The sequence below is a fragment of the Lithobates pipiens genome, unplaced genomic scaffold (genome assembly GCF_037356315.1).
Source record: "Lithobates pipiens isolate NorthernLeopardFrog02 unplaced genomic scaffold, aLitPip1_a1.2 Scaffold_13, whole genome shotgun sequence".
In the NCBI taxonomy this organism is placed as follows: Eukaryota; Metazoa; Chordata; class Amphibia; order Anura; family Ranidae; genus Lithobates; species Lithobates pipiens.
Genome location: NW_027507718.1, coordinates 431,575,201 through 431,647,289, shown reverse-complemented (window position 1 = coordinate 431,647,289; position 72,089 = coordinate 431,575,201). Strand labels below are relative to the sequence as shown.

The following is a 72,089-nucleotide window of genomic DNA, read 5'->3' as shown; positions in this document are numbered from 1 at the left end:
TCTAAAGAGGGATATTACTAATTCTCTGGGACCGCTAAAAATACCCAGGGAAGCACTTGGGGAGGAGCCCCCCAGTCTTGATCTACAGCGTACTGACTCTTAGCTTAAGTTCTATGCTGACTCTGTATTGCTCTACCATGTATTTTTCTCTTTGCTAGGTTGTGTTATCGATCCCATAGACTCTGAGGTACACATATAGGCTTTTTAGGCATATGGCTGTTGAGTACGAACCATGTATCGTTATTCAGTGTTTCTTGTATATTTACTGTTTCTGTTTCTTGACTGCTTGTCATTTACAGTAAAAAGCAATAAAAATTTTATTAAAAAAAAAAAAAAACATGGGGCGTGCAAAATCTGGTGAAGTTCTGCACAGAAACTAATCAGCTTCCATGTTTTATTGTCAAAGCTTAACTGAACAAACTGAAGTTAAAACCTGACTGGCTACCATGCACAGCTCATTGTTGCCAACCCCTCAAAATGAAATTTCTTCACAGTGCACCCACAATTTACAAAAAGCGCAATTTTTTTACGGGCAAAAATCATGAAATCTACTGACAGAGCCACATTTTTTTACTGACCTTTCAAAATAGTGCATAAAATGGCAGTTTTAAGTGCATAACAGTTTAAATATTAATATTTAAACTATAAACATATACTGTAGCTAGTGCTATTAGCAATGTGTTTAACCACTTAAGGACTGGAAGAATTTGCCCCCTTAAAGTGGTTGTAAACCCTTACAAACCACTTTGACCTACAGGTAAGCCTAGATTAAGGCTTACCTGTAGGTCCAAGCAATATCTCCTAAACCTATATGGTTTAGGAGATATTTGCCCGAAAACGGGCACCGCTGTCTACGGCGCATGCGCCGCAGACAGTGGTGCGCAGGCGCACTGAGCGTGGCATTTCCAAGAATGGAGCTGCTGCGCGTGTTGACTCCCGTGCGCATGCGCGGGAGTGACGTCATCGCGGCTTCGCCGAATAATAGCGGCGGGGCTGCTAGACCCCACCAACAAGATGGATGCGGTGGACTACAGGGGACAGCGGCGACTTCGCTGGCTCCTGTGTCAGGTAAGTGACACATAATGGGCTACTATGCGATGCATAGTAGTCCATTATGCTTTGCCTTTGCAGGGAATGAAAGAGGAAGTAAACTCATCAGGGTTTACTTCCTCTTTAAAGACTAGGCCATTTTTTGCGATACCGCACTGCGTCACTTTAACTGACAATTGCACGGTTGTACGACATTGTATCCAAACAAAATTAATGTCCATTTTTTTCCCACAAATATAGCTTTCTTTTGGTCATATTTGATCACCTCTTCGGTTATTTTTTTTGCGCTATAAACAAAAAAAAGAACAATTTTGAAAAAAAAAACGATTTTTTACTTTTTGCTATAATAAATATCCCCCAAAAAATGTAAAAAACTAATTTCTTCATCAGTTTAGGCCATGTATTCTACTACATATTTTTGGTAAACTACAATTGCAATAAGTATGTATATTGATTGGTTTGCGCAAAAGTTATAGCCTCTATAAAATGGGTGATATTTTTATGGAATTTTTATTATTTTTTTATATTAGTAATGGCAGTGATCAGCAATTTTTAGCAGGTCTGCGACATTGCGGCAGACAGATCGGACACTTTTTACACTTTTTTGGGACCACTGACACTTATACAGTGACCACCGACCAGTGCTACAAAAAATGCACTGATTACTGTGTAAATGTCACTGGCAGGGAAGGAATTAACACTAGGGGGCAATTAGGGGGTTAAATGTGTTCCCTGGGAGGTGTTTCTAACTGTGGTGGGCTGGGACTGTCTAGAGGAGGAGAAAGATCTTTGTTCCTAATCACTAGGAACAGCAGATCTGTCTCTCCTCCCCTGTCAGTACAGGGATCTGTTTACATTGACAGATCCCCATTTTGGCTCTCTGTGGAGTGATCGTGGGTGGCCGGCAGATATTGCGGCCGCCTGCCACGTGCATCAGCTCTAGCTTTGTGCCAGAGGCTCCAATAGCTCTTAAAGCGGCCGACGTACAATGAAGATGGTTCGTGCAGCCATGCCAACCTGCCACAGTACAGTTGTGGCATCTGGTCAGCAAGTTGTTAAGTTATAATAAAATTCAAAAACCACAATTCTCCATTTTCATGAAGGTCAGGGTAATATAACCCAGCAGTTGTGTCATGTGCATCCAGCTGCAATTTCAGTCCCATAGACAATTAGCCACCAACACAGAAATTGAGGTTAAATTTCAGGTAGCCACCAGGATCAATAAATCAGAGGTCCCCTCAATTTCTGTTCTGGATTTAGTGGAATTGTAAACAGGACAGTGAATTGGAGGGTGAATCTCCCCAGCTGGAGCACAGAGACTTCATCAAAAACTGACATAGCACTTACCAAAGAGACTGTAAGAGCCGGTTCACACAGCGGGCGATGCGAGGCGACACGACTCGCCTCGCCTCGCTCTCGCAAGTCGCCCCCGTTCTGTACAATGGAACCGTTCTGAGAGTCGCTCCGACTCAGAAAAAAGGTTCCTGTACTACTTTTGGGCGACCTCGGGGCGACTTGCATTGACTTCTATACAGAAGTCATTTGCAAGTCGCCGCTGAGGCCGCGGCAGGTCGCGGCGAGGCAAGTCGGAGTCGCCTCGCCTCGCCTGCAGTGTGAACCGGCCCTTACGCTAATGCATTCTTCAAATAACAATTTGTTTATTGATCTAGCAACAGTTTCCACCCCATGTGAAGGTCTCCCCTCACCACCTGTTCCAGTGAAAACTGCTGCAACAGACCACCTTCTGCAGAGAGAATACACTAAGATAAGGAGGGGAGTAGGAGTTACTGATCCAAGGGGGGACCTTTATATCAATGCACCTCCTTACCTTACTGTATTTACTCCCCCCCTTACATCAGCGACCCCCCTCTCCCCGCACACACACACAGACTGGCCTGGCAGCACTGTCACTGACCTGCTCTCAGGTGCCCCATGCAGGGCTCAGACAGATGATCTTCTCCAGGCTCCAGTTTCATCTTATATTCTACTGTCCACAGTCCACACACATCTGACCCCTCCTGTGACCCCTGTCCTGGTGGTGCTACTGCTCTTGATGCCTCTCCAGGCTCCTCCTTAGAGACTGCAGACATGATATAATAGATGGTTATAGACTGTGGACATGATACAAGAGATGGTTAGAGGCTGTAGACATGATACCATAGATATTTAGATAATGTGAACAGGATACAGGAGATGGTTAGAGGCTGCAGACATGGTACAGGTACAGACATGGTATAGGAGATGATTAGAGGCTGTGGGCATGGTACAGGAGATGGTTAGAGGTTGCGGGCATGATACAGTTAAAATCTCACCACTGCCTGTGTCTGGCTGCCATGCCGTGCCGTCTCTCATCAGCAGCATGTACAGTAGTTCCTCTTGTCTGGACTGTCACTGTCTCTGACAGACAGTCCCCTCCCTTTAAGAGTAGATTCATACCAAATATTCCTGGGACTGAGTTGGGTGGCTATTCAAGTACAGTCTCACTGCATGTCAATGCAAAATGCCTGGTCTTCCATGTGCCCGGTTCACACTGTGGCGTTGCAGTGTTGTACTGGTGATGACAATGAAAAAAGTATTGCGTGTGGTACTTTTTTTTAGCACAGCGCCATGTGGGGTAATCTGCCACCTTGCAACATGTGATAGCCAACTGAACTTAATGAAATGTCTGTGTGACATTTCAATAGAGTTCATTTAAAAAAACAATGTGATGAGCTGAGATTGGCGTGTCAGCACTGTGGTGATCCTACTGGACCACACCACACACACCAGCTGGTGCGTTGACAGTGGATGGTGTGAATAAGCCATAAAGGAGTATTTCAGTTTCAACTAAAAAAAATAATACAACAGTGTGAAAACTACCAAGTGTGTTTTGTTTGTGTGGTTAAGCACACAATGATGTCATAAGAGTTCCAGTCTGTTTATTGGTTTTATCTTTTTTTTTTTTTTTAATTACTAACTGAAACAAGCTGACTAACTTTTTGTTGGAGGTTGACAGCTCAACTGATCATCGGTCAGGTGTCTTACCTGGAAAAATAAAAGCAGGAGAAACCTTAAAGTGTCACTAAACCCACATAATTGAAAATGACCTATAAATGGTGTATTACATGCTGTCCAGACTCACTCAGTCACTATGAGATTTGTTTTCTGTATTCTGCAAAAAATCTGGTTGACCCTGCTACTCTCTAGCTCCACCTTCTGTTTATGTCCCCAATTAAGCTAGGGATTTTGCAGCTGATGAAGCAAATTTGCACATGCTCAGTTTTCAGTAACTTTCTATGCTGAGCATTTCCTCCCTATCTCATCTGAGCAGCCCATGTGACTATAGAGTCACACATGTAGGCGTATTGTATACAGACTGATAAATGACAGCCCACACCCTCCCACCTCCTCCATGCCAACTAACCAGCTAAACACAATGAGAGTGGGATAGTATATGTAGATTAATGGAGGCTTCATCTCCCTGTTATTCTAAGACACAGACTGGAACTGACAAAAATCCACCAACACCATGTTATTTTCAAAAAATAATGAAGATTTGATTTCAAATATATATTTGTATCACACTTTAAAATAGTTTATTGATATTATTATTATATTATACTCCTTATCCCAAAGGCTGTTTTTTTTTTTTGTTCTTAACCTTTTGTCAGTAGCAGAGGACTAGATGCTCCTTCTGCTCATTTTTCCCTGCAGACAGGCTGAGAAAGATCTGGATCATGTGACAGCTGTATCTTGATTAGGAAAAAGGTACTTAGATTTATGTATTTTTTTATTAAAATAATTACAGCGCCATCATCCATATACAGAAACAGAAAGGACAATTGGGGTTATTTACGAAAGGCAACTCCACTTTGCACTGAAAGTGCACTTGGAAGTGCAGTTGCTCTAAATCTAAGGGGTAGATCTGAAATAAGGGGAAGCTCTGCTGATCTTATCATCCAATCATGTGCAAGCTAAAATGCTTTTTTTTTTATTTTGCTTGCATGTCCCCTTCGGATCTACAGCGACTTTACTTCCAAGCGCACTTGCAGTGCAAAGTGGATTTTCCTTTAGTAAATAACCCCCTATGTAAATTAAACAATTGTGTGTTTAATATCACTTTAAGTTTAAACTGCTCTCACATGATAGACATATGGATGGGAGGATAATACAGGCAGGCTGCATTCTGAAAAATCCCATGATGTCAGTCATATGATTACGCAACACCTGTTTTAATTGTAGCATGAGATTAGGGGAAAGAAAGCAGAACCATCATAGTTCCATAGCTGTACGTTCCTACAGGACAGTAAAGGAAAGGGCTATTTCTTAATGTAGTGAGTTCTGTGAAATTATGGTTTACGTGGGATATGCACATCAGTGATATATATTGAGTTCTGTTCTATTGTATAGGCAAAGTATTTGGAATAGTAATTCATCCAAGCTTCTTCAGGGCAGCCATTTCTGAAAACAAGGGTGACCCTGGGTGTTCATTTTGGATCATTAGGTAGATTTCTCATTAGCTGTCATGTGAGCAATTTGGTTCAATTTATGTGCTGTAATACATTTTGCCTGCTACACAGTCAGACTGATTTACTAAAGGCAAATAAGCAGTTCACTTTGCAAGGTACGTTGCACCTTGAAGTGAATTTTTCCCAGATCTAGTTAACCCCCCTGATGGTATTCCCGAGTCTGGCTCGGGGTGGAATTTTTATACCAAAAGCGGTAACCCCGAGCCTGACTTGGGACTGCAGCGCTGGATCCAGGAGGAGGTTTACTTACCTTCTCCTTCGGATCCAGCGTTGTCTCCCCGCTGTATGAGCGAGCCGTGTCTTGCTCGATCTATCACGGAGCCGATCTCCGTGCCCTGCGAGCGTTGCGACGCACGGGGACGGAGATCGGCGCCAAATTCAAAAAGTGAAACAGACAGTATACATACAGTATAATGTAATCTTACAGATTACATTGCTGTATGTAATAATTTCACATCCCCTTTGTCCCTAGTGGTTTGTCCAGTGCTCTGCATGCAGTTTTATATAATAAAAACTGTTCTTTATGCCTGGAAACTGGAGATTGTCCATAGCAACCAAAACTGTCATTTTACATCAAAAATGGTTTTAGACCAGCTAGAAAACAGCGATAATAAATTGGAATCACTCGCAGAATTGAGCGATAGCGATTTGTGGGGAGATCCGTCATAAAATACTGAAAAGTAATGACAGCGACAATTCTGCAACTGAGCAAATTTCAGTGTTTTTGATTTGATTACATTATTGAATAATTTTTATTATTGTTATATTATTTTTTGGTACAATTATTTATAGTTATTTATTATATTATAATTTATGATTTCATTTTTCAAACTTTATCATACCCGGGATGTCTGTTAGACTCTGGTTTGGACAGATTTAAGAGAGTTATTCCTAAGAATTACAGGACTACAATATAAAACGCCAAATTTTCATGCAAAATAATGGTACCGCTTTTAGCACCTAAAATCCGAAATAATCATACCGCCAGGGAGGTTAATGAGGTAAAGGTGACTTCCATCATCCAATCATGTACAAGCTAACATGTTGTTTTTATTATCTTCCTAACACACAATTGGGTATTCTTTACAAAGTGAATTATGTGTATTTACAAAGTTCTGGGGAAAGTTCACACGCAGGCTGAACTGCCTGCACATTAAGCACCTTTCATTCAAAAAAAATGATTAGACACTTTGTGCTCCCATAAAATTGGTGCTTCTGTGAGCTATAGCTAAAGTGTATGAATATTTTGCATGGAAGGCATCACCATCAAAGGTCCACCTTTTTGCCAAGAGAGGAAAACCCCTTTAAATAAAAAGAAAACCACAAGTAATTAATATAAAGCTGATGTTTTCATTCATTCTGTTAGCTTCCTAAGCCATGATCAAGGAAAATCCCCATTGACATAAAAAAAGTGTTTGAAGTTTGCAACTCTGAATAAATAATCACTTGCACCATGTTTGTTGTACCTGGCAGTGTTAGATGTCTTTAGAATCATAATGTGAGAAACTATTTGTGACAGATAATCTTCCACACACTAATTTAAAATTCAAAATGTGTCACCTCTGAGACTAAATAAGATGTTAACAAAGCTATTCTTATGCAAGTGCTAATAACATCAGTTTAAAATTAATACATATTAAATTCAAATTACAGATCAGAAAGACAATACTATGTTTGCTATTATTATTATTAGTAGTATTATTATTATTATTAATAATAATATCATTATTATCATTATTATATTATTATTATAATAGTCAAAAACAGTATCATCTGTTGGTGAACATTATTAAACCAATGCCATGCTGGCAAAATGTGAAAAATAATTATTTTTTTTAAATGATTTATTTCGTTTAAAGTGGATGTAAACCCGATTCATGAAATCTGAGCCAGGCACATATGTCTGCAGTGTTTTTTAGCTCTCTTAAAATTAATAAGTCCCATGGCTTTCTCCTGCTCCGTTCTTCTGTTATCAGCATGATAACTTCTGACAAGTTATCTGTCAGCTGTGATAAAATCAGGCTGAATTTTGTGTGAAATTAGCAGAGAGCTGGTTAATTCACAGCACAGCTTTACAAGTCTCTGCCTAAGTGGAGAGAGGGTGTGCCTTTCCTCCAATTAGCTGTCTCACAGTGTATGACAAGAATCCACTCCTACCGGTGAATCAGGAAGAGGAAATTCTTACAAGAGCTGCACTTTCTAAACGGTATATAAAGCTGAAGACAGCAGATATATATGTAACCCTTATGTAGGAGGATCTGTTTAATCTCGGTTCACTTCACTGGGTACATATATGATAGAGTTTACATTCATTTTAAGTCAGACAGGTTACCATTGTTAACAGGACATTACATAAGCAAACATTTATTTTTTATACATAAATTATATAATTTTTTTCAGTTTTATCTGTGTCTTATTTCAGAAATTTTAACATCATAATACATAAATACACTCTTGGATAGTTGTCACTAGAACAGGTAGTTACCTCCCTCTATTCTACTGTTCTTTTGACAGCTGTATTGTTATGGATTTTTGATAAATGTTCATCCTAGTGACTATGGTCACCAGAATAAATAGAGACAGTGAGTTTCCCCACCCACACAAACAGCAACAAATACCTAACAGAGGTTTTAACCTGTCCCCATTCCATTAAAATTGAATGCCGCATACACACTGTAAGATTTTCCGACGGGAAATGTTGGATGTGAGCTTGCTGGCTGAAAGTCCGACCGTGTGTATGCTCTATCAAACATTTGCTGTCAGACTTTCCACCAACAAATGTTGGCTAGCAGGCTTTCAAATTTTCTGCCAACAAAACTTTGTTGTTGTAAAGTCCGATTGTATGTACACAAGTCTGCACACAAAAGTACATGCATGCTCAGAATCAAGTACGAGCCGGAAGCGCTTAGTCTTGTAAACTAGCGTTTGTAATGGAGATATCATGTTTGTCACAGGGCAAATTATGAAATCTCTCAATGCAGCACATTCTCTTCTTTATAATGCTATAATAATGAAGTTGCTTTGCTGCTGATATTCACAGAGTTCTGACAAACTAAATTTTTATTCTTTATAGTGATCTCCTGAATAATATTTGTTTTGTTGTTTTTTTTCTCGTGATCTCCAAAATACTCTTTTTTTTTTCTAGTGATCTCCCTAATTTTTTTTCCGTGATCTCCAGAATAATCTTATTTTTTTTTTTTCTAGTGATCTCCATAATTTTTATTTTTTTGTTTTGTGTGGCAAGTTACCACAACACCATTATTATCTTATATTTTTTTAACCTCAAAGATACAATATTGGTGTCCCTTGTTAATTTCACATTGTATTTCTGAAATGTACCTGCCTACTCACAAACAAACTGTCCTTTTTGAAGTAAAACACATAGCCATGTATTTGTCCAAACAAAAATTTGAAATTTAATAATTCATAACAAAATAAAGAGGAAGGCAACTTTGGAGAAACAGTCGGAATTGGTGAAGCCTTTGTATCAAAGGGCAGACATCAATTATTTGACTGTCAAAATTGGTACCCTGAGGAGTCCATTTAATAGGGAGCACAATATGGTCCAGAACTCAGAGAGATCAGGAGCAGCAGCATATGACATATATATCCCGAGGCTGTGGTCTTACAACAGTCTGCGTTTTTTTCCAGGCAATACCAAACCCAGGCCATCACTCTCAACGCTTCCTTCCACGCTTCCTTTCTGTCAAGGCTGGCTCAGTCCTTCTTTCTCTGAGCTGGCCGCTCAGCTGTCAGCTAATTGCCAGCTCATATCTTTAGCCACAGTTAACCAGCTGTTGTGGATCTGCTCCGCAGTCCCGCCTACTTAAAGATCTCCAGCTCAATTCATTCCTGCCTTCACCTTGGTCACATCACAAGAAACCTTCTCCTGCATTCCTATTTAAAGACTGGCTTTGCTGACATCCTGTCAGGGCTGGCTTAGCCCTTCCTTATCTGGGCTGGCCACTTAGCTGTCGGCTAATTGCCAGCTCTCTTCTCTCTCCACAGTTACCAGCTGTTCCTGATGATGCTCGTCTGATCTGCCTACTTAAAGCCTTCCAGCTCACTTCACCTCTGCCTTCGCCTTAGTCACATCACTAGAAACCATCTCCTGCGGTTTGTTTAAAAAGACTGGCTTTCTGACATCCCTTCTGGCTCCTTATCCTGCTTGCTGTTGCTCTACTTGGATCCCTGACTGCTGGCCTGGCTGATTACCCAATCTGGTTACTGAACTCTGGCTTGGCTGATTACCCGATCCGGTTACTGGTTACTGGCTATGCTTTGACTACACTTACTCTATTTACCTTTTTATTTTTATTAATAAACAAGTGTGATTTTACTGTACTTCTGTCTTGGTCGGTTTCATGGTTTCTGACACTTCCATGCTGCTATGGTGGGTTGGATGGCTGTGGTGTTGGTGATGTTGCTGAAGGTGGTGGAGGAGTATGGTCCAATTCACACAGGTGGGTTTGAGTTGTGAGTTCACCCCTTGTCCCCTTGTTTAGGGCCTTCAAAATTATTTCTTCACAGATCGTGCGTTGGCCCTCCTCCATATGTTCTAGTTTGCTTGCAGTGACACATCCAAATGCTTTGAGCCACCAGGGGTCGTGTTAAGTGCCGCATTAGCCTGTTTTAAGAAAGCAGCCATGAACTCCTCAAGATTCCTTGCCTTCCTGGTCCTTTTGGTTGGAGGGCGGAGGGGAGGAACCTGGGATTCCACTAGGCTGCTTTCCACGGTTTCCTTCTGGCTGAGACTTTCCTGTGTATGAAAATGGTACATAGTTTTAGGTTTTTGGTCATCAATCACACACAATTTTGAGCTCATGACTGGTGAAAATTGAATGTTAACAAATAGAAAAGACTATAATTATAACCCCAGCATTTTTCATTCCTGTCCCAATCATTTTTGGCTACATTTTTGGCTACTGGTGGCACAGTGGTATAGCGGGTAGCACTCTCACCTAGAAGCAAGAAACGTCACTGGTTCAAATCCCAACCACAACACTACTAGTTTACATGTTATCCCTGTGCCTGTGTGGGTTTCCTCTGGGTACTCCGGTTTCCTCCTACACTCCAAAGATATGCTAGTAGGTTAATTGGCTTCTGTTAAAAATTGTCCCTAGTATATGAATGGGGACCTTGGATTGTAGGCTACTTGAGGGTAGGGACTGATGTGAGTGTGCAATGCACAGGGATGGGGATAATTGTAGACACTCACTCAGGTTGAACTGGATGGACTGGTGTCTTTATTCAACTTTACTAACTATGTAACTACTGTCTATTTATATGTAAACCACTTTCTTAAATTTTTAATTAGCGGTCAATAAAATCTAGTTAACATCATTCAATTTTTGACAAAAAATATCTTCCACAATGCTTTACCTGGGTCAAGCTGCTCCTCCACATCTTCTTCCTGTGTGGAAGGCCCAGGTTGGACTTCAGGAGCCTGAGCTGATGTGGAAGGAAGTGTTGATAGTGATGGCCTGGGTTCCATCTGGTTGGACAAAAAATGCAGTCTGTCGTAGTACCACAGCTTTGGGACATATACATCATCTGCTGCTGCTCCAGATCTCATGGAATCCTAGACCTTCTTGCACTCCCTATTATAAGTGCTCCTCAGGCTACCAATGTTGGCCTTCAATTCCAACAGTTTATCCAGCACTGCCTTCCTCTTTTTCTTGTTCGAATAGTCCCTGCATTGGACTTGCCAGAGACATGGCAGCTCCCTGTACTTGTCTATGAAGTTGGACAGGAAGTCAGGGTCTGTGAATTTATTCACCATTTTATCTGTAAGACACAACACAAGACAAACCCTAATCCGTCAGGATAAACTTTCTTAATCTTGCCCCAACATAGTCCTCAATCTCTAAGCAGTATAGTCCACTAACCACTGATGCCCCAAGTCACAATTGTACCTTCGTTTGAATGATCAGCGCTAATGATCCTCTGTCCTCCACTCACAGATTGTACATACGTTGCCCACAGGTTATGCTTTATATACACTGCGCATGCATCAAACTCGCTCCTGTCCTTCTTTCTAGTGTATTCTCCACCTCTTATCTTTTGGGCATAGTGAAGACACGGCAGGTGTGTGCTGTTCTCAGCAACAACGAGTACTGTTCTCAGAAAGTCAGTTCCACATTCAGGAGGAGATATAAGGCCTCAAATATGTCCTTTGAAGAGACAGTGGAGATGGTGGACATCTTGAAGAGGACAGACTATAATGGGAATCATAGACCGTACAGAAACCCAAATGTGAGAAACGTCAAGATCATGACTAAAGTTGTGAGAAGTCTGTACAGGACTTTTGGGGTACGACAATCCAAGGAGCAATTGAGAAAACACTGGTCAGACCTGAAGTTGAGGGAGCAGGATCAGTATAGAAAGATCCGCAAAAAAGTATGTTTTTGTTGTGTGTTCCTATTATTATTACTTTTGTGCTGGTCCATGTGCTTTTCTTTACTGTTGTACAGTTTAAAATGCCAAGTTTGAGGTTCGTGGGCACAGTAATATTTCATATTAAACAGTGTTTGTTTGACCACTAATACAATGTTTTTGGCAGATGCAGGTTAACTACATTTGTTCATGCCTATTTGTATTAAAATAAGTTTATTACATTGTTGTCTAGATATGTTTGAAACTATAATGAAATGCCAACTTGATTCAGTGTAAGGAGAGGACACTCAGCAGCTGTTTACACATCTGGATGCAGGAGCACTTGTGTGGGACACCATAACAACCTTTTTATGGTGTCCCATGCAGGTGCTCCAGTGGATGCTAGGGGTTCTCTCCATGTGTGAAAATTGCACAAAACTGGTAATTATTCCAGCTTTTGAAAGGGAAAAAATCATGTCTTCAGCTTGGAACTTCCAAGCAAAGTTTCATATTACTATTTCTAGCCTCAAATATCTTTCTGCTAAGTATACTTTTTTTGTATTCAAATAGAGAAAATAATTGGGATATCTGAGGACACCAGTAAGCCCAAAAAAAACTCAGCACACAACCTAAGGATGTGGATTCAGAACCTGAGGATGTGGATGCAGAACCTGAGGATGTGGATGCAGAGGTTCAAGGAGTGGTCAAAATGGTCAGGTAATAGATGGATGCCTGCATATTTATAATACATGGTGTGTTTTTTTTTTCTTTTTAGGTGATGTGTATATTGTGGAAGAAGAAACTCACTTCAACAGTGCAAGTGCACAAGTACTCAGTAACAATCAGTGAGATCATGGTATGCAATTGGGATTTAGAAAAGGTCAAGCAAAATAGCAATGATGTTCAAAAAAGCTTGACCAACATCATTGATGTTTTAGGCAAAATCTAACCCCCCCCCCCCCCCCCCCCAAATGTAAATTTTGACATTATTGTTGTACGTTTAAAATTTTTAAAGTAATTGCAAACCCAAATTTCGAAGATGTACATGGTAGGGGTTATTTACTAAAGGCACTGTCACTGTAGATCCTTTGCACTACAAGTGCAAACTACAAGTGCAAAGTGCACTTGAAATTGCACTGAATGTGCACTTGGAAGTACAGTCACTGTAGATCCAAGGGGGAAATGCAAGGAAAAAAAAAAGCATTTTAGCTTGCACATGATTGGATAATAAAATTAGCAGAGCTTTCCCTCATTTCAGATCTACCCCTCAGATTTACAGCGACTGCACTTCCAAGTGCACTTTCAATGCAATTTCAAGTGCACTTTGCACTTGTAGTGCAAAGTGGATTTGCCTTTAGTAAATAACCCCCAGTGTGTACGTGTTTTGTGGGTGCAATCCCTTTCTCGCAACGAAAGTAGGTGAGAGGAAGGGGTTTCACCCCCGAAACATGTTCATTGATCCCCCATGATGGGAGCTAGTACATGTTGACACACTGGGCCTTATTTCAGAAAGGACAATCCACTTTGCCCTACAAGTGCATTTTCAAGCAGCACAGTGGTGTAGTGGTTAGCACTCTCACCTAGCAGTAAGAAGGGTCGCTGGTTCAAATCCCAACCACGACACTACCTGCCTAGAGTTTGCAGGTTCTCCCTGTGCCTGCGTGGGTTTACTCTGGTTTCCTCCCACAATCCAAGGACATGCAGGTAGGTTAATTGGCTTCTGTCCAAAAATTGGCTCTAGCATATAAATGGGGACCTTGGATTGTGGGCTCCTTGAGGGTAGGGACCAATGTGAGTGTGCAACATACAGAGATAGGGACAATTGTAGACACTCACACAGGCTGAACTGGATGGACTGGTGTCTTCAACCTTACTAACTATGAAACACAGTTTTGACATACTAATGTCTCATAAGGCCTTCACTTTAGCAAAGTTGAACTTTGTAAGTTCCTGAGTTGAGGATGTGTATGTTCTGGTTTTAAACATGCCTGTTTAGCCATTAAAAAGGCTATATACTGTCAAACATACATGTTATACACCAAAGATGTCGGTATGTTAAAAACCCTTTTATAACCCACTTGTGAATGTGTTTGGAGTAAAATGTTTTATACTCAACAATGTGTGGCTTCTTCTTTCAATGCTCAGTACCAGTTTTTTTTTTGTAAGTTTGTGCAGTTACAGTGACAATGGGGGGTATTTACTAAAGGCAAAATTCACTTTGCCCTACAAGTGCACTTGCAATGTACTTGTAGTGCAAAGTGGATTTGCCTTCAATAAATAACCCCCACTGTGCTGTAAAATTTCCCAAAATCAGGGCATTTTAGGGACTACAAGCAATTAATTCATGGAGTTGAAAGGGATGATTATTTTGATCATTAATGCATTACATACATTAACAACAAAAACATTGTGCGTGTGTAGCAGACCCACAGCACAACATAATAGTTAGATGAAGAAGAGATTGTCACTTCATGTATCAAATAAGTTACGTTTGCACTACTGAAGAAAATGGACAAAAAATAAAAGGCCATTGGAGAACCTAGGAGACAGATAAGAAACATAAGCAGTAAGTCAAATGAAATATGAGTTTAGTTTAAAAAAAATATATATTTTATAGAGCTTCCAGATTCTCTGGTAAATCAATTGCTCCCCTACTTACAAAGTACTCCACATAGCTTTGCCGTACTTTGCGGGCGCTTTGGGGGGGGCAAGCCAGGACGGCCACTTTCAAGCGACGTCATTTGACCTGGTGAAAAGTTGGCCTCAGTAGCAACTGAGGCCCGATAATTGACTGCATTCTTCCGTAGTAAGTTATGAAGAATGTAGAAGCTCATAAAGATGTGGTTGAGTTTGTATTCAGCCATGTTTATGGCCGTTTGGAAAAGCCAGAACTGGCTGGCCATTATTCCAAAGGCATTCTCGACTACTCTTCTGGCAGAGGCCAGCCAGTATTTAAAAACCCTCCGCTCTGGGGTCAGGGTCCTCATGGGGAACCTGCATCATCAAATGATCCCCCAGCGCAAAGGCCTCATCTGCCATAAAAACGAACTGGAGGCCTGCCATGTTATCCACTGGGGGTGGCAATCCCAAGGTGCCATTCTGGAGATGCTTGTAAAATTCTGTCTGTGTGATCACTCCTCCAGCTGACATAGCTATTCTTCCTGACGTCCAGATATAAGAACTCATAATTCGCAGTCACAATACCACTGTAACACTTGTAATTAAAGTAGTATGACCCCGAGTTGGGGGGTAGGACGTGCTTCCACTGGTAAACTGCCAACCATAAAAAAATGAATACTTTTGCACATAACATTGCAAGCAGATTAGACACAAACATTATTGGCCAACAACAGTATAACATTTATTGAAATGAGTATTTAAAGACAAAAGTATAAGGTCGACTTTCAGATTCCTCACCCCCTCTGATGGCCCATTGTAAAAATTTTAGGGCGGGGGGATGTTTTGGACAAGTAACCCTCTCCACTTCATTTAGAGCTGAATGCATAAATAATGTGTGTTATTTTGGCCAGCCCCTCCTTACTTACACTATTGGCAGCCCACTGCACAGGTAAGAAAAAAAAGTGTCATAATCCAAAAATATGAATACATACTGTCCAAATTGAAGCACATTTTGACATTCTGCAATTACCTATCAAGAAAAATAGGAGAATAAAACTTTAAACAGTACCATTTGAAAGTATTCAGGCAGGCACTTGCACTACTGATTTGGGGGAATTCATCCATCAACCTGACCACAAAAGAGGTAGGTATAGTGTTATGAGTTTGGCAAAGTCAGCAGATAGAGTATTGGTATCGGTTGACTTAGCGGTTGGGGGGGAGCGAGAGAGGTTTCCAAATGAGTTTTGGCCCCCCAAAAAAGCCTCTTGCACTCTGCCTGAATTTAAGGACAACAATAGCATTTGGAGACATTTTAGGGGGTGTTTAGGATAAGCACTACAATGGAGCTGACAAAATACATTGTTAAGTGACTAGGCTAGGTGTGTATGGGCCCAGGATAGCATGCTGGGGAGATTAGTGAAAGGGTCACAATTAAGCAACCAATTCATGGTCAAAGAACTCCTTCTCCCCCTGTTCATGGACTGGACTTGTGCCAAAGCAATAACTTCAACACCAAGCCCAACAACAGCACAAACTCTATGATGAGTGTGTAACCGCAACATGGCTAGAAAATGAACGGCCGCTCAGAACGAACTGACAGAACACACTGAAAATCAGAAAGGACCTGAGAAGAACAAGCTGAAAATCAGAAATGATCGGACAAGAACGCACTGAAAAGCAGAAGCAAACTATAAATAGAACACATTGAAAGACAGGAACGCAATGACAACATGCACTGAAGAACAGATATGAACCGACAAGCACAAACTTAAAAGCAGAAACAAACTGAAAAGCACGAGGCTGAAAAGCACGAGGCTGAAAAGCACGAATCGTCTCTCACCAACCTCTACCAGCACAAGATAAACACGAGATTGGCAGAAGGAGCCCAAAGGGTGGCGCACTGGCTACTGAACTTCCTTTTTATCAGTTTGTCGTACATGTTGTACGTCACCACGTTCAAGCGTTCATAACTGTTGGTCAACATTTGCATGACCATGTGTATGCAAGACAAGTTGGAGCCAACATCCTTCCGTTGTTGGAAAGTCCGATCATGTGCATGGGGCATAAGAAAAAGTTTTGACCTTAGACAGTACTTTGTAATAACAGTATAAAGACATATTCTATTAAAATATATCACATATTTGTTTACTTGAACTGTATAATGGACAGTTTTTAAAAGACTGTTTAATGTTGTTCATTGTTAAAGATTTGTTAAAAAAAACTTTTCTTAACAGGGTTTCCAAGTCATAGTTGTATAACATGTATAACATGAATAAAGGTTTGGTTGCTCTGACTTTTGCTGAAGCTCCAGAAATGTGAAGAGCATTTTAAGAAGAATAATGGAGAAATCCCCATTCTTCATATTAGAGCTAATAGACATTTAGAGGGGTTGTATAAAACAGAAGAGCCCAACTAATAAACTGTACATTACTCTATTTTACATTATGCACATATTTCATAATGGCACAATGACATAAGCCACATTGCGTCATTATTGTTAGTAGCAATGCAATAGCAATATTAATATTATTACATGACCATTTATGAAGACTCTTATGCATATAACTGTAACAAATATTAGCAATGGTAACTGTAATATGTTCTTAGCCTTGAACACTGGGTTCTTTTTTCCTTTTCCTTTTTTTTTTTTTTTTTTTTTTTTAGAGACTGCTGTTTACAGAAAGATTCACTGATCAGATAAGTATAATTGTCTGGCTGCTCTCAGAATGCCTGCAACATTTCATGATACCCATTTCTTTTCTTCCTTAACATATACTTACAAGAGAAAACTTTGAATGATGCACACAAGAGATGTCAATTGCTACTAAACTCACTCCAGTGATTTCAACTGTTCATCAGTTGGCTGAGCATGTCTGTAACTGAAGGATCATCAAATAAGGTTGCTGACAGTCATCCCAGTCAAACAGCCCATAGGAAATTCTTCTGGAAAGCATTTTTGTAACCTTTAGAGTCATTTTAAGAATGTTTCTAGGTTATGTGCAAGATCTGTACTTCTATGCCATTTTGAAAACGACAGCAAAAAGTACAAGAACAGTATTTAAAATGTAAATATGTACTAAATCACATTTCTATCTGCATGTTTTTTTTCCTGTGATGAAAATTATACCTTTGCTCCTATTTATTGAATGCACATTAGCATAATCTAAATTTTTGAATAATGCATGCAATATATAAATAATGAAATCCTGAGAGAACATACAGAAAACACAACAAAACCGTCTTTGTTTAGGCTTATTCAATGGCGCAAGGGCTTGGTACAAAAAAAAAAAAAAATATATATATATATATATATATATATATATATATATATATATATATATATATATATATATATAAATTAAACATTAAAGGTCAATCAAAAATACAATCTTATTCATTTATTTATTTATTCTTTTTAAGATGTCATTAGTGTCAGCCCCATATCAAATCTGCACAGATCCTTCTGCAACTGCAAAATTAGTTGGTGTGTGTTTGGAAATGGTATTCTCATCGACTATATCCTGGATCACTGAAAATCAATACATCGGCTTCCAGGTTTTATCGACAAAGCTTAAGGCTCCTTTCACACTGGGGCACTTTGCAGGCAATACAGCACTAAAAATAGCGCCTGCAAAGCACCCTGAAACAGCCGCTGCTGTCTCTCCAATGTGAAAGCCCAAGGGCTTTCACACTAGAGTGGTGCGCTTGCAGGACGGTCAAAAAAGTCCTGCAAGCCGAATCTTTGGAGTGATTTAGTTCTCCTAAAGTGCCCCTTCCCATAGAAAACAATGGGGCAGCGCTGCAAACCCGCCTGCAAAGTGCCGCTGCAGCGACGCTTTGCGGGCGATTTTATCCCTTTTTCAGCTGCTAGCGGGGGTATAAACTACCCCGCTAGAGTCTGATTAGCACCGCTAAAACGACAGTAAAGTGCCACTAAATATAGCGCCACTTTACCACCAGTGCCCACAATGCCCCAGTGTGAAAGTAGCCTAAATGAGCAAGCAGAAGTTAGAAGCTGATTGGCTACCATGCACAGCTGCACCAGATTCTGCTCTCTCCAGTTTTAGCAATTCTCCCTAGCAGTATACATTTCTCTTTTGTTCATTGACAGACACTGCCTTCTTTATTCAGAACCATAGGATTATATTGCACCCTACAGGAGTAGGACACTAGGAAGACAAAAAGACTTGGCATGGGTAATCCTAGGTGATATACACCCCCCTCTCTGCTACAGGCCTTCAATTTTTTTCTGGCTAGTCAGAAGTAAGGACCTAGTTCCCTGGGATCTGTTGTCCTGGCAATTTTATTTATTTATTTATTTTCCCTGAATTTTTCTGGTGGGATCTACAATAAACTGCCAGCTAGGTGATGGGCTAGACATTCCCAGACTGGCCAGCGAACGCGTACAGACCGCAGCTATGTGCTAGGTCAGGCCACAACATAGCCCCACTGGACGCGGGCTGGCCATGCAAGTTAAATGTCTCACGAGGTCTCATACGACCAGGTCTTGGCTCGATTTGCCGACAGCCCCCCACTTCAGAGACGAGGAGGTTCTGTCTGGAGTGATGCCCGCTTGATTCTGGTATGGTGAATAAAGGTCCCCATCTCCCCTTAGTGTTTTTTTGTGGCGGACACGGGCCCCTCCCCAGGTTAGTCGGTCCTGCGGGTCCCCTTAAACCCTGCACCTTTTTTCCTAGCCCTGGGGGTCCCTTGGAATCCCCATCTTCCCCTTCCCCCTCCATATGAGGTAGTGTGCCTGTGGTGGGTACTGGGAGATGGGGTTGAATACTGGTGGGCTGGGGGTGTGCACCGCCTACATGCTGTGCTTACTGGGGTAAAGGCACTGGGTCCGATGCCTGGATCCTCTCTCTCTCTCTCGCACTCTCATCCTAGGAGGCTACATTGCTCTCTTGCATCTGTGGTCGACTCATGTAGCATGGCCAGCGGCCATTTTGCCTAAGACGGTGTCCTTTTCCCTATTGCCTGATGACTTCCTATGGCTGGTGGCCATGTTTGTGTAGCTCAGCGGCCATAATATGGTGGATGTTTGGCTCAGGAATGGCGGCCATTACTGTGTAGCCCACGACACTTTTTTTTGCAGATGGAGGCCCCTCTTTTTAACCCGACACTGACTCCTGTGCGTTCTTCTCTCTTGGACTCCATGTGTGTGCAGGTCGACATCTGAGGCAGCAAGCGCTACAGTAGTGGGGTGGTGAGTCTGGGGGATTCCTCCTCTCTCTGTTGCAGGCTGTGGGGTGTCTTGGTGGTCCAATATCACTACCGGTTTGGGGGGTGTCCCATTGTGTGGGGCTTTCCTTTTTCTCGCTAATGAAGTCTCAGGAGCATATTTACCCACCTGACCCCCTGTCAGAGGCTGCAGGTCCCTCTGGGTACCAGTCATTCGTTGATACACTGACAGCGGCCCTGGATTTCGTTGTGTCCTGGGTGGAGGTGGCTCTTGGGCGGCGGACTAGCAGGAAGTGTCTTCTGCCTTCCCCTGTTTCATCTGTCTCGTCAGATACTGAAACTGATTTGACTGCTGTGGACGAGGCCCACCCTGCGGGGTCTGTTCCTAGATCTCTCGGACAGTGAGGATGATTCCTCTGCCCCAATGGCTGCACACGAGAAGGCGCTGGTGGATGCACTGATTGCTTCTGTGTGGGAAACTTTAAAGATGGAGGATGCAGCCACAGCAGCAAAAGTGTTCCCCTATCCTTCTTTTTTGAAGTTTGTCTAGAAAGATTGGGAGCATCCAAAACGCCCCTTTGTGATGCCAAAGTGTTTTGCTGTGCGTTATCCCTTTGAGGAAAGTCTGCTCAAAAAATGGACAACTCTGCCTGTGGTGGATCCCCCGATTTCCTGGTTGAACAAAACCACTATGATTCCTGTTGAGGACTCTCCAGCCTTTAAAGACTTGGTTGACAGGAAGGCAGAGTCTTTGAGCTATGTTCTCTATTGCGGGTTCGGCGCTTCAGTCTATTTTGGCTATTGCTCTGGTGTCGAAGACACTGACAGTGTGGGCGAAGCTGTTGTGCCGTGGCTTGGAAGCGGACCGATTTCCACCTGCCTTCATGAAATTAGTGGACCAACTGGTCCAGGGGCTGCAGTTTGTCTACAATTGCCTCTTTTGATGCAGCTCCCTTGCTTTCTAAGCTGTCCATTTCAGCTGTAGTGCTTCGACAGGTATTGTGGCTGAAGTGTTGGACTGTGGACCAGGCCTCAAAGAAGGCCCTAGCTGATCTGCTTTTTCAGGATGATCATTTATTCAGAGACACTCTGGATGATATCATTAAGAATGTCACAGGGGGAAGAGTATTTTTCTTCCACAGTCAATGAAAGGGAAGGAGCCAAGTCACAAGCGTGGCCCTTCCTTCTCGGCACACAGAAAGTTTTTTTTCGTCCCTCAGGGTCCACTGACAAAGGCTAAAAAGTCTTTCAAGTCCTCCTTGGGAAGTTCTAAGTAGCCCTGGTCAGGCAAATCTAGAGTGGGTTTCTCCAGACCCCCAGATAAGGCTCCTTCGGCATGAAGAGGTGATCTCACCCGTAATCCAGGTGGGGGGATGTTTTTGCTGGTTTCTGGGCCTGTGGACCTCTCTTATAAATATCAAATGTGTCCACAAAGTGATTCTGTCTGGTTACAAGATCGAGTTCCAGACCACATTTTTTCCGTCCAGTCTGCATCTTTCTCCAGACCGCTTGTTAGCCCTCTGGGGTGCGGTACAAGACCTGTCGCTCCAGGGGGTGATTGTCCCGGTTCCAGTGTTGGAAAATTTCCAGGGCTTTGAATCAAACCTATTTACAATCCCCAAAAATTAGGGTATGGTACTTTTGATTCTAGACCTCAAGACCCTGAACCGCTGTGCAGGTTTGGAAGTTCCGAATGGAGTCAATTCACTCCCTGGTGGCATCTCTTCATCAGGGACTTCCTTGCCTTCATCAACATCAAGGATGCTTGCACATTCTAATTTGTGCACAGCACCAATGGTTCCTCCGCTTTGCTGTGGGATAGGAGCATTATCAGTTTGCTGCGTTACCATTTGGCCTTGCCTCCACTCCTCAGGCCTTCACCAAAGTGTTGGTCCAGGTTCTGGCACTGCTGCCTAGCGGGGAATTTCTATACTGGGCTATCTGGACGACCTTCTGCTGTGAGCAGAATCCTCAGCGGTGACGTGGAGATCATGGTTCAGACTCTGGCAGATATTGGGTGGCTTATAAATTACCAAAAGTCTGCGTTAACCCCAGTTCGTAAATTGGTTTATCTGGGTCTGACTCTGGAGTGGTCCTTCCGCAGGACAAACTCCAGAAATTACAGGCGGCAGCCCACTTGCTGGGTCGCCCTCCGGACTTGCATGTGGGCACTGGGCCTGATGGTATCTACGTTTGAGTGGTCTCGTTTGCTCAGTTTCATATGAGACCCCTGCAAAGGGAAATCTTATTAAAATGGGACAAATTTGCCGAGTCTCTAGACAGTCAGATTCGGCAAAATCAAGGAGCCAAAGGATCCCTGATCTAGTAGCTTCCTTCCCCCGCTCTTCATCAGAGTAAATCTTTTCTCCCGCTGTACGGGACGGTGGTCACCACCGATGCCAGTCTGTCTGGGTGGGGAGGAGTCCTGGGCCTGAGCTTGGCTCAGGGTCACTGGACGCTGGAGGAATCCAGGCTCCTTATCGATATGTTGGAACTCTGGGCGATCAGCCAGACAATGCCATGGCGGTGGCCTATGTCAACCACCAGGGAGCAACAAGGAGTGTGTTAGCCAGCCTGGAAGTAGCTGGCCTTCTACGGTGGGCAGAATGTTTCATCCCAGACATCTCCGCCATTCACATTCCGGGGTGGACAACTGGCAGGCGGATTACCTCAGTCATCAATCATTGGACCAAGGGGAGTGAGTAAGTAAATGGTGCCCTAGTCCATGAAGGTGCTTAGGTGTTAAAGATTTTGCAGCATGAGAACACTTTAGTGGGCTTTAGTGAGCTGCAAACTGTGAGTAGCAAGAAGCAATTGTAATGTTGGTAGAGTTAGGGCATGGGTGAACTTGGTACTGATTCAACAGATTTAACAATTTTTTGTGAAGGTGCATGCAGCATGTCTCCTGCACTTCCTTCCATGTTCCAATCATGGCTTCCAGCAGGGAGGAGCTGCACTCAAACTCCAGGCTTTGTGATCAGAGACACCAGTGCTTTCTCCTTTTATATACAGTATCTCACAAAAGTGAGTACACTCCTTACATTTTTGTAAATATTTCATTATAACTTTTCATGTGACAGCACTCAAGAAAGGACACTTTGCTACAATTTAAAGTAGTGAGTGTACAGCTTGTATAACAGTGTAAATTTGCTGTCCCCTCAAAATAACTCAACACACAGCCATTAATGTCTAAACCGCTGGTAACAAAAGCGACTACACCCCTAAGTGAAAATTTCTAAACTGGGCCCAAAGTGTCAATATTTTGTGTGGCCACCATTATTTTCCAGCACTGCCTTAACCCTCTTGGGCATGGAGTTCACCAGAGCTTCACAGGTTTCCACTGGAGTCCTCCTCCACTCTTCTAGGTTTCACTGAGGATGCCCCACAGATGCTCAATAGGGTTAAGGTCTGGAGACATGCTTGACCAGTCCATCGCCTTTACCCTCAACATCATTAGCAAGGCAGTGGTTGTCTTGAAAGTGTGTTTGGAGTCGTCATCATGTTGGAATACTGCCCTGCGGCCCAGTCTCCAAAGGGATGGGATCAAGCTCTGCTTTAGTATGTCACTGTACATGTTGGCATTCATGGTTCCCTCAATGAACTGTAACTCTCCAGTGCCAGCAGCACTCAGGCAGGCCCAGGCCATGACACTACCACCACCATGCTTGACTGTAGGCAAGACACACTTGTCTTTGTACTTCTCACCTGATTTCGGCCACACACTCTTGACATCATCTGAACCAAATAAGTTTATCTTGGTCTCTTCAAAACACAGAACATGGCTCAGAAACACAGGACATGGCTCAGTAATCCATGTCCTTAGTCTGCTTGTCTTCAACAAACTGCAGGCTTTTTTGAGCATCATCTTTAGAAGAGGCTTCCTTCTGGGGCTACAGTCATGCAGACCAATTTTTTGCAGTGTGGTCTGAACACTGACAGGCTGACCCCCCCCACCTCTTCAACCTCTGCAGCAATTCTGGTAGCCATCATACGTCTATTTCCCAAAGACAACCTCTAAATATGATGCTGAGCACGTGCACTCAACTTCTTTGGATGACCATAGCGAGGCTTGTTTTGAGTGGAACCTGTCCTGTTTAACCGCTGTATGGTCTTGGCCACCATTCTGCAGCTCAGTTTCAGGGTCTTGGCAATATTCTTATAGCTTAGGCAATCAATTCTTTTTTTCAGATCCTCAGAGAGTTCTTTGCCACGAGGTACCATACGGAACTTCCATTGAACAGTATAAGAGAAAGTGAGAGCAATACCACCAAATGTAACACTCCTGCTCCTCATTCACACCTGAGACTTTGTAACACTACCGAATCACCTGATACTGGCGAGGAAAAATGGCTAATTGGGCCCAATTTGGACGTTTTCACTTAGGGGTGTACTCACTTTTGTTGCCAGTGGTTTACACATTCATGGTTGTCTGTTGAGTTATTTTGAGGGGACAGCAAATTGACACTGTTATACAATTTGTGCACTCATTACTTTACATTGTAGCAAAGTGTAATTTCTTCAGTCTTGTCACTTGAAAGAATATAATAAAATATTTACAAAAATGTGAGGGGTGTACTCACTTTTGTGAGATACTGTAGAAGAGAGTACATAGAGAGTAGGGATGGGCCGAACACCCCTCCAGTTTGGTTCGCAGCAGAACATGTGAACAGGCAACAATTTCATTTGAACACGCGAACACCATTAACCTCCCTGGCGGTATGATTCAGTCTGGAATAAGGTGCTGAAAGCGGTACAATTATTTTGCATGGAAATCTGGCTTTTATTTTATAGTCCTGTAATTCTTAGGAATAACGCTCTGAAATCTCTTCAAACCAGAGTCTAGCGGACATCCCGGGTATGATAACGTTTATAATATAATAAAGAATAATAAAAATTATTCAATAATGTAATCAAATCCAAAAAAAACTGAAAAAGGGACATGTTTTGGTTGCTATGGACAATCTCCAAATTCCAAGCAGTAAAAAACTGTATTTATAATATAAAAGTGCATGCAGGGCATTGCACAAACCACTAGGGACAAAGGGGGTGTGTATTTTTTACTACAGCACTGTAATCTGTAAGATTACAGTGCTGTGTGTGTTTTGTGTGTTTTTACTTTTTTGAATTTGCCGCCGTTCTCCGCTCCCGTGCGTCGTAACGCCGCAGGGAACGGAGCTCGGCGGCATTCGGCACTGTGAATCGAGCGGAGGACAGCTCGATCACACAGCGCGGCGGACATCGCTGGATCCAGGGGACAAGGTAAGTAACGATCCCTGTGTCCTCCCCTGCATCGAGCGGTGCAAACCCGAGTCTGGCTCGGGGTTACCGCTATTGTAATGAAATTCCCAACCCGAGCCAGACTCGGGATTACCGCTACGGAGGTTAAAGTCTATGGGACACGAACGTGAAAAATCTAAAGTGCTAATTTTAAAGGCTAATATGGAAGTTATTAATATAAAAAGTGTTTGGGGACCCAGGTCCTGCCCCAGGGGATATGTATCAATGCAAAACAAAAGTTTTAAAAATCCAAGTTTTTTCGGGAGCAGTGATTTTAATAATGCTTAAAGTGAAACAATAAAAGTGAAATATTCCTTTAAATGTCGTGCCTAGGGGGTGACTATAGTGTGCCTATAAAGTGGCACATTTTTCCCCATGTTTAGAACAGTCCCTGCAGCAAAATTACATTTCTAAAGGAATAAAAGTCATTTAAAACTGCTTGTGGCTGTAATGTATTGTCGGGTTCTGGCAATACAGATAAAAGTCATTGAAAAAAAAACGGTATGGGATCCCCCCCCCAGTCCATTACCAGGCCCTTAAAGAGAACCCTGAACCATTATTTTAAAAAAAATTGGAGTGCCCCCAAAATCCTATACCAGGCTCTTTAGGTCTGGTATGGATTTTAACCACTTAAGGACTACCTCACGCCGATATACGCCAGCAGAATGGCTGGGCACAAGCACATACAGGTATGTTGCTCTTTAAGTGCCCAGCCGTGGGTCGCACGCACGCCACCAGTGGCACACTCGCGACCTCGTCCTGAAAAATGGGTAGAGGTAAGTGTAAACAAACCTCTCCTCGTGCTTCCTAGTTAGCCTGTCACTGATCGTCTGTTCCCTGTCATAGGGAAAGACAATCAGTGATGTCACACGCCAAGCCACGCCCCCCTACAGTAAAAAAAAAACACACACACACACACACACTTAACCCCTACACTGGCCCCTGGTGCATGTATAAATAATAAATGCTTATTGTGATATTTTTAACAAAAAAATGTAGAAGAATACGTATCGGCCTAAACTGAGGAAAAAAAATGTTTTTTTATATATTTTGGGGGGAAATTTATTATAGCAAAAAAGTAAAAAATATTGAATTTTTTTCAAAATTGGCACTCTATTTTTATTTATAGCGCAAAAAATAAAAAACGCAGAGGTGATCAAATACCACCAAAAGAAAGCTCTATTTGTGGGAAAAAAAGGACTTCAATTTTGTTTGGGAGCCATGTCACACGTCCGCGCAATTGTTAGTTAAAATGACGCAGTGCTGAATCGCAAAAGGGGCTTGGTCCTTTAGCTGCAAAATGGTCCGGTCTGAAAGTGGTTAAGGGGAACCCTGTGCCAAATGTTAAAAAAAAATGACGTGGGGGTCCTCCCAAAAATCCATACCGGACCCTTATCTGAGCAAGCAATCTGGAAGGCGTCAGGAAAAGATGGGGGACAAGAGAGTGCCCCCTCCTGAACTATACCAGGCCACATGCTCTCAACATGGGGAGGGTGCTTTGGGGTAGCCCCCCAATGCACTTTGTCCCCATGTTGATGGGGACAAGGGCCTCATCCCCACAACCTTTGCCTGGTGGTTGTGGAGGTCTGCGGGTGTCGGGCTTATCGGAATCTAGAAGCCCCCTTTAACAAGGGGACCCCCAAATCCCCCCCATTTGAAATGGTAACGGGTTCATTGTACTTGTACCATTTCACAAAAAAAAGTATTAAAATGTTAAAAAACCACAAGACACACCTTGGGATAATCCTTTATTAAAAAAATAAAAGAATAAAAATATCCCACGAAGTCCGCTGCTCCCCAAAATACTTCAGTTTTTTAAAACTCTTTTTTGCATTGATAAATCTCCCCTGGGGCAGGACCCAGGTCCCCAAACACTTTTTCTGACAATACCATGCATATAAGCCTTTAAAATTAGCACTTTTGATTTCTCCCGTAGACTTTTAAAAGGTGTTACATGGCTTTCGAATTTGCCGGGAACAGTCCAAATTGTTCGGTATTTGGTGAACAGGTGAACACCTGACGTTCGACTTGAACATTGGGCTCATCCCTAGTGAGCAGTGGTGCCCCCCCCCCCCCCCCCAAGTTCCCAAAGTTTGTTTGCAAATAAGAAAGGTAATGATAGAATGATTTATGTTTAATAAACTAACATGACTAACATCTTAAAGTTAAAAAATGTTAGTCATATTATCATTTATTTAAAAATCAATTTTTCTGTGTGTGTGCACTGTGTGGGACGCTGGACTAATGGGTTTCTATTAGGTCCGTATTTTTTTATAAGGATGTGATTAGAGCCTGAGGCTCTAATTGGCTTGTTGGCAGAGCACTGCGCCCCAAACCTTCTCACTTTTGATTTTAGCAAATTAATATTTGCCATTGCATCACTTCCGATTTCCAGCTTCTTGCCCTGGCAAATCAGGTAGCTGAAGATTTGGAACCTGGAAAGAAGACCGGGTTAACACAGAAGCCGCCGGGTATAAGGAGAGCCATGACCACTGGAGGACTCCATTTGTAGGTAAGTCTCACGGAGTCCTCTGTGTTCCCTCCCCCCCAAATTTTTTTAGCACCAGCCGCCACTTTATGACAGACAGACTTTCCTGCAAACAGGATCAGGACAGACTTGAGGTCAAGGTTGGCAACAGGCAAGCACAGTCAAAGAATAAGCAGAAGCCCAGGACAGCCAGATATCCAAAGCCAAAAAAGGTTTGAGTAGTAACCAAATTAGCAAATATCAACAGAAATAAGTAAGCTAATGACAGAAAGAGATGCCTAATTCAAACTGAATCAAAAATGGGAGGGGGGGGCGGGGCACTAGACCAGCTGAGCTGCGTACTCGGATAAGGGTCTGATATGGAATTTGGGGGCTTAGGGCGTAGGGCTTCCCCTTTAAGTCCATACCAGGTGACGGGGCCAGTGACGTGTCAATCTCGCCGCCGAAGTCCCGTCTACCTGGAGCCGTGTTCAAAATGAATGGACTTTCCTCCGTGTGTGGGCAAGTCCGTTCATTTCAAAAGTCCGGACTCTCGCCATAGTCCAGCGGTCTTGTCATGTGTGGGCAGGTCTGCTCGTTCAGCAGGTCCGCTCGAAAGTCCGGCGGACCTCCGCTTCAAAGTCGATCGTGTTTACGCAGCATAACATGTCAGGATATAAATACATTCAATCAGGCACTCCCAAAGATTTTGGACCAGCCAGATGTGGAACTTTACTGTGACTGTTCTACAGTCCTGAATATCTTCCATCTGATGGGACAATTAGATGCCTTGAAACAGCAGTTTTAAACATTTCAGGAAGACTGCAAGAGTTACACAGCTTGACACTGATTATTACATAATGCCAAAAATTAGCCTTTACTCTTCCTAAGTCTAATTCTAAAACTGTCATCTACAGCAACCAACCTTACTGTATAAGCAAAGCCTAGCACAAACGACTTTACTATGAATAATATATTACTAATCTGTCAGGAGACAGTCTTGGCATGTTAAAGAGATAGGTAAATTCCCACAGAGGTGATAGGGCAATGAACCCACCAGATGCCCATTAGCATTTATAAAGCTGTTAAAAAGCATTGTATACCTGCTGTTATCTTTTAATATTTTTGTTGAAAATTTCATGACATGCAAATAAAAAACAATACAATATAATTAGCAATTATGATATTAAAATATATACATATTGCAATTGAAATATGGGTGTTTTAAAAATATAACCTATATTTAAGAAACATGAACAGTTGTTTTGTTTTTTACTTTTTTCTCACTGACCTCTAATTTTGTACATTCCACCTAAAGGAGAAGCCATTAAATCCTTGTCCACTTAGTTACATTCCCATTTAACCAGACCGAGGTAGACTGCCTGCATTCTTTCCAGTGCATTGCAGTCTTTATAGACTTTCTTTTGCTTGAGTACCTAGATTACTTTTTTCTGTGTTCAAGCAAAGCAAAAGATACATCTCCTCTCTTATCAGAACATGTTACTGATGGCATTTACACAAGTTATACTACAAGTTATACTACAAAATACTTGTGTTGAGTGCCATACAGCTATGACACGACAACAATACTTTTTGTTACTATTAATACTACAACAGGAATAAAAAAAACCCAGGAGAAAAATAAATCTAGAATTACTATATAATAATGGCAACCACTCCAATTTCTAACAAGTTTTTAAAGTAAGATGCACATGGAAGAGAATTTCATAATACAGACAAAAATAAGAATTCCCAGCACACTTACAAGCTAATCTGCAAAAAAAAGGCACCATCTAACAATTTGCATTAAAAAAAACGAGGTTTTAGTTGCACATATTTGTGAAAGCTGCACTGCCTCATGACAGCTCCACTGTACAGTGTGGTCCTAACTCCTATATTTGAGAGTCTACAAGTTGGAGCACATAAAGATATGGGTAAATTGCCGCCCCCAAAAACACCCCATCCCACTTGCTATACAGAAACAATCACCCTGTGTCCCTGTAGCATCTGGGGAAAATGAGAGAAGGGAATGGCGTGTGACAGCAGTTGGAATGGGGCACAGATCCTAAAACGAATCTTCCTGCAGTGCAGCTGGAGGGAGAAAGAGGAGAAGAAGCCAGAAGATCTGCAGAGGGATCCAAAAGAGTGTCAGCAAAAGTATAGCTGGGCCACCTGCCAGGCAGGTGCCCGCACCCCCTTCTGAACTGACCAGGCCTGGGCCCAGGCCTAGTACAGGAGGGCCAGATGTACACATTAGGAACAAAAAGAAGATATCCAGTACAATTGCTAGCTAGCCTGCAAAGAAAAATAACAAATTATAACTCTCTAACAATTTTCAATAAAAACAGAGGTTTTATTTGCACTTACTGGTATATGTGGAAGCCACACTACCTTGTTATAGCTTCTATGTAAAGTGTGATCTTAACTGTATTTGAGAGTCTCCAAGTTGGAGCATATATAGCAGTGAACAAATTAAGGGCAGGTGTGCATGAAGGGAGCCCAGGGGCATGCTATAGCAGACATTAAACTTCAATTTCTAGTTAACAGTGAGTTTGAACAAGAATACTAAATGGTCAGATCAGCTACTTTGCTGCTGCTGAAACCATAATTGATTTATTTAGTAAGGGGTATTACTACCGCCACTAAATTAACCTTCTTGGTCCGCTTACTCGATTGCTTGTTTCACATATCCTAGATGAAGTCATTAATAAAAATTTGGTCATGACAATAATTGACCAATAATGTCAGTCAAGATCCTCAGTGCTGCTGTCTACATTCCAGCAGTGCTGGGCACTGTCAGTTGCAAAAGCAGTCTGACAGGAGAAAATGGTAGTACACAGGTTGTCATGTTTCTGTTGGGCGGTCATCAGTGTATCGTTCATTGTGATTGGCGATGGATCTACATCACTGGACAACATGATTGAGGATGCCTTTACACAATGGGATATGCTTTTTTTTATATACTATTTTGTTAAGCTGTCATGTCCATCTTGAACCATACCAGGCCACGTGTGATAGAAATTGTGAGAAGACTAATCACATACTAGAAGTCAGCTTTAGAATGGGAGCCCTAAGATATCTGGACCCCCACTGCATGAGTGGGTTAAAAAGAAAGTACTAAAAAGTCCAGTCAGAAAATATTGTTGACACACTTTAATTTAAAGGAGACAGTAAAGTTTTAACAAAATCATTGCCTCACAGGGGTTTCCTCAATAATTCCAAGCACAAAACATGTTGTCAAGCCTCCTGGCTTCCTCTTGCAGCCCAGCTGCTTGAGTTTCTACTTTAGGCCTTTGGATGGTACCTCAGACCATTTACAGCACCACTGTGCTCACATGCAATTCCGCATATCTCTCAGCTCTAACGGCTCTCTTCCTTGAAGCTCACTACTGCTCTGGCCAATGCCCTGGCCTCTGGGGTGGGGGACCTCCTGGCTCCTGGGTGGAGCCATGAACTATTGTCATGACATTGATTATAAGAGCTGTTCCCCTCTGCACCCACAGCCTACTGGTCTCTTGTAAGACCTGGACACAGGGTTAGAGGCTTTGTTCCTCCCAAAATGTTTTGAAGCCTTTTGTTGTGATTAAAATGGTATTTCTAAATACCTGACAAAGACCAGCTAGAGGTATAACTAACGCAATTACAATACTCACGAAACCATTTACTTAACACTGCAGTATTAAGGAGACAACATGAAGAGAGATGAGCCAAGATTATAGTTCAGCAGTTGTCTGGTGTATTGTGGGAGGGGCTGCATTTTATATGCACCCTTATCAGCCAATCATTGTATAGAACATGGGTGTGGTTAATACAGAGGCATACATTACACACCATCATTACATATCATTACATATCATTACTCATGTCATCTGCTTCTGAATCACAGTCATGGGATATGTGGCTCAGACATATTGTGACACAATTTCTTTATTTAGACAGTACAAAATAAAACTGCCTATGCAAGCTATATTTTCTTATGTGCATGTCCACAGAAAAACTGCCAAAGTCTGCAGATACAGAGTTTAAGCTAACTAGCAAAGTTACTCAAGTTAATCTTATATGAACTTACACAGATGGAGTCACTCTGGTTCAGCCATATCACAACCTGCACCATATGCCTGCACCATACATTTTTAGTGTAGGGGGAAATGGGTCTGCTTTAATGCATGCACCAAAAATAAATTGTGTATTTTTGGGGCTTGTTCACACGAAAAGGTATATCAAAGCCTGTGTTTTTTTGCAAATTCATGTGCAAAAAGTAGTACAGGTGCATAGTACTGCTGTAACATTTTTTTGGGGTAAATTTGGTAACCAAAAGCACACACACTCACCTGCAGTAGGCAACACATTTTCATGTGGCACAGGAAATTGCACAATGTTGTGTTAATTCCCACACCACACCAAGCCAGTAATGTTACCCTTTAATCCTTTTTTAAAGATTGACTTCCCACTGAACAGTAATAGATACCTCGGAAACACTAGAGCAAAATAACATATTGCATAACAATACCATTTAAAATTAATAAACTGGAGCTTATCTTTCAGTAATTGTTGTAAGTTAAGTCTGCAGTCTTGCTTTTTCTCTATCTACCTGGGGTCTATTGATATATAGTGGGGGAAATAATGATTTGATTCCCAGCAGTTTGCCCACTTACAAAGAAATTAAGGGTGTATAATTGTTATCATAGGTGTATTTTAAATGATAGAGACAGAATATCAACCAAAAATATTTTTTTTATAATACATGGTCCCTGTATACAATACCATTTTACAATACCATCGGTCCCTGTAGAAAAGTCAGCTTGTACCTTTAGCAGAGAAAACAAAACAAGCAAAAAATGTGAACAGTCTATATGCAGTAACGTTTTTTGTCCATAAACTTAAGTTTTAAGTTTTTAACTTAAGTTTATGGATAAAAAAACTTTACTGCATATAGACTGTTCACATTTTTTTGCTTGTTTTTTTTAGCACATTGTAGATGCTAAGGATTATATTGTTATTCATTTTTTATAATTAAAAAAAATATATATATTTATTTATTTTTGGATAATTCTCTACAAAGGTTTTCTATGTGCATCTGTGCAATAGTCACTTTATTGTTTGGTTATACTGTACTGTATAGTACTTACATAGCACTGTTTGATTAGAGATTGAGCACTTTTGCACTTAATGACTAACTGACTCCTGGATTAATTGATCATTTCAAATTGGTATTTATTACCATATAATATTGGAGACACTTAGTCAGGATATATATTAACATAAACACTAACATATAGCACAGCACATATGCTTTTTGTGGATCTAGTGTGTTTTCTTTTTCTGTATGTTTGATACCCTCTAAAAACATTTTTTTGCAATAGGCACATGCACGCTGTGTATATATTACGTGTTTCTTTTTACATCATTGCACGTTTAATACCTCCTAATTCTCTCTGCAATAGGCATACTAGCTCTATGCAGTTTAAATGAAAATACTCAGGGTACAATAGTAGTATATATGCCCATATAATAGGTAGCGCCACTGACCCCATTTTTAGAATAATACACCAACTGTAATTACTTAAGCTGCCTGTGGTATAGGATCAGCAGAACACCAGCAATTGGGGTAGCTTTAGGTGCACACTGTGCAGATGACACAGTACACCAACTGTAATTACTGAAGCTGCCTGTGGTATAGGATCAGCAGAATACCAGCAATTGGGGTAGCTTTAGGTGCACACTGTGCAGATGACACAGTACACCAACTGTAACTACTGAAGCTGCCTGCGGTATAGGATCAGCAGAACACCAACAATTGGGGTAGCTTCAGGTGTACACTGTGCAGGTGGCACAATACACCGACTGTAACTGCTGCAGCTGCCTGTGGTATAGGACCAGAACAACACCAGCAATTGGGGTAGCTTCAGGTGTACACTGTGCAAGGGGTACAATACACCGACTGTTATTGCAATAGCTTCAGAGGAAATGAACACACTGTCTCTCCGTCTATCTCTCTCTATGAGCTGCAACACACTATGCAAGGCTGCCTCGCAGGTGGCCTTGTATAGTGTGGGGCATGTATTAAACCCCCTGAGCCCTAATTGGCCAAAGGCATCCTGCCTGTGGCCAATTGTGGCTCTCTTCGCTGACGACGCTGTGATTGGCCAAGCATGCGGGTCATAGTGCATGCTTGGCCAGTGCATTATGGGCTGTGAGCACCACTCAAATTTGGTGCGAACGGCCCATAATGTTCTGGTTTCGCAGAACGGGCGAACAGCCGGTGTTCGAGTTGAACATGAGTTCGACTCGAACACTCAACTCATCCCTAGTGCTAACACACCACTGCACACGATCACCATTTGATTTACTAAATAATTTGGAGAACCTCCTCTGATATTATAGGACTCACTAAAGCCCCTCTCTCCATGTCTGACAATCAGGCAAGCACCACTAGATCCAACCAAGCTGCTATATCATTAGGAAAAAAATCTGGGGTCAACTAGGATGTATACAATGTCTGGTAGTACTGTTGAAAGGCCTCTAAAATATTAGATTGTGAAGAATTGTATCCCCCAATGAGGTACGTATTTCAGAGGTCAAGGTAGTAGTATGCTCATGTTAAGCCATCATTGCCAAAAATTGACCATTCCTGTCCCCCTGCTCAAAGGACCTCTGTTTAATTTTGTAAAGATCCAGCCACATGGCCTCTGTCATATGAAGATGTAAAGCTTGTTTTGTATGTAATAAACCATTAAAATTGATCTCTGATGGATCAAATGCATATTGAGCTATTTGCTCTTCCACCAAAGCCTGCAAGGTATCGGTCTTCACCCACTGGGCCTTGTTTACAGCCTTAATAATAGATATATATTGTCCTTGAGTATATGCCTTAAAGGCATCCCATACGTTTGCAGGAGAAAAAGATCTTCATTAAAATCTCAGTATTCTGTAAGAAGGGGCGGAATTTTTTCTATAATATCAGGATGTCAGAGTCAGTGGGTTTCCAATCTCCATTGTGCTGCATTCATAAAATGGGGAAGACATAATGTAAGTAGTAATGGAGCATGATCAGAACCCACTTGGCAAGTACTTAGCATCTATTATATTGGCTAGATTAGCAGAGTTAGCAAAAGCCAGATCAATACGAGAAGCAGTCTTATATGATGTTGAAAACCATGAATAGAATCTGATTAAAGGATTCTTCCACTGCCAAACCTCTAACAGACCTGCCTCCTGAGCCCAAGCAGAAAGATCCACTGAGAAATGTTTAGGAGGAGTCTAAAGTAGGATCAAGTATGGCATTAAAATCTCCCATAAAGAACAATTTAGCTGGGCAATAGGGGTAATCATCTTCAGCAAGCTATATAATAGGGCTCCAGAGAAAGGAGGAGGAATAAACACATTAATAAATATATATCTCTGACCCACAGCAAAAACACATCCAAAACGTATCTTCCCTGAGGGTCACAGTAAACACGTTCTATTGTACAAGACAAGGACTTGCTAATTAATATTGAGACCCTTCTAGAGAACATAGAATAAGAGGCATGAAAGGTCTTCTGAACCCAAGGTTTTTTAAGTGTCAACAACTTACTGCCCAGAAGATGTGTTTCTTGCAGTAACACCATATGTGGAGAGTGGATTTTTAAATAAACAACACTTTCTTAAATTTAGAATTAAGGCTATGGACGTTCCATGATAGGATGGAAAAATGTCCTTTATCACGTGACCCAATTGAAACAGTGGAAGATATGATACCAAGACATAGAACCGCAATGAGATATAATAATGTGTGATAAAATGCATTTAAAATAAAAAAAACATTTAGGAAAACATATCCAAGAAACACTAAGCCCTTGTACACACGGTTGGACATTCCGACGGAAAATGTCCGATCGGACCGTGTTGTCGGATAATCCGACCGTGTGTGGCCTCCATCGGACTGTTTCCGTCGGAATATCCGACGGACCAAGTTTTCCAGCTTGGCTATAAAATTTTCCGACAACATGATCCGATCGGACCTTGTCCGATCATGTGTAGAGAATTCCGATCGGACAAAGTGCCACACATGCTCAGATCAAATTCCTACAACAAAGCTATTGGCTACTAGCCTGATGGAATGACTTTTTTTGTATGTAAAAAGTCACACACACACGAGTGCGCCAAACGAGAAAACTCGATATCCCCCGACAGTCTGCAGAGGCACAAGATATATAATAGAGTGAACAGAAAAATATGGTATAATGTTTAAAACAGAAAACAAACATATATTTATCCCAAAAGGGACATACCTGAAAGGTATCAGAAGTATGGGCATTCATTGAGTCAAATTTTGACTGTAGAGGGCAATATGCCTCCAAAGTGATCAGAATGATGTCAGATATTGAGTATGAGTAGATCCTCAAGATAGATAGTTAGCCTATGGAAGTTAAAGGCAAAAACATTTGGTTACAGTAGTTTGCTATCTGTTTGATAGGGAATAAAACAATGTTCCACTGCCTCATTAAATACATTTTTAGGTAATAATTCGAAAAGCTCCTATATGGGAATCTCTCATAGTGATGTAGTAAGCAGATTATATCTTTCCGCAAGAAAATTGTAATGATTCATAAAAGGTTGGGGCTAACTCTCATATGTTTTTAGCTGTAAATATATTACATAACATATAACCACACAAATAAAATGAAATCATACAGTGAACAATCCTTATATAATAGAACAAACACAACCAAAACACCATGTAGTGACAAGTACTCTTAATTAGTCAAGCTGTGCTCCACCTTCACTCGTGTGAGAAGATTGCAGACTCAACAGATGAAACAATGGAATACTTCATATGCTCACGCCCTTATGGAGGGTAATCTTTATATTCACAAGGCTATATGACTCGGTGTAAAGAAAAATAATCACAGCGCAATATGTTTTTAATGTAGATCAAACACCAGTAAGGAAATATAAGTGCTCACTCACATATTAAGGTGCTTGTTTGCTAGCACCAGCATGTACAGCGATCTTTAGCCAGAACAGGGAAAAAGTCTATCCGTGTCTCAGCGTGCTTTCCACCCCAGCGAGACCCGGAACCAGCCATACCGGAAATGGCATCAGCAAAGGAGTGCGCAAAGCCTTAATGCATTTTGTGATCAACACGTCATCAGGAAGCTTGCTTGTCTCCATTTTCTAGCCTTATCTACCCTGCTGAACCAAGCCAGCTGAACTAATTAGTGGGCAATCATCATTTGTATTTTAATAAAAATCCCCAAAGGATTATTTATTTAATAAAAACATAAAACCGCTGTACATTGTGGTTGCTCAAGTATATACCCAAAGTATAATAGACATAAATATACAATACATAAAAAAATTACTAAACAGACATCTCAATTACATCATATACCTCTAGTCAGCTACATAGCTGATAATGAGGTAATGATTTTAATAAAGGAATATTCTAAAAATACTCCAAAAATTTTCATACAATTTAACAAGTTATTCCTAACTAACAACTTTTTATGATATCTGCCTCGTTAATTCTAAACACAGTTATGACCCCACCTAGTGGTCAAAAATAGAATGTTATTTTAACATTCCCAGACTAATACTAATAAATATCCATTATATAATCATGGGAATATTACACCCATTAATTACCTAAAAGATCTATAAGATTGGAATATGAAATAAAACTGAATAAATAAATAAAAATAAAAACAAAAAAACTATTACAGATTTGAGCAAAATGCTCCAAACTCCAATTAATGACATAGAGATCAATTTTTTTTTATTATTATGAAAGAGGCTCAAAATTGGTCATTATGACCAGAAATAGCTGGCAACATCTAACATAATTAATGATAAATAGAGATCCTATATAAACCCTGGGAGGCACACTCCTATGTACCCCACTTAGACCATAATCTACACAAGAAGAAATTCAATAAAGTATCCAATAAGGCATCCAGCCCTAGTGGTACCTGAGGCTAGCTAATACATGCATATTTCATATTTACGATACGGTGCACTGAGAACAGAGTGTGAATCCCACGGTTACTATAGCAATCTCGGCGCACGGGAGAATGCAATCTGTGCACCACTATGGACACGGCGCACGGCATCTTCAATTCAATATTAACAGAAGATGGAGGTGCTAATATTATGGGGTGATGTGAGGAAGTTTAGTATCAACTGCCCAAGTAACAAATATGCCCAAAATAGAATGAGAAAGTAACTTTTTCAGAGAAAGCCTGCTGTGCCTGCAAGTACGTTTAGAACTGCGTGAGATCAATGTAAGCACTGCGCATTCGCCAGCGGCCCTTGCGCTCGTTCAAATGCGCTTGTTCACTGCACGGTCAAAATCTTAGTAAGTGTCAAGCAACGCAAATGCAATTGCGTGGATTGAAGGGGCACACCTCTAACTTGACTTTTTTTTTTTTTATCTGGTTCACCTTTATGTATTTTTTAAGGAGATTTACACACAGGTTATGTTAGCATGTTACGTTGCCAACATGTGACATGCACCTTGTTAAAATTATGTAAAAAGGCTCTTGCTCCTCCTAAGGGCATTTAACCTTACCCCCCTCTAATGCATATGATTTCCTTGGGATAGCTTTTGCTTTTAAAGTGCAACTCCACACTCCATTCTCCAATGCTCTTGTCTGCCCTTTCTAATGCATATGATTTCTTTGGGCTAGCTTTTGCTTTTAAAGGGGAATGCCACACTCCATTCTGCAATGCTCTTGTCTCCCCCCTCTAAACCCTTGGATTTCTATTGGCTAACTTTTGCTTTTAAAGGTGAACTCCACACTCCACTCCATTCTCAAAAAGCTGTGAGCTGCATTCACCAATCCAAACCACATCCTTTTTCAGAGCATACAACTAGGCCAGCTAGGAAAGGGGTGAAAAGAGCAATCACCCAACTCCCTCTTGAACCATACAAGGCCACAGTACTCAACATAGCTGGGTGCCTTTGGGGCATGTTGCGCTCAGCCCAATACCAATCACAATGCATCTTGTACCCACTAGTTTAAAGGGGCTTTCCACATTCTGTAAAGCCCCCTATCTGCAGTCCTACACAACCTCAATATGGGAACAGGGTTGGTGACTTTTGGGGTGTTCAAGCCCCTCCTGCCCCCAAGCATCCACTCCCTTTCTTGGCCAGTTTGCTGTGTGTTTGGGTAGGGGGTTGATAGAGTGTGTGAGGAGCACAATCTTTTTTTAGTTTGGGGTGGAATTTTTCACCTGGTGGTTCTCATTTTATGCCTTAACATACCCAAATGGCCTTGCATGTATTGAGGAGGCAGGCTATTTTTTGTTTTGGGTTAAAATCTTGCAACTGTAATGTATATTTGTACCTTTTCTCGAAAGCTGTACATCTTCGAAGCAGCATTTTGGATACATGCTATAGATGCGCCACTTTACAGGCAGAGTAAGCTCCCCCCCGTTACTATTTTTTAAGCAATTTTTAAAGGCATGTTTTCCTTGTTTGTTTTTGGGGTTGTCCAAATTGGTGACATTGATATATGTCCCTTAGGGTGGGACCTGGGCCCCCTTACCCATTTTAAGGTTAATAACTAGAAGATAAGCCAGCCAAGTGGGGACTAGCAAAATTAACAAGTCAGTTCCCATAGACTGCAATGGTATTTGTTGTATAACTTTTGCCAATGTTAGGCTCTTTGTTTGCCCCCCTGGACAGTGGTCTGCTTATCCCATCTGTAATTTTGTAGCTGTCAGGGAAATGGCCGTAGGACTGGCAATCCTGCCAGTACCTGTCATGGTCACACCGTGCAAATTCCTGTGCGCATGCACGCGCATAGGTGCATGCCGACGGGTGCATGCAGGTACACAATAGCGGGTGTGCACACCTTGACAATTGTTGGCACCCTCTGGCCTATTTAAGCCGGCTGCAGGTTGCTGGATTATCATCAGCTTCCTGTGTCTCCTGTACCTATTATCTGCATCTGATTCCTGTTTGCTACCCAGCTTGCCTGATTCCTCCTGCTCTCCGCCTGCATCGATCCCGGCTTGAACTTGACTATTCTCCAATCTCCGCACCTGTACCTTTGTTTGTCTGCACAGGGTTTGACCACTGGCCTGGCTACTGACTCCGTTCCTGGTTTATCCTGCTGTACCTTATCTCAGACAGATCCTGTTGTGTATCACCCCTGGCCTGGCTATTGACTTTGTTCCTGGTTGCTCCACTGGGATCTCTCCTTGCACGGCTGTCCAATCAGCTTATCCAGTGCATCCCAGCTGCCCTCTGCCACCCAGCTACCCAGCAGCAGCACTCTGCAATCCGTGCACCTTTGGGCACCATACTCCCTGTCTCACTTCCAGGGGTACATTGCACTTAACCGCAAGTGGAGCCCTCTCAGCAATCCGGCCTCACACCTAGGACTTGACAGTAGCATCCTGGATGATGTGCTTAATTTTGAACAGGGGGGTGGCTTATTTTGTACTAGCTGCAATTGGGTTGGTCTGGGCATGCTCAGAGTCTTTGATTTTTTTTTTCAGTTTTTTGTGTGTGAACAGCACTTGGATGTATCTGGGCATGCTCAGAGAGTATGCTTTTGGGGTTAGTAATTTAAGGACATCCTTAACAGGTGTACCCACTTTGAAATTCTGTCTCTACACTGGGTGAACTTGCATTGTGTGTGTTTCATGGACTATGCATGTGTTTTCAGTTGCCTCATTAGCACGCAAACCTATGTTATATAAAGCTTGCAGATAGCATTCTTTACATTGCCCTGAAAAGAGGCAAGATTGTGTGTGTGTGGGGCTGGCAAGAGAGTACATTTGGGTGTCCTTATAGAGTTTGTAACACATGAAGAATTTTCTCTTTGTATTTGTAAAACAGATGTGTTTTAGAGCAAGTTTTTTTTTACTTTGGTTTATTGTATTTTTTTGGGTGGGGGTGATATTTTACCCTGAAATATTTTTGATGTTGTCAATGTGTGTTGTTTGTAGGTTGTTTCACTGTGATTGAATTGTCTATGCTGCATTATTTTGCAAAATCTTCCTCAAGATGTTGCAACTAATTAATGTTTAAATCCTTAATAGATGTCCATTTGTGGGCGCAATCCTTTTAACTCCTGTTAATTTCCTCTGTAAAATGATCAGAGCTCGTGGAAAACATTAAAGAAAATTTGAAGGACCCAGACAAAGGTTTATGGGGCGTAATTAACAATGCTGGAATATCAACATTTGGAGAAGTGGAGTTCACCAGTATGGACACTTATAAAGAAGTAGCTGAAGTGAACCTTTGGGGCACAGTTAGGGTTACCAAGACCTGTCTCCCTCTTATCCGCAGAGCTAAAGGACGTGTGGTGAATATTAGCAGCATGTTGGGGCGCATGGCAAATCCAGCTCGTTCCCCCTATTGTATCACCAAGTTTGGGGTAGAAGCATTTTCTGATTGCCTGCGCTATGAGATGCACCCAATGGGAGTGAAAGTCAGTGTGGTTGAACCTGGAAATTTCATTGCAGCCACAAGTCTGTACAGTCCAGAAAAGATCAAAGCTATCGCTGATAAAATGTGGGATGAATTACCTGAAACTGTGAAGAATGATTATGGAAGAAAATACTTTGATGAGAAAATCGCCAGAATGAACACATATTGTAATAGCGGCTCAACTGATACCTCACCTGTCATTAACGCTATCACTCATGCTCTAACTGCTAAGACCCCTTACACTCGTTACCACCCTATGGATTATTACTGGTGGCTTAGAATGCAAGTCATGACCCACCTGCCTGGTGCTATATCTGATAAGATTTATATTCATTAAGGGAGATCATAACATTTAGGTAGTTTATAATCAAATACTTTTTGATTTTGCCTGCAGCGTTTACTACCTCGCTTCACATTGTTGCCAACATTTAGAATGTGCTACTTCTATGTCCTGTGCCTTTGGTCATAGGAAGAACATTTCTTCTAATTGTGTCTGTGTAAAGCTTATAACATGTAGACAAGGATTTTTCCTGTTCTTTAGACATCTGTAACTGTTTTCCCTCTTTCATTATAAGGGCTATATTAATAACTGAATTTAGAGAAGGCTGTCAAAAACCAGGTTACTAAACAACCTTTTATGATGCTAAAAGAAATAGAAAACACTATATATATATTATTTTTTTTCTAAATGCAGACGTACAATGCTAAATTAGTCACCCGCTATGTGAACACCTACCTCATTCCTGGATGTGTGACAGCAGAATATTAATGGAATGCTTGCTTAGTTGTGCAGTCTTTTCTACTATGCTCCTAAGGGAAACGGCCATTTGCCTTTTTATTTCAAATTTTTACATTAAAAATATCAAGTTGTTCTAAACGTAATACTTGGCTGCATATTGCTTCTACAAACCTTAACGCATTTTATATAATTTTATAACTATATATTAATGTTGAAACATGTACATCAGCAGTAATCTTTTCTGTAGCATAGCTGAATGTTGTAATAAAATTATTTGTAAGCAGAAAAAAAAAAAAAATGATCAGAGCTCAAAACCGTATTCTGTTAATGTCTCAAATTAACATACATGTGTTTTTTGCTCTTTTCCAAGTCCTGTTTTGTTGACTAATAAAATGTGTAGCAAATTTTTATGTTTTACTGTATATGTTTTGTTAATTTGCATGCAACAGATTTCCCAGCTGCAGCTTAACTAGGCTGATTGGCACGGCAAAACATAAAAAAGGTGTGATTTGACTAAAAGCTACTTCCCTGGTGCCTTCATGGTACATGGTAGCAAATGCATGGATTGTGCGTATGCTACCATGGATAGGCACCAGGAAAGGAAAATTACAGAGAGGTAAGTATTCAATTTTCAATTTTAGCGCAGTGGTTCTCAGCCTCAGTCCTCAAGTAACCTCGACATGACATGTTTTGGGAATTTACCTTAGCTAAAGTAGCTGTCGAAAATACCAAGGCATTGACTGTGATTTAAAGCACCTGTGCAAGATGAAGGAAAACTTGAAAACATTGTTGGGGTACTTGAGGACAGGGTTGAGAAGCACTGTTTTAGAGCACCAAGCTAACATCTAGCTCAAGAAAGACAATCCTATTCTAATTGTGGGCATTTGAAGTAAACCAAGTAGTGAGTGTTAGAACCCTTGATTGTCTTTTTTAGAATGGGCTTTGTCTCCCTTTTCTGAAAATTGGCTTCACTTCCTGTCACAGCCAAACAGAAAGTGAGGGTAAACCCCTACCAATGTCTTTCCTTGGGGACACACAGGTCAATCTAACTAGTGTCCCCATTAGGAAAATTGCACTCTAGCACTTTGATGTGTACACCACAAATTATAAGGTATTTTGCGCTTTATTAAAGGCAAATCCACTCTGCAATACAAGTGTACTTGCTGTAAATCTGTAAATCTGAAGGAAAGCACTTGTGATTTTATCATCCAATCATGTAGAAGTGTCAGGGCTGGTCTCAGCCCTTCCTTCTCTGAGCTGGCCAATCAGCTTTCGGCTAATTGCCAGCTCCTATCTCTCCACAGTTTCTCAGCTGTTGAGGATATCCTGCTCATCAGCCTTGCCTACTTAAGCCGTCCAGCCCAGAGAATCTCTGCCTTTGCCTTAGTCAACATCACAGAGATGCTCTCCTGCATTCCTGTTAAAAGACTTGCTTGACTGACATACCTTCTGACTCCAGATCCTGCTTGCTGTTTTACTACGCTCATCTCCGGCTCCCTGAGATTTGGCTTGTCTGACTATCCGTTCTGGTCCCTGAACTCTGGATATGTTTTGACTAAGTTTGTTCTATTTACTTGTATTATTAAACAAGTGTTATTTACCTGTACTTCTGTCTCGGTCTGATTTCATGGTTTCTGACAGTAGGCGAAGGCCATGAATTAAGAAGATACAGTCAATCCACTTGTTTGTAATATTTTTTCCAGATTGGATCAGTTTGCCATGGCATTACAAACGCCCCTTAATCTCCCATTGTGGCTGCTCTGGTACAAGCTGTGTTGCAGGCCATCCCTGCTGTTGCGTCAGTCTCTGTGTAGGCACCTGTCTTGTATAGTACCTCTATAATAGGTATGTCTGGTTTCGCTCCGCTTTCTCAGCAATGTGGGGGTGATCCAGTTCAATGCAGAGGGTTTCTCAACCAGGTTGAGATATACTTTGAGATGCTGCCCCAGACGTTTCCCACGGACAGACGCAAAGTAGGTTTTGTGATTTCTTTGCTTTCTGAGAGAGCCTTGGCCTGGGAAAACCCTCTATGGGAGATGAAAAAACCTGCTGTCTTAAGTTACCCTGAGTTTGTGGCCTCCTTTAAAATGGTATTTGACATGCCTGCGTACTCTGCTTCTGTTGCCAAGTGCCTCATGTCCATCAGCGTACGGGAATTGTTGCTGACTATGCCATTGAATTCCATACTCTAGCAGCAGAGGTTGCTTGGAACAATGAGGCCCTCATGGCTGCTCATGGTCTTTCAGATTCCATCAAGGATGAGATAGCAGCCCAAGATGTACCCACTGAGCTGGAGAACTTGATCATGTTTGCCATCCTCATTGACTCCAGACTCAGGGAAACACTCTCTTTTAAGGATCGCTTGCGGAAGCCTCCTGTACGTTTGCCTCCGAGGTTTGCAGTCCCATCTGTGCCTCCCTCACCTCCCATGACTCCTGGTACCAAGTCGGTCAGTGAAGATGAACCCATGTACTTGGGCTTCACTCGTCTCTCTGCGGATGAGAGAACCTTTAGGAGGAGGGAGAGATTGTGCCTTTATTGTGACCAGAGAGGTCACTTTTTGAAGTCTTGTCCTACCCATCCAGGGAATGCCCGAACCTTGAGGTCCTGTCATGGACAGACCTTGGGTGACATTGTTTTGTCCCCAGTTATCCAGAAGGATAAGCCCCTGGTTTCAGTCACACTTTCTTGGGCTGAGTCATCCATCGAAATACAGACACTAATTGACTCTGGGGCTGCAGGCCTGTCCTTGATGCTGCCTTTGTATCTAAGCACTCGATTCCGCTACAGTTGTGTGACACTCCACTTGCCATTGAGGCACTTGACGGGAGACCTCTACTGCCTGCCCATGTGACTCATGAGACTGTTCTGTTGTCCATGGCCATAGGGGCTCTTCACCATGAGATGATCCAATTCCAAGTTATTTCCTCTATTAAGTTTCTGCTGGTTATTGGTTATCCATGGTTACAGAGGCACAACCCCTCTTTTGATTGGCTCCATGCTGAGGTTTTCTCCTGGTCACCACAATGCAGTAAGACATGCTTCCAGAAGGTAGCCAAGGTTCTGTGCACCTCTTCACTCTCCTCCCTGCCTGAGGAATACCGCGATTTTAGAGATGTCTTTGACAGAGGTCAAGCTGGTAGTTTGACTCCACACCGGCCGTATGATTGTGCAATCGACCTTCAACCTGGTGCCATACCCCCTTGTGGCCCAGGTTTACCCTTTGTCGGTCTTGGAGGATAAGGCCATGGAAGAGTATGTTGCAAACGCACTTTCTCAAGGTTTCATCCGCAAATCCTCATCCCCTGCTGGTGCAGGTTTCTTCTTCATGAAGAAGAAGATTGTTGAACTGAGACCTTGTATTGATTGTAGGGGTCGCAATTATTTCACGATTAAGAATGTCTATCCGATTCCATTGATTAAGGAGTTATTTGACCGCCTCAAGGGAGCAACTATTTTAACAAGCTTGATTTGAGGGGGGCATACAATCTCATGAGAATTAAGGAGGGCAACGAGTGGAAAACTGCATTTAATACCAGAATAGGCAATTATGAGTACCTCGTAATGCCTTTTGGCCTTTGTAACGCCCCAACAGTTTTCCAGGAATACTTTAACAATGTCCTCTGAGATTTGTTGCAGTTATGTGTAGTGGTTTATCTCAATGATATCCTCATATTTTCCAAGTCCCTGGAGAGCCACCACACAGATGTCGTTTGTGTGTTTTAGAAATTAAGAGAGAACAATCTCTATTGCAAATTGGAGAAGTGTGAATTCCATAGTAAACAGGTAAAAATTCTTGGGTTATGTAATTTCCACTGCAGGTTTTTCGTTGGACCCGGAGAAACTTTCAGCAGTCCTACAGTGGCCCTGACCCATGGGTTTATGTCCTCTGCAGCGTTTTCTGGGCTTTGCCAACTATTATCAGAAGTTTATTTGTAACTTCTCATCTCTGGTCAAGACCCTTATTGATATGACCAGAGAGGACCAGAGAGGACGGTAACCCCCAGAGTTGGTCTCTGGAGTCTGTTAGGCCTTTGAGAGTCTCAAGGCTGTCTTTGTTTCTGCTCCTGTGTTGGCACAACCTGATTCTACGTTACCTTTTATCCTTGAGGTTGATGCTGGGCTACTTGCATCCTTGTGGCTTTTCCAAGAAATTGTCACCTGCAGAGTGAAATTACAAGATTGGTGAAAGATAGCTGTTGGTGATAATTTTAGCCATGAAAGAATGGAGACAGCTCCTCGAAGGTATCACTGTGCTGGATCTCATTTTTACTAAACATAAGAATCTCAAATTCTTGTCTGAGGCTAACGCCTCTTTCCCCAGAAGGGTGCGATGGGCTCTTTTCTTGTCAAGTTTCAATTATAATGTCTCATTCTTACCCGGTATTAAGAATGTAAGGGCTGACGCCTTGTGTCAGTTTTCCTCCGCTTCCAAGTTGGAGTCAGTTCTGGTTCTTTTGATTCCTTCTGATCATATTCTGGCTACAGTTCGCACCGGTCTCATGTCTCCTTTGGGTGACAAATTTCTTGCTGCTCAGGTCCATGCTTCTCCAGAAAAACCCTGTGACCACTGATTTGTCCCAGAGAGTCTTCGTACTGCCGTGCACCAGACTTACCATTCTCCCAAGGTTACTGGCCACCCTGGGAAGAATCAACTCTTTTGGGCAATTTCCCAACAATTCTGGTGACCTAGTCTATGTGCTGATGTAGCCACCTTCTTAGCTGCCTGTTCCATGTGTGCTCAGAGTAAGACTCCACAACACCTTCCAGTGAGCATCCTACAACCTATACCCAATGGAGAGAGGCTCTGGACCCACCTTTCTATGAATTTCATTGTGGAGTTACCCAACTCCTAGGGCAACACAGTTATCCTTATGGTGGTTGACCGGTTCTCAAATATATGTCATTGTATTCCACTAAAGAAGTTGCCAACTTCTAAGGAACTGGCTTCCATTTTTGCTTGGGAGAGCTTTCGCTTACATGGACTACCCAAGATGATTGTCTCACACATTACTCTGTGTCCCGGTTCTGGCGAGCCTTTTGTGCACAGTTGGGAGTCCAGTTTGCTTTCTCTTCTTCGTATCACCCTCAGTCTAATGGAGTCGCAGAACTAGCTAATCAGTCCTTGGAGCAATTCCTACATTGCTATATTTCTGACCATCATAACAACTGGTCAGACCCCTTACTGTGGGCAGAGTTTGCTCATAACAGTGCCTTGAATTCTACTTCCCAATTGTCCTCGTTATGGTGAATTATGGTTTGCAATCTTCCATGTTGGCTGACTCTGGTTCCGCAGAGTATTCCTGCATTAGAGGAGCATCTCCGTGGTCATTGTTCCACTTGGGCACAAGTCCAGAAGGCTTTGCGACATGCTAATGATAGGTACAGACTCCATGCTGACCGCAGATGCCTGCCTGCTCCTTCCTACCAGGTTGGGGACAGGGTCTGGCTGTCATCTTGCAACCTCTGACTTTGTGTTCCCTCACTGAATTTTGCACCTCGGTTTATTGGGCCTTTCTGTATTCTTCGCACAATTAACTCAGTGGCTTACGCATTAGACCTTCCTTCTACTATGCATATATTGAATGTATTTCATGTCTCCTTATTAAAACCTTTGGTCTTCAACTGCTTTACCACCTTGGTGCCACGTCCTCACCCTGTACATGTTAAGAACCATGAGGAGTATGAAGTTCAGTCCATTGTTAACTCCCGTAGGTTCTGTAGGTGCATACAGTATCTGGTGCATTGGAAAGGGTAAAGTCCGGAGGAATGCTCTTGGGTTTCATCTTCGGACGTACATTCCCCTGTCCTCCTCCGTGATTTCCATAGACATTTTCCCCTCAAGCCTGGAGGTCATTGAGGAGGGGGTACTGTCAGGGCTGGCCTCAGCCCTTCCTTCTCTGAGCTGGCTGCTTAGCTGTCGGCTAATTGCCAGCTCCTATCTCTCCACAGTTACTCAGCTGTTGATGATATCCTGCTTGACAGCCATGCCTACTTAAGCCGTCCAGCCCAAAGGATCTCTGCCTTCGCCTTAGTCAACATCACCAGGGCCATCTTTAAGGCAGAGCAAAAGGGGCAGCTGCCCGGGGCCCTGTCATTATTGTGGGCCCCAAAGCAGCTGACCCATACTTGCCAACTATCCCAGTTTAAATTCCCTTCTCCGTTGAGGTTTTGGCTCGGTGCTGTGTCCTGATATCTCAGTGTGAAGTTCTGTTACTAATGCTGCCCAGATCTGCCCTATTGTTGTGTACAGATGACTCACCTGCAGACCCTATGTGTACATGTAAATACCAGTATTGATATGTAAATAGTGGCGGATCCGCAGCATTCTTATGTAAATAAAGGCAGTATTCATATCATTCCCCCCGAGGTCATATCTACCATCACCTATACGGAATACTGCCCACTGTGGAGATAAAGGGGCATGCTGGAAATTGTTCACACCCACCCCTCGCCCCAGTACTGCCACTGATCCCAGGAGTCCTAGGATCTCTAGGAGTTTTCTGTCTATTAATGGGTACCTTTGCCTCCCCAGTCCATGGTGAGCAGTCAGTGAGGAGATGATGTGCTGCAACCAATCAGTAAGCAGTAATGATGTGCAGTAACCTCTAGCAACCAATCAGTGAGCAGTATTGATGTACAGTAATCTCTAGCAATCAATCAAGAAGCATTAATCATGTGCTGTAACCTCTAGCAACTAATCAGTTAGCGGGAACGATACACTGTAACCTCTGGCAACCAAGCGCAATCACTGCCTGATCTGATTCAGTAAATGGATTTTGAGTCTAGCTGCTATTTATTTTATTCCTCAAAAAAGGTGGAGAGCGAAACTGACACTCTCCTGAATTCCTGTTAAAAGACTTGCTTGGCTGACATTCCTTCTGGCTCCAGATCCTGCTTGCTCATCTCTGGCTCCCTAACCTTTTGTCTGACTATTCATTCTGGTTCCTGAACTCTGGCTAGGTTTTGACTATGTTTGTTTCTATTTACTTTTATTATTAAACAAGTGTGATTTAACTGTACTTCTGTCTCTGTCTGATTTCATGGTTTCTGACAAGAAGCAAAGATGCTGTTTTTTTTTCCATGCATGTCCTCCTCGGATCTCCAGCAACTGCGCTTCCAAGTGCACTTGTAGTGCAAAGTGAATTTTCCTTTAGTAAATAAACCCCAAAGTTCAAGATACCTAATAATTTGGGGTGTACAGAGCAAAATGCTAGAGTGCAATTTACCTAATGGGGAAGTTGTTTAGATTGACCTGTGTATCCCCAAGGAAAGACGTCAGTAGGGTTTTGCCCTCACTTCCTGTTTGGTTATAGTTAGTAAGGTTGAATAAAGACATCAGTCCATCCAGTTCAACCTGAGTGAGTGTCTACAATTGTCCCTATCCCTTTACATTGCACACTCACATTGGTCCCTACCCTCAAGGAGCCACAATCCAAGATCCCCAGTTGTATACTAGGGCCAATTTTAGACAGAAGCCAATTAACCTACCTGCATGTCTTTGGAGTGTGGGAGGAAACCGGAGTACCCGGAGGAAACCCACGCAGGCACAGGGAGAACATGCAAACTCCAGGCAGGTAGTGTCATGGTTGGGATTTGAACCAGTGATCTTTTTTACTGCTAGGCGAGAGTGCTAACCACTACACCACTGTGCCGCCAATGTTATGTGACAGGAAGTAAAAGAATTTGAAGGAGAAAGTGGCAAAATGTGGGAGGTGTCTTCATCCTATCAGGGGTGCAGACATCCCCAAAAACTGACAAGACTTCTAATCCCTCTGCCCAAATATATATCTATAGATGTAGATTCTTGTGTTCGCCCAGCAGAGAGAAGTTGGGTAGATGACACACTCCCAATTCTGGAGGCATAATAATGGTCTAGCACAGAGGTCTTCAAACTATGGCAATCCAGTTGTTCAGGAACTACAATTCCCATCATGCCTAGTCATATCTGTGAATGTCAGAGTTTTACAATGCCTCATGGGATGTGTAGTTCTGCAACAGCTGGAGAGCCGTAGTTTAAAGATTTCTGATCACTCTAGCATGTCTTGAAAAAAGGTGGTTTCTCATGTGCCATGTATAATGCCCAAGAAATATTGTAAGGAAAATACAAGTGGGTCATGGCACATCTACATTCCAAATTTGGCACTTAAAATGGTCATACACTATGCAATCTGATTGTTCAATCTCTGTACAACTCGATTTTTTGACAAAATAAGTAATGGGAAGACACACTTGAACAATTAATTCAAATTATAGGAAATCAACAGGCTCTTTCACTAAATCAATTTTTTTTTAAGATCTAACGGATTGCAGTGTATGGTCACCTTTAAAGATCACGATCTGAAAATATTAATTTATTGGGTTTAGAAACACTTCTCTGTTCTTTGAAATGTATTGAAAGATTAAAGGACCATGAAAACTACTACGCAAGCAACCTTTGTTAATTATAAAATTAAAAAGGACCTGAGCTGTGGAAGTTGTGCCCCAAAAATGCAAGAAAATGGCAAAGAACCACGCTTTGTTCTGCACCGTGTCTTTGTGTAGAAATGGCCATCTCGTTATAGGAACAGAGCTTTGCTTTTTCATATCAGCACTGCTACCTGCTGATTGGTGGTTTGAGGACTAATGAAGGAATAATAAAGTAACAGCAGTAGAATTTCAGAAACCACAGATCCACAAACTGAATACAATAGAAGCAGGAAGATGCTTGTCTTCTATGCCCTGGTTACAGCTTTTTCACCAGCAAGGAGAACAATGAGCAACAAAGCAGTGGTGTCAGATATATAGTATAAGCTGATCTGATGAAAAGGCTTCCTTTACATAATACCTCCTGAAGTTGGTAACAGGATGTGGCAGGACAAGGAACAGCAGTGGGTCCAGACACAGTGGATGATCTGAAGGTACTGCTGGAAAACTCAGATTGGATCTTGTACAGAACATTTGAAACTCAGGAGTAGCACAGGAACCCAGAGGTGTGGAAAGCAAACCAAAGTGAAGACATGGGGAGCCAGCAAAAAACAGGTAGCAGAGGTACAAAATCGGAAGACAAGAGTTAGAAGCTAGGCCAGAGTAGATATCAGACAGGCAGTAAAGGTACCAAATTAGCAGGTGAAAGGTAAGGTCAGGACACAAAACAAAGTCAGCAATGAGAAATCTGGAGACAAGCCTGGTCAAACAAAAGAATATGTAAACTCAAAAAGAATAGTCAGCGCTAGGGAAAAAGAGAATATTTAGACAGCTAGCAAGTAAGGTAAAGTGATCTCCCACCTACAGTGGGTATAAAAAAGAATCACCCTCTTTAAAATAATCATATGTTGATGCTTTGCAGCCTGAAATGAAGATATACACAGTTTTTGTTTTATCCAGCTGTATTTACTAGTGCAACGTATTACATTCAAGTGAAAGATATAACACCAACATGTCAGAATAATAAAAAAAAAAAAACGGAAAAAAGATCACCCCCTATGTCAGTATTTGGTTGAACCACCTTTATCTTTAATTACAGCCTTTAGTCTGTTTGGGATATGACTCTACTAACTTTGCACATCTAGACTTTGCTATATTTGCTAACTTTTCTTTGCAGAACTGTTCAAGTTCAGTTAAATTTGATGGTGACCATTTGTGGACTGCAGTCTTTAAGTAATTACACAGATTTTCAATGGAGTTTAAGTCTGGGCTCTGACTAAGCCATGCAAGGACAATCACCTTTTTTCCTTTGACCGCTGTGTGGTGATTTTTATTGTGTGCTTTGGGTCATTGTCATGTGAAAGGTAAACCTTCTTCCCATTGAAAACTTTCTAGCAGAGGGTAGCAGGTTTTCCTCAAGAATTTGATGGTATTTTTCCCCATCCATTTTTCTTCTATCCTGACAAGTGCTCCAGTCCTTTTTGCAGAGAAACACCCCCATGACTGGAGATAATCACCTCCTTGCTTTACTGCATGGTGTTATTTTGTTGGTGAGCTGTATTGGATTTTTGCCAGACATCATTCTTGTTGAGGCCAAATAATTAAATTGTAGTCTCATCTGACCCCTTTAAAAGCACCTTAAAGGGGTTGTAAAGGTAATTTTTTTTATTTTCTGCATAGGTTCCTTTGAGCTAGTGCATTGTTGGTTCACTTACCTTTTCCTTTGATTTCCCTTCTAAATGTTTTTTTGCTTTGTCTGAATATCTCACTTCCTGTTTCTCCTCAGTAAACTTCTCACCATCATTCGAGCTGGTGGTTAGTCAGCCAGAACAGCTTACTGAACAGCTTACTGAGGAGGAACAGGAAGTGAGAAATTCAGACAAAGAAAACAAAGAAAAAAAAACATTTAGAAGGGAAATCGAAGGAAAAGATAAGTGAACCAACAATGCACTAGCTTAAAGGAAGCTATGTAGAAAATAAAAAATTTACCTTTACAACCCCTTTAAAGATTCACATGGAAAAGGGTGTTATAGTTTGATGTCATATACCTGTACTTGACATGAAAGAAAAGTGCACAGAAAGTCCCACAGACATGTGACTGCTCTTAATGGTAAATAATAACTCCAACAGTTGTCCATGTGTAGTATTCATTCAACAGTCCAAATATATCACGTGTTAATCCAATCCACCACCTTTGCACACTCACCAGATAGTAAGCTGCATCAGAAAGGCAGCAGACAGCATTTTTAGCACTGATAGGGCATCACAGCATGGGAATCCATCCCCATTGTAATCTTCCCCTCGTACAGCATCACCGATATAACAAGCCTTGGAGGAAAGCTTGCCACGCCAGAGAGAAACAAAAAGGTATATCGTTAGTAATTTATTCATAAAACCAGCTTCTATCAAATAAATCCATACACCAAAGATTATAGATATAGCAGAGTATAAATCTAGTACGTGGGGACATTCACTTACGAAGATGGCCACCAGTACCAGAAATGGAAGAGGTGATGTCACATCAGCACGTGGCTCCTCCAATGCATTTCATGCGTATGCACATCAAAGTAATTTTCTAGCAAAAAAAAAAAAGTTTTTTATGTAAACAAAAAGTGTCAGAAAGGGCTTTGACTTCAAGCGGTTAGAAGAGTGGGTGATGTGTGACATAAGCCTCTAATGTTGTTCATAAAATGCCAGGACAGTTCAAACCCCCCCCCCCCCCCAAAATGACCCCTTTTTTCAAAGTAGACACCCCAAGCTATTTACTGATGTATGAGGCATGTTGAGTCCATTAAATATTTTATATTTTTCCACAAGTTTAACGTCATATCGTACGTTACTGCCAGTTTAACGCCATATCTTTTTTGCATATGTTACTGCCAGTTTAACGTCATATAGTTTTGTGTGCATTACTGCCAGTTTAACACCATATCATTTTGCATACATTACTGCCAGTTTAATGCCATATAGTTTTGCTTGTGTAACTGTCAGTTTAACACCATACAGTTTTGTGCGTTACAGCTAGTTTAACACCATATCATTTTGTACCTTACTGCCAGTTTAATGCCATATAGTTCTGTGTGCGTTACTGCCAGTTTAATACCATATAGTTTTGTGTGTTACTGCCAGTTTAACGCCATATAGTTCTGTGTGCGTTACTGCCAGTTTAACTCCATATTGGTTTGCGTACGTTACTGCCAGTTTAACGCCATATAGTTTTACGTGCACTACTGCCAGTTTAATGCCATATAGTTTTGTGTATTCATTTCAATTTAACCCCATATAGTTCTGTGTGCGTTACTGCCAGTTTAATACCATATAGTTTTTTGTGTTACTGCCAGTTTAACGCCATATAGTTATGTGTGCGTTACTGACAGTTTAACTCCATATTGGTTTGCGTACGTTACTGCCAGTTTAACGCCATATAGTTTTACGTGCACTACTGCCAGTTTAATGCCATATAGCTTTGTGTATTAATTTCAATTTAACACCATATAGTTCTGTGTGCGTTACTGCCAGTTTAACACCATATCATTTTGCATGCGTTACTGCCAGTTTAATGCCATAAAGTTTTGCGTGTGTTACTGTCAGTTTACATGTAAACAAAAAGTGTCAGAAAGTGCTTTGACTTCAAGTGGTTAGAAGAGTGGGTGATGTGCGACATAAGCCTCTCCTCTAATGTTGTGCATAAAATGCCAGGACAGTCCAACCCCCCCCCAAAAAAAATGACCCCTTTTTTCAAAGTAGACACCCCAAGCTATTTACTGATAGGCATGTTGAGTCCATGAAATATTTTATCTTTTGCCACAAGTTTAACATCATATCGTTTTGCGTATGTTACTGCCAGTTTAAAGCATCTGGAAGAATGTTTTTGATATAGGTTTCATGGGCACAATTAACGCCTAAAGACCAATTTTTCAGCACCTTCTTGACAGGTGCATATCATTGCAATTTTTTACAGCAAGACCAAATCTTGCTTTCATCAAGAGTACCTCTATAGGGTACGGTGGGAAGGCACCCCCAACACCCAACGAGTAATTTTTCTGCACCTGTTTGACAGGTGCATATAATTGCAATTTTTTTACAGCAATGCCAATTCTTGCTTTCGTCAAGATTACCTCTATAGGGATGTGCTGGGAAGGTGCCACCGACACACAAAGACCAATTTTTCAGCACCAGTTACTTATATACAAAGTCAAAGTGACACCAGAATGTATACAAAAAATCTCCAATCTTGTTCCCAGTGCTTTACATTGTTGCCTCATCATATTTACTGGCTCCCCAGCTGTTGCTGAGCAAAATAAAGGCAGATTGCAAGGGAAAAAAGGGCTTTTTGGGCTTTATAAATGCAATTATTGCTGGAGCAGATTCTAGACATGGTACAGATCTGCCACTTTACAGGTAGACTAAGGGAACCCCCTCAGGCACTACATTGGAAGGAATTTTTCATTTTTATGCTTTCACTTTAAAAATTAACATTTTCACAAACTTTCTTTTTATTGATACATGTCCCCCAGGGCAGCACCTGGACCCCTATAACCATTGTATGCCCAATTACTTGCATATAAGCCTTCAAAATGTGCGCTTTTTATTTTTGACGTTCGGGTCCCATTAATGGGGTTCATTATGCAGGTCCGAACTTTTGCAGGGCTTGAAAGTTCTGGTGCAAATCAAACAGGTGTCCATTCAGCCCATCCCTATTTGGGAGCTTAGCCATGTACAGGACCCCAAAAACCAATCACCGCCCTTCAGGCTTTCTAAGGGCGTAAAATTGTGATTTTACTTCCTCACTACCTATCACATTTACGAAGGCCCTGAAATGTCAAGATAGCACAGAACCCCCACAAATTACCCCATTTTGGAAAGTAGACATAACAAGGTATTTGCTAAAAGCATGGTGAGTATTTTTCAGCTCTCATTTGTTTTTGAAGATTAAAAAAGAAAAGAAAAAACATTTTTTTTTCTTTTTTCAGTTTTCAAAACTTTGTAACAAAAAGTGAGATCTGCAAAATACTCACCATGCCTCTCAGAAAATAGCTTATGGTGTCTACTATCCACAATGGGGTAATTTGAGGGAGTTGTGTGCTATCTGGGCATTTCTCGTTCAAAAATTTTTATTTTATGTTAAAATAAATTACATGTACAGAATATAAGACAAATTATGTGATACCAGAAATAAAAAGTAGACATATTGAAGTACGAATGATACAAAGCAAAGAATTTCAAGATATTCTCGTGGGAATGACAATAAATGGCCTTATATATTTTAGAATTTGAAAACATTCTTATAGCTGAGTTTTAAACATTTTAATCCCAAGAAAATATAAATATATCTAAAAGAAAATATATGATTTTAAAGTTTTGACCATAACTTCTAAAGTATGTTTATAGTAAGTATTATATAGTAAGGGAAGAACATAAAAGGTATATAGGAGGGGAAGGGGAGGGAATAATTCTCCGGAGGAGGTTTTATATATTATCTAATGTTGTAATTCTATAAAAAATCTTGATCACCATAACAATAAAACTCGGTTGTCAATATTATCTGACGTATAATATTTAATCCATGGTTTCCATATGATATCAAACTTTGTCATCTGGTTTTTATCTATAGCGTCCATTTTAGCATGGATGAAAGATTGATTCATTCTACGTTTGGTTTCTGCAATATTCACCACATCTGTTTTCCACGCATTGGCTATAGTCTGCATTGTGGCTATCAGGAGTGTAAGAACTAATTTGAATTGTTTCTGATTCAGAAAGGCTGGTTTTAAATTAAGGAGAGCTATAATTGGGTCTGGAAAAATTGGACGATCAAAACATTTTGTAATTATCAGAAAGATCTTTTTCCAAAATGATTGTACAATTGAGCAATGCCACCAGGTATGTATATAGGTACCTTTTTCTGGACAGCCACGAAAAAAAGCAGTGTTGTCTGTTGAGAATTTGGCGATTCTCGCAGGAATCAAATACCAACGTGTGAGAACTTTATATGATGATTCAGACGCCAATATATTTATAGAGGAAGATTTTGTGAAAGACCATATGTTGGACCAAGACCTAGAGTCGATCGCACAATCCAAATCTTTTTCCCACTTGGCCACATATTTAGGTATAACAGTATTAGAATTAGATATCAGTTGTGTATACAATGATGTAATACGACCTTTAGCATGTGGTTCCTTGAGACAAAATCTTTCAAATTGAGAAATATTATGTAAGTTTACATTTAAATTGAGAAGAGGAGTATAAAAATCTTTGATTTGGAGATATCTGAATATTTCTGATTGTGGAAGCTTATATAATTCACATAGATCTGTAAAAGATTTTATTGATGTAGTTGAAGTTAAATTATATAGACAAGTGATACCAGCCTTAGACCAAGCTTTAAAGGTTTTGGGATATTTCCGGGCTGGGTAAAAAGTCGGATTCTTGTGGAAAGATAATAGCGGATTTTGTGGAGATTGCAGACCATGTGAATTTCTATACCTATCCCATATAGATAGAGAGTGCTTAGAAATGGGGTTATTTATAGACTTACGATCCGCAGGTTGTAACCATAATATATTGTTTATAGGAAGAGGATCACAGTCTACAGCTTCAATGAGGACCCATAAAGGAATCTCTGTAGAAGAGTGATATTTTGTTAATTGAGATAATTGAGCTGACTTATAATATATGTTAAAGTCTGGGAATCCCAAACCACCCAAAGCTTTGGGGAGAACAAGTGTTTTTTTTGTGAAGTCTGGGTTTTATTTTCCCCCAAGTAAATTTTGTTACTTTTTGTTGAATCAGCCTAAGAAAATATGCAGGAATATGAATCGGGAGAGTTCTGAATAAATATAAAAATTTCGGAAGAACAGACATTTTTATGATATTGATTTTCCCAAACCATGATATCGGCATTGATGACCAATTAGATAACGACCTTGTAATATTTTTTAATAGAGCTGGGTAATTAGCTGCAAATAAATCGGAGGGGTTAGGAGTAAACTGCACACCCAGATATGGGAGGCTATGATCTACCCACTTAAAGGGTAGTGAATTTTGTAAAGATTGTTTATCTTTTTCGACTAGTGAAATGTTTAATGCTGAAGATTTTTGAATATTGACCTTAAGGCCTGAAATAAATGAGAATTCTTGTAGTACAACCATAAGATTTGGGGCCGAAACATGTGGAGAAGATAGAAAAAGGAGAATATCGTCTGTGAATAAACAGAGCTTATGATGAAAGCCACCCATTTCAATACCTGTTATAGTGGGTTCCATCCTAATTCTTTCTGCTAAAGGTTCAATGAGTAAAGCAAATAATAATGGCAAAAGTGGACATCCTTGATGAGTCCCCCTCAGTATATTAAACTCGTCCGATTTGTACCCTGCATATCTGATATAAGCTTTGGGATCTTGATACAAACTAGAGATCCATCGTAAAAAATGAGGGCCGAATCCCCATTTGGAAAGGGTATAGTTCATATATGACCAAGATACTGTGTCAAAAGCTTTCATAATATCTAGAAAAAGAAAACAAGTGGGAATACGTCTTTTTTTAGCGGCATGTGACAGGAGTGTTGCACGTCTAATATTATCTCCTGCTTGACGTAATGGAATGAAGCCCACTTGATCACGATGTATTAGATTGCCTATAATAGTATTTAATCTGTTAGCTAGAATTTTGGCTAAAATTTTTATGTCCAAATTTAATAACGAAATAGGGCGATAATTAGACCATATTGAATTGTCTGTGTGAGGTTTAGGGAGCATACAGATAATTGCAGTTAGGGTTTCTCTTCTAAAAGAATGACCTTCCAAAAGGGAATTAAAAGTGTTTGTCAAGACTGGAGATAGGGTGTCTACAAACGTTTTGTAATACAGCGCAGAAAAACCATCAGGACCTGGCCTTTTATTTAGTTTCAGATTTTTGATAACTTCAGATACCTCTATAATTGACACTGGTTCCTCCATCATTTCCATTTGTGTTTTAGATAGTGTCGGTAGAGATATATGAGAGAAAAAATCATTTGCTCTAGAAGGGTCCAACTCATTATTAGAAGAGTATACATTTTTTAATTGTGTTTTGAATTTTTGTAATATTTTTAAAGGATTATTTGTGTATTACTGTATTAGAGATTTTCAGACGTATCGGTTTCGTTGGGTTCTGGCAGGATTTTAATGCCCTGGTTAATAGTGTGTGAGGTTTATTCGCATTGATATAGAAATTGTGTTGTGATCTCTTGATGGTTTTATCCACTGCTTCAGTAAGGAATAGATCAAATTCCAATTTAGCTTTGTCAAGATTTATTTTAGATAAAGAAGAAGGGTTATTTTGGAATGCTGTGTGACATTTATTGAAATTTGTTTCTAAAGTCTGACAAAGGATTTTCCGCTCTCTGTTGAATATGTTTGCTTGCTGTAGACATATGCCAAGGAGAACAGGTTTGTGTGCTTCCCATAATGTAGTCGGAGAGACGTCAGGTGTGGAGTTATATTTTATATAATCTTTGAGCGCAATTTCAATATTATTTTTATGAGCTGGATTTTTGAGTAGGAAATCTCTTAATATCCATGTTGGATCTTTTTTTTTTGGAATTATAGAGGCAACAGTAATGTAGCCTGCACTATGATCGGACCATGGGATGGGAATAATTTTTGTAGATATTATTTCTGGAATTAGCCCTATGGACATAAATATATGGTCTATCCTAGAGAATGAGCGATGAGGGAATGAGTAATGTGTGTATTGTCTCTTGGTTGGATTCAATTCTCTCCAAGTATCTACTAGGTTATGTTTTGTAATTAGTTTTGATAAGAGTTGTTTGTCTGCTGTATGTGACTGTGGGATTGGTGATTTATCCAAAAATGGGAATATGGTCTCATTAGAATCTCCACATAGAATTGTAGTACCTATTTTGTGGTGTTCTATAGTTTGAAATAAATGAGAAAGAAAAGAAATAGGATTTTTGTTAGGAGCGTAGTATGATGTAATGGTGATAGCGGTATCAAGTAGGTGTCCTTTAAGAATCAAGTAACGACCTTCTGGATCCTTGATTTCCTTCATTAGTGAAAATGGTGTATTGCGATGGAAAGCTATAAGCACGCCTCGTTTTTTAGAGGAGGCCGAAGCTGTGTATACTTGGGGGTAGTCTTTACTGAAAAATTTGGGAGTGGATTGTGACGCAAAATGAGTCTCTTGGAGGCAAACTATATGTGCTTTCTTGGATGAAAATGTGCGGAAGGCTTTAGTGCGTTTGTGTGGAACGTTTAGTCCCTGAGTATTTATTGATATGATGTTTAATGGGGCCATGGAGTTGGGAAAAGTAAATATGTGTTGGTGTTTATGTTAGAACGTGTGTCATATAAGAAATTATTTGTCTCCAGAGTATAGGGGTGGAGGGAAAGGAGATAATGACTGAAAAAGAAAATACAATTAATATACAATATTGAAATATATCTTAACATATCTATGTTCTTAATGTGTCTGTTGGGAGGAGAAAATCTCTCCCTCCAAGGGTACATGAGCCACTGTCAACTGCCCGGTGTACACCGAGCTGCTGAGGGTAGCAAGAGAGGGTGCAAGGAACTTCCATGCAGGACACCAAGAGCCAATCATATAATTTCCTTTTTCAAGCAAAAAATAAAAATGTAAGATTAAGGAAACCTCAGAGACAAAGAAGAGAAGAGAGAGAACAAAAAGTTATAATAAGGTGCCTAAATTATTAGGAACATTTCTTAAATAAGATTATGATAAAAATATTGATTGGAAGTCAGAGAAACTCGGCAGTAGCCATTCTGTTGAAAAGGCAAGATAGTAGCCTCAGTACAAGTGTTTATCAGTCCATAGTGTCAGCCAGATCTGGAGGTGGAGATTGTATGCGACTTCTTTTCTGTGGATTGTAGTCTTCTTCTCTTCTGGAAGCAGAGGAGGGATTATCAGCATATGAGGATGATTTTTGGCGAGTGTCCGCAGCATCTCTTGATGTGTTTATCATCCCTAGTTTCTGTAAAGTAGTTTGCAGGTCCTTAGCTGTTTGGCACATATATTTGCGACTTTGGAAAGTAAAACGCACTGAGAAAGGAAAACCCCATTGGTAGATTATGTCATTTTGCTGTAATAGTTGCAGTAGTGGTTTCAGGGTTCTTCTTTTGTTGACTGTAATCTGTGAGAGGTCTGTGAATAATTGATATTTATGACCCTGGAAAATTAGGGGATCTTTATTTCTAGCTGTATTTAGCAGTAGTTCCTTAGTGCGGTAGAAATGCAATTTTGCGATAATGTCACGGGGAGGACCATCTATTTTCTTTGGTGCTAGGGCTCTATGAACCCAGTCCATTTCAAGACGCTCTAGTGGGATAGTTGGTTGTAATTCTTGAAAAAGTGCAGTAATAGCACAGTTTAAATCAGTCACAGATTCGGGTATTCCTCTAATACGTATATTGGAGCGTCTTGCGCGATTTTCGAAATCCTCCAATTTGGATTGTAATATGTCATTTTCCTCTTTAAGAAAATCAATTTCTGAGGCAATGTTAGATGTATAATTTTCCAGATCGTCTGGTCTAATTTCCAGTGCTGATGTACGCTGACCAAGTATTCTAATTTCTTTGGTAAGGCTTGTGGTGATGATATCTCCAGTGGTTTTTAGTGATTTTTGAAGCAGATTTTCTATTTGTTTCAGCATTACAGGAGGGGATAAGTCTTTTTGTGTGGAAAGTTCTAAATTCTCCAGAACTGACATATTTTTCTCAGGTATTTGGTTAGAGAGACTATGTGCTTTTAATGAGAGAACATCTTTATGTAAAGCAGCAGAAGGGGCTGTCTGTTTGTTCTCCTCAATGTGTCTCCCCTCAGAGGGGGAGGGTTTCAGTGCAATACTGCTGTGTGTGTGAGGCGGCGCTTTCTTGTTAATTTTCTGCCTCATGAGTCTCCTCTGACCCCCCCAAATGTCACCAATGTAAAGTAGGGATATTTATCTACCGTTTGGTATGATATATACGCGGAGGGTCAAGTTACCTCCGCCGTTATATGGCTCCATTGTCCTGCTGAGAATGGAGCTCTAAGCCAGCATTACCTCTCGGCTAGGCTCCGCCTTCTCCCCTCCCGCTATCTGGGCATTTGATGGCCTCCGAAACAGTGATAGGTAATGAGGAAGTAGTGAAAATCAAACATTTAAGGCGGTGATTGGTTTTCGGGGTCCTGTACCTGGCTAAGCTGCCAAAAAGTCTCACAAGTGTAGTATCTACTCAGGAGAAGCAGCAGAATGTATTTTGGGGTGTAATTCCACATATGCCCATGGCATGTTTGAGCAGTATATAATTTAGTAACAACTTTGTGCAAAAAAAAAAGTTTGTAATTTTTCCACAACTTGTGGCAAAACATAAAATATTCCATGGACTTAACATGCCTCTCAGCATATAGCTTGGGGTGTCTACTTTCCAAAATTGGGTCATGGGGGGGTTCTGCTATCTTGGCATTGTATGGCCTTCGAAACTGTAATAGGTAGTCAGGGAGTGAAATCAAATCAATTAAATAATTTACGCCCTTAGAAAAACTGAAGGCGGTGCTTGGTGTCCAGGGTCCTGTATGAGGCTAGGCTCCCAAAAAGTCTCACACATGGGGTATTCCCATACTCAGGAAAAGCAGCAGAATGTATTATGGGGTGTAATTCCACATATAACCATGGCATGTATCATTCAGTGACAACTTTGTGATTATTTGTTTTGCCAATTTCCAATCACTTCTGCCAAAAAATAAAATATTCAATGGGCTCAACATGCCTCTCAGCAATTTCCTTGGGGTGTCTACTGTCCAAAACGGGGTAATTTGGGGGGGGGGTTGTACTGCCCTGTCATTTTAGCACCTCAAGAAATAAGATAGGCAGTCATAATCTAAAAACTGCATAAATTGCAGAAAATGTACCCTAGTTTGTAGACGCTATAACTTTTGCGAAAACCAACAAATATACGCTTATTGACATTTTTTTTTTTTACCAAAGACAGGTGGCTGAATACATTTTGGCCTAAATGTATGACTAAAATTGAGTTTATTGGATTTTTTTTTTATAACAAAAATTTGAAAATATTAATAAGGCAATCAAATACCATTCAAAGAAAGCTCTATTTGTGGGAAAAAAGTACACAACTTTTTTTTGGGTACAGCATTGCATGTCCGTGCAATTACCAGTTAAAGCAGCGCAGTGCCAAATTGTAAAAAGTACTCTGTTCATTGAGAAGCCAAATCTTCCGGGGCTGAAGTGATTAAATGAATTACACAAAAACAGGTCACAAAAAAAATAAAAATACCCTCACATTTTTGTGCAGTGCGAATTGAGCCCATACAAAATGAATGGGCTATAATTTCACTGCTAACAACCGCATGTGATTTTAATAGGAATACAGTGCGATTCTTATCTGAATCACATGTAGTGTCCGTCACCACACAAGTGTGAACCCAGGATTAGTCTTTATTTTTTGTCTGTTTACCTTTGATTAGTTTCACATGCACATATTGATGATGTTGCTTTTGAGAGGATATCCTGCCATTATGTCTTAAACACTCAATGCTGCCTGACCTCCAGGCCAGTTCACACCAAATGCAGTCCAGTGAGTTTTTTTCTGCATCAAAAAGGCACAGACAGTAGATTATATGGGTTGAAATTGCCTATTTCACACCAATACAGGCAGTTCCAGGACATTCCAGTGCAGAAAAAAGAAAAAAAGTAGAACATGGTGCTTTTTTTTGCACAGAACTGTACTGGAACATGACAAAATCCATGAATAAAAATGCACCGGAACATGGCTAAAAGCATCAAAAACACATTACAGCAAAAAACAAAACAAAACGGGAAACTTTGGAAACACAAAAGGGGAAAAACGCATCAAAAATGCATTCGTATACAACAAAACTCAAAGGCAGAAATTCTTTGTTTCTGTGGTGTTAAATGGAACTCCATTTTTTTTTAGCTATTTTAATCTGGTGAGTAAATATTGTTCAGAGAGGGTGGAAAAACACACTAGTAGGTCTCAGCAACAACACATTCAGTTCTGTCTGGAGCACTTTCACATTATTGCTCAATTATGCAACTTGTTTCTTCTTTGAAAATTTGGGGATGTTTTAGAGGACTTTTCTTTTTCTCATTTTCTTTGTCTTCCACTGATATAAGACACTGCTACTGACAATAATGATAAGCCACTATCCCTCCTACTGACCCCAATGATGGGGCACTAATCCTCCTACTGACACCAATTATTAGGGGGAATATTTCTACTATTAACACTAACTATGGGGCACTTTTTCTCCCACTGACACCAATGATGGGACACTATTTCTCCCACTAACACCAATGATGGGGCACTAACTCCCCCCCCCCCCACTGCCACCAGCAATGGGGCACTATTTCTCTCACTGACATCAGCAATAGGGCACTATTCCTCCCTCTCCTATCAAAGATGCATTGTTTACATCCACTGACAGAGGCCAGGACAATGTCTACTCCCAATGGCTACAGTGCGGACTCCCTAAAATCTGAAGGACATTAAACTGACCCTTTGCTTAGAAAGCTTGGAGACCCCTGTTCTATTTTGGTTTTAATTTATTTTTGTGATTGCTAATTAAAAATTATGAACCCAATATTCTTGACATATGTATGGCACATATATGGCAATAATCTATATTTAAAGGTTAGGTTCACCTTTAGTAACATGTTACACCCATATTTAGGCTGTAACTGGGGGGGGGGGAGGTTTGCTCCTAAACACCCTTTCCTCTAAACTCCTCTAAATGCCCAGGTGTGCATGGACAAAGTGCAAGGGCGTTTAAATGCAGGAAAATGCCAAATGCCCCTAGGAGCAGCAGATAATGATGAACAGATAAAGAGATATTGATATATCTTTTCTATATTTACATAACATAACATTTTTGCTTTGCTTTTTTCTCTCTATTCCATACAGGGTATGTATAAAATATGCTGTCGGATAATGCAATCATCCATTGAGCACCAGTTCCTGGAATCGCTGATTACCAGGAATATGCCTGAAAGCTGACACGATGCCATCTTTAAATTTCTCTGAATACCAGCACCCCATCATTTAACTGCAAGAAGAGCTTTACATCCTATATGTTCTTAGCGCTTTCCATTGTGCTTAAATCCTTGTGAGTCTTCAGTTTTAGCGGATGTTGAAAATTTTATGTAGTATAAAGAAGATAGCTGTGAGCTTAATTTTGATTTCACTTCTAAAATAAAATAAGTTCATTTATATAAATATAATTTAGAATTATTCAAAAAGAAAAAAAGGTATCCGTTCTTGTACAAAAACAGAGATCAAATACTTAAGGGTTTAAGTATAAATAAGTTGCTGTATGAATTTGACAAATATTTGCACAGCCCTGACTAAAAATGTCATATTTTATGTATCATAATTATCTCTTATGATCATAAGAGCCATCTAGTGGTGATAATGTAATACTTTGTTTTAAGTACCTCAATCAGGAGACAAACCACATTATGGCCACGAGATCGCGCTTATGGTCATTGGAGATAATTATATTATACAAAATACGACAAGATTCATTGGGGCTTTACAAATGTTTATCCAGCTTAGTAATGCCACTGTCCTAATCATTCTTGCCTCACCTTCCAACCTTCTCCCAAGATTATAGCTAACCCCACTAACCCCCACCCTCCATGCTTGTAGTCTTGGTTTCCCTGGCAATAATGTAAACACAGGGCCTGAGATTCAAAGAAAGAAGGCTGCAGCATTGTAGATGGGAGGTGGAGTGAGCTGGTTCCATTCAGAAATACAGTTGTGCTCATAAGTTTACAGGCATAATTTATGATTTCTTGGCCATTTTCAGAGAATAGGAATGATAACACAAAAACTTTTCTTTCACACATGTTTAGCGTTTGGCTGAAGCCATTTATTATCAATCAACTGTATTTACTCTTTTTAGATCATAATGGCTATGGTTGGTAATTGTAACGGTTGACACAAAGGGGTTTGAATGGCTATTAAAGGTAATCATCCTCACCTGTGATCTGTTTGCTTGTAATTAGTGTGTGTGCATAAAAGGTCAATGGGTTTCTGGGCTCCCAACAGACCCTTGCATCCTTCATCCAGTGCTGCACTGACATTTCTGAGTCATGGGGAAAGCAAAAGAAATGTCACAGGATCTCTGGGAAAAGGTGGTTGAACTGTATAAAACAGCAAAGGGATATAAAAAGATATCCAAGGAATTTAGAATGCCAATCAGCAGTGTTCAATCTCTAATCTAGAAGTGGAAAATTAGGGGTTCTGTTGAAACCAAACCATGGTCAGTTAGACCAACTAAAATTTCAGCCACGACTGCCAAGAAAATTGTTCGGGATGCAAAGAAAAACCCACAAATAACTTCAGGTGAAATACAGGACTCTCTTAAAAACTGTGGTGTGGCTGTTTCAAGATGCAGAATAAGGAGCAACTTGAAGAAAGATGGGCTGCATGGTCGAGACACCAGAAGAAAGCCATTAATAAGCAAATGCCACAAAGTATCCCATTTACAATACACCAAACAGCACATAGACAAGCCTCAAACCGTCTAGCACAAAGTCATTTGGAGTGATGAGACCAAAATTCAGCTTTTTGGCCACAACCACAAACGCTACATTTGGAGAGGAGTCAACAAGGCCTATGATGAAAGGTACACCATTCCTACTGTAAAACACGGAGGTGGATTGCTGATGTTTTGGGGGGGGGTGTGTGAGCTACAAAGGCACAAGAAAATTTGGTCAAAATTGATGGCAAGATGAATGCAGTATGTTACCAAAAAATACTGGAGGAACATTTACATTCATCAGCCAGGAAGATGCGCATTGAACTTACTTGGACATTCCAACATGACAATGATCCAACACAAGGCCAAGTCTACCTGTCATTGGCTACAGCAGAATAAAGTGAAGGTTCTCGAGTGGTAATCTCAGTCTACTGACCTCAATATCATTGAGCCGCTCTGGGAAAGATCTCAAATGTGCAGTTCATGCAAGACAGCCCAAGTATTTACAGGAACTGGATGCTTTTTGCCAAGAGGAATGGGCAGCTTTACCATCTAAGAAGATAAAGAGCCTCATCCACAAATACTGCAAAAGACTTCATGCTATCATTGATGTTAAAAGGAGGCAATACATGGTATTAGGAACTGGGGTATGTAAACTTTTGATCAGGGTCATTTGGGTAGTTTTTATTGCCATTATGATTTAAAAAGAGTAAGCAACCATGAGTAACCATGAGTGAAAGAAAAGTTTTTGTGTTATCATTCATATTCTCTGAAAAATGGCCAAGAAATTATAACTTCTGCCAGTGTATGTATAATTATGAGCACAACTGTATCAGGTTTCACCTTACAGCAAAAGTCACTTAAGATTAATAATTTCTCAGACAATGTAATACTTTCAATGACAAATCCTACTACCTCTCATGAAAGAACCCACCAGATGTTGACCATTTTAGCTCCAACGTACATTTTTCAAAATCTTTCATACTAGACTTAAGCCGCGTACACACGGGCGGACTGTCTGGCCAACTAAGTCCGTCAGACAATCCGACAGACAGTCCGTCCTACTTTTGAATGAATGGACTTGACCACACACGATGAACAGACAGTCCGTTGAAAGCTTGCGCGATGACGTGTACAGCACGTACGACGGGACTAGAAATAGGACGTCCAATACACAGCAATGCAACCTTTCGCCGTGTAAATCCTTTCTGAGCATGCGCCATACTTAGTCCGTCCAACTTGCCTACTCACGAGCGGACTGTCCGCTGAAACCAAAGTTTGACGGACAATATTACGGAAATTCCGAAAGACTTAGTCCGCCAGACTGTCCGCTGAAAAAGTCCGCTGAAGCCCACACACGAGCGGACTGTCCGCTGAAATGTGTTTCAGCGGACTAAGTTGGACAGACAGTTCGCCCGTGTGTACGCGGCCTTAGGAGTCAATCAAATTTCTAGATGCACCTTACAAAACTCTTTCCCTAGCAGACAATGGTATATCCTACCTATGCATCACTGTAACTCTGAAAACAGACACTCTAGCTGCCCGAAATACCAAACCTATTATCACCAGCCTTTTCAAGGATATTGAACGACTATCTAAATCTACTGTATTCTGGTCTGGCAGATGCACATCTTTCAAGATGCTAATCCCAGCAAAAATTGTGTATAATTTTAGGACCCTTTCAGTCCCCGTACCTTCCAAATATCTTAGAATAATACAGTCTTTACTTAAATGTTTACTCTGGCAAGGCAAGGGACCAAGAGGGCTTCATTCTCAACTTGTGAAACACAGAAACTTTAGTGGGGTGGGATATTTAGATATATACAAATTCATCACTCTCTAAGAAAGTTCCCTGAAAAATCAATGATCCTACACACTACAGCTGGCAATTATACAAGCAAAAATGGAATCTCAAGCAAAAAAGGAATCTCACCATTCTACAATATTTTACACATCCTTTAGCAAGTCATCACTTTTTCTACATTGGGAGATGGACCTTTCTGCCCTCAGGCTTCCTAATGCTCCCATCACCTGCATTAGCAATTCTAAATCTAGGAATAGACAACTTCCTCGTGAATTTATGCACAGTAGTATCCCATATTCTCCTAGCTGCCAGATTAGTGATTACTAGGCATTAGAAGCAACATCTTGCTCCCAACCCTTCAGAAACTGTTGAGCTGATTAAAACAAATTGTATGCATGAAAAAATGACTAGCTCTGAGAAGAGACAGATACCTAACTTTTGAAAAGACCTGGAAACTGTGGCCTTTGTGGATGGCTATATGCATGTAAACATATATTTATTATGACATTATTTTTTTATTTTATTTTTTTACTTTGGTGATCCTTGTGTGCTGCTTTTTTCTGATTTTCTTTCTGCAGTTATTATTTTTATGATTACTGCTATCTAGTTTCACAATGTTTCCATTTGGTAGACACTGCATGTATGCTTCTTCTTCTTCCTATTAAAACTATTAAAAATGTAATGCATGAACCGTTTTCACTAAAAAGACACAATCACATTGAAGTAAACAGACCAATAAACCCAAAGACCCACTCTCCAAAAACACCCCTTATGCACCATCATTTCTTCTTTGCAACTATTCATATATCTGAGTTCTCAGGTTTCTTCTATCCTGTTATGGATTATTAATTAAAATGTATGTACATTAAGATGTATTCCTATCTTTGTGCACTGTTGACGTTATCTGTGGTCTATGTTATCCTAGCGCATCACTTGTTGTTTTATTATTGTTTCATGTTATTTATTAGGGGTGCTTTATGTCTGCCTGGTGTTTTCCATTTGCAATGGTAGCCATCTTGTGAATGTTTATAATCTGCTTTATTTTTCCTAACTTTTCTGCATTTTTAAAATTTTATGCAGGAGGTTTTTCTGAATAACTTTGTTTAAGAAAGGATTTTGTATACAGGATTTTGCTTTTCTGATGGACTATTGTGTTTTGCTCTTTCTATGATATTTGTTTGACCTCTACCCTGTATGTGTCTTTTTACTCTTGCACTGTGTGACATCATCACTAGCGGGTGTTGTTGGTGAGTAGGACCTTTGGTTTATTAGCCTGTTCACTTCCATGTGATAGTGCCTTGATAAATATAGACTGAGCTTCTTTGAAACATTGACAATAAAAGAACACTGCTGTGTTGATCTACCTTCTCTGCAAGATCCATGATTGTCTCTATACTAGTGTTGGATTTATATAGATTTCTTTGTGGGTGAGAACCTGGACATTTACCTTAAACAGAGTGCCCTTGGGTAATAGACTGATAACATTGTTATATTTTTTTTATCATGTCTTTATATCATATACTGTATATATTGCATAAAAGAGTGGGATACATGCACATACATAAAAAATATTAGATTATGTTTGTTTTTTTATAATATCCTTATGTTCATTGTACATTTTTGTTTATCAACAGCACAAGATCCAACATACAATTGAAACTTGTATTTAAAGAGATATTTTTGCCTTATGGATTGCATACAAAGTCTCCTGTATCGTTGATGCAATATAACCTAGCAGGACTAACTTAATTTCAGCCACATGATTTGTATTTTATATGTGTAATGTCACATATATTTCCAAGTATTGACATTTGCTTAAAATATGAGCTAGTGGCAGGAAGGATCAATAATAATTTACACATAGTCAGCCAAGTGACAGATATGAGCAATGCAGGCATCATTAAAATGTGTTTTTAAAATGAGTATTTGCAGGATTTTCATTACTTTTGCATTTAAAAGGCCACCAAACTAAAAGCATTGGCTGACTAAATAAAAGGCATTAGAAATACACATTCATTAAATATGCAACAACTCACATCCCAACAAAGCATGTAAAATATTTGCTGTAAAATTGAATGCAAACTTTGGTTTTGAATTATAACACAACCACAAGGACTCTTCTGTAGATCTAAACTGGTAACCTGTAAATATTTTTAAAGCGTAGCTTATGGAGATTTTTAAGGAACTGAAGTTTGGCACCATTCCACTAGTGTGTACAACATTAAAGCTTGGTTGAAATGAAAGTTAGTCCTGCTAGGTTATATTGTATCAATGATATAGGAGACTTTGTATACAATCCATAACACAAAAATGTTAGGCGTCTATATACTCTGCATAACATCATCTTTCACATTAAACAAAAAAAAAAAATGGGTTAAATATTGTGTTTTTTTTGTTTTGTTTTTAATTCATGAAAGTATTTGTTTTGTAAAAAAAAAAATTGCGTTTGAAAAATTGTTGTGCAAATACTGTGTGACATAAAAAAATTGCAACAACCACCATTTTATTCCCTAGGGTCTTTGATAAAAAAAAAATATATATAATGTTTGGGAGTTCTGAGTAATTTTGTAGCAAAAAAATATAATCTTTATATGTAGGAGAGGAATGCCAGAATTGTCCCGATATGGAAGTGATTAAAAAAGTCAACAAATTAAGAAAAAATAAGGATTATGATGTATATACAGCCTGGCTGTATTAACGTACTAAATCATGAGGGTCCAATTGTGCTTTAGGGAATAATATCCAGTCATCTTCCTGCCCCCAACTTGATTGGACAAGTTGAGGAGTAGCAAAAGCCTGATAAAGCCTTCTCTCTTATGCGAATAGCATGATCTTTGCAAGCACATGCAGCAGAGCCTGATTGACTTTTGACCACCTCTCTTTCAGTGCTGCTCTACAAGGCCAATATTGCGTAAAATTCAGGTAGATACATTAATACCAAAGAATACATAACTGTGTTTAGGAGTTCAGTTTTAATAGCATATATTTGCTGTTATTTACAGTGGGAATTTTTATTTCTATTCTTTTTTCAGCAAGCCTCCTAGTGTTGGCAAAGCTTACAGAAGACGATGAGGTTTATTTAAGAAAGGCAAATCCACTTTGTACTGAAAGTACACTTGGAAGTGCAGTCGCTCTAAATCTATGGGGTAGCTCTGAAATGAGTGGAAGCTCTGCTGATTTTATCATCCAATCATATGCAAGCTAAAATGCTGTTTTTTATTTTCCTTGCATGCCCCCCTCGGATATACAGTGACTTTACTTCCAAGTGCACTTTCAGTGCAAAGAGGATTTTCCGTTAGTAAATAACCCCCTATATATAGATATATACATATATCTATATCTATCTATCTATCTATCTAATTATCTATCTATCTATCTATCTATCTATCTATCTATCTATCTATCTATCTATCTATCTATCTATCTATTTATCTATCTCTCTCTCTCTCTCTCTATATATATATATATATATATATATTTACATACAGTATATATACATGTGCCTAGCACTGCCTTGCTGACTTTCACTTCATATTTCCTCACACACACACAGACTTAATATGCCTCTTGGACTTTGTCAATAAATAATTTGCGCAAATCCCTTCTCTAATAATGGCATTTTTGTTGATCAAGTAGAAGGAAAAATAAAGTATTGAAGTCATTATCAGTTTTACCTCAAAAGAAAAAATAAATCCCTCTTAATCCTCCTAACTCCACAACAGCAATCACATTTTCCCCGCATTAATAGTCTAACCAACAGTATCCTGAAATTAATGCCTGTGACCCTGAATATCTAAACATACAAAACAAGAATGATAAACCGTGCTATGAGTTATGAATGTATTATAATAAGGACTTTTAACTAAAATCCCATTGTCTAGAAAGTTTGAAAACTAAGGTAAGTGGGCACCGAAAGTATGGCATATAGAGCATAAGAATTCAAATTATGGGATAATCCCTGTCTAGCTTTCAGCACAATGTTTTCTATTAATCTTGGTTATTCCAAATACATTCATTGTTTGTCCACTCTTCTGGTCACTTATCACAGTTATAACACCAATGTGTATAGAATGTGATTCTGTGAAGCCAAAATAGCTTTTCACTTATAGGCTTGTTGATTGGTCCCTTCAACCCAATCCAAATGTATTAATCCATTAAACTCATAGATGTGCTTTTGGGCTGTTTCTATGCATTGCCTCTGATTTGCTAAAGGATTATAGCATGCTTACATTTAAAATGAATTTGTGCCTTGCAAAGTGCATTTTCATGTATCTTAACAAAAGTGGTGAATAAATAAAACTGCCAAAAACACTCAATCATGTGCAAGGAAAAGAAAAAAGAAAAACAATTTTTGAACATATGTTTGGATGACTGAAGCCAGCACAACTTTACCTAATTCACTAAGCTAAGTGACTAATTTTCCATAGATAAAATTCACTTAACTTAGTACATGAGCTGAAGTTGTGCTGACTTCAATCATATACAGACCAAAAAAATGTTTAATTGTTTTTTACTTTCCTTTTCTTACATTTAATTTAAATATTCTGTATGCTACAGAATACCTGGTAATACCTTTGTTATCTGCAAAATGTACACATTTTATTTAATGACTCTAACTTTATAACCTAATTTTCTGTGAATTTTTTCACAATTTTCTTAAGTAAAAAACACATCTTAAAACACAAATAATTCAGTGTCAAGTATCAGTATC

General features: G+C 40.4%; 1 protein-coding gene across 1 annotated transcript; it reads left to right on the top strand.

Moving 5' to 3' along the window:
* The first annotated feature begins 25,782 nt into the window (after positions 1-25,782).
* Positions 25,783-41,791, top strand: LOC143975897 (D-beta-hydroxybutyrate dehydrogenase, mitochondrial). The gene is made up of 2 exons (XM_077478445.1): positions 25,783-25,792; positions 40,579-41,791. The coding sequence occupies exons 1-2, from the start codon at positions 25,783-25,785 to the stop codon at positions 41,244-41,246; spliced, it is 678 nt and encodes a 225-aa protein (XP_077334571.1). The 3' UTR covers positions 41,247-41,791.
* The last annotated feature ends 30,298 nt before the right edge of the window (positions 41,792-72,089 follow it).